Source organism: Lucilia sericata, unplaced genomic scaffold, assembly GCF_015586225.1.
Source record: "Lucilia sericata isolate MDLA Ls3-8-SP2 unplaced genomic scaffold, ASM1558622v1 Contig000002F_arrow, whole genome shotgun sequence".
Classification (NCBI taxonomy): domain Eukaryota; kingdom Metazoa; phylum Arthropoda; class Insecta; order Diptera; family Calliphoridae; genus Lucilia; species Lucilia sericata.
The window spans coordinates 1281746-1342693 of record NW_023994043.1 but is presented as its reverse complement, the minus strand read 5'-3'; the positions used below and the strand labels follow the sequence as shown (position 1 = coordinate 1342693).

The following is a 60948-nucleotide window of genomic DNA, read 5'->3' as shown; positions in this document are numbered from 1 at the left end:
ATAAAAACTCACATTTAAGTTAACAGGAATATATTTAACGTAATGACATGGTTTTATAAGAATACTTGCCAAAATTTTTTATTTTTTTTAAATATTTCTTAGATAACTTTTACAATTTTTAATCGATGTTTGTGTTTTATATCTTATTGGAACGATAATTGAACATATATTTCAATTATTTGCTGTTGAATTCAAAAAATATAAATTAAGTGGTAACATTTTTTCAAAAACCACTTTTCACTTCAGAGCCGTGGCACCACTAGTTAACGTAGTCCTATTGCCCGAAAATTTTCCAAAATGCAGTTTTATAACTTTAAGTATAAGTCTAGACTATTTTGGGACTCAAGTATACAGTCAGAAGGACTAAAAGATGAAAATGTTAAAAATTGGTGGGTGATACGACTTTTTTATTTCCATATTCGGAATCAGCACACCATATAATACTAGAATTAGTGAAAATTGTTTCAAAAGTTTTTTCATCGTTGGTCTGTGTAATTAAATAAATAATTTATCAAACATTCGTAATGTTAGAGTATATTTTTATAAATTGTCATCAATATCATTCGGCATGAGTAATATCTACAGCAATAATCGTTGTTATTTTTATAAAATATCACGAATTAAATTTTGCGTTTAACACCTAGAAACCTTAGAGCAGTGTAGCCAGGAGCTTTGAAAAGTAAAGCTAACATTTCATACCTTACAATCTATATTAGAAAAGTAGGGCGTTGCTGTCCACAAATCAAAGATTTTCGAAAGGCCTAGTAGATCCAAAGATACCAATTGTAACAGAATTGTTTATACATATGTATTTGTATTTAATACTATTACAAAAACATCGTATATACCAAATTTATCATTGTTGTCTTCAAAATTACGACCTACATACATATGTATGTACATTAGGGTGGTCCAAAAATTTAAGTTGCTGATGTTCCCATCGAAAATGAAAATTTACTTCATTCTAAGATACCAATTCTCAAAATGTTTGTTCTGACGTCTATATTTGAGCTGGACCAAAATATAAAAAGGTCGGTTTTTAAGGTTTTTTTGATTTTTCATATTTTTGGCAAATAAACTATATGCAAATTTGGTATCATATGAAGGGTCTTTGAGAGACGATTTCAATGACATAACACAATTTTGTATACAAATGTTGTAATTTTTCGGCCAATTTTTAGATCTTTTGTGTGGCCTCCGGTAGGTTAGTGGTTAGTGGTCTAGTCTGGTAGACCGGAGGTGGTGGGTTCGATTCCCACCTGAGGCACTGGTTAAGGAGCGCACAACAGGCCCGATAGAGGCCTAGGTGTATTTCTTCGGATTTGATGTATATATATCCTCCTTTCAAACTAACTAACTAACTAGATTTTTTTTAATTTTTACATAGAATTATTTTATGTAATTAATTTAAATTGTTACATTATAAACCTCATGTTATTTCACCGAAATGATTATTTCAATTTTTCAAACTTCGATGTTTTGCATTTTATTTAAAAATTTTAAACCCTATTTTCTCCCCGGTATTATTTAAGTATATCAGTATAAGCTTTACATTGGTATACATATAATATTTTATAATTTCATTATATTGTCAATCAAATTTTTCAGTTTAACTAAAATATTGACACAATTTATCCTAAAAATCTACTTGTTTGTTATGCCAAGTTCACACGAGCAGTTGAATTAACCAATTAATCCGTTTGTATGACACATTAGTAATTCGTTTTGACAGTTCATAGGCTTGTTGTTTTTAAATTAAGTTATATATTTTCTAATGAATTAGATGGAAATATAGTTAATAGTAATTGATTTAAGGCAAAACAATAAGCCAACGATGTGTATGAGATAATCCAGTTATATTTTTTTCAGAATAATTAGTCAGAACGTTTATATTTAATTTAATTTCATTTATTATTTTTTAATATAAAAATATATTTTAATACTTAGGTAAGTCTTAGTTATCATTTAAAATTTACAATTATTTTTTTTTATTCAATTCGATTCTAAATAGTTACAAAATACGTTTAAAATGCAATCAATACGTTTCGTAAGACACACCATTACAAAGTTAAATTTGAACATTTATATATAAATTCAAATGTAAATTTGAGTTGAATTGAATTGAAAATAATAAAATATTTACATGGCAGCTAATTAAATAAAAAAAACTATTCCTAACACTATTTAAAGTGAAATGGTGAAGCTAAACAAATAAATTAACTTACATTTATACACATTCTTATTTAAACATACAAAAATTACAAAATATTTATAAAACGAAAAAATAAAAATCGTTAATAATAACTTAAAAGAATATAAACAGTAACATTTGGTATCGAAATCGTGGTTTTGCTCGGTATTATTAAAAAATACAGATCTAAAATTAAAAGTAATAATCTTCTTTTCAAGTTGATTATCAACTAGAATTATTTCTAGATTTAGATTATTGTGGTGGTTGTTCTGTAATTTCTTTTTTAGTGATGTATTCGTAATTAAATTGTTTAAAACATATTAAAACTCAAAAATCATAAAATAAATAAAACGAAATATTTTGAAAAAATAAAATGAGCGCCATTCACGTAAGACGCAAAGCGGCGAAGGAGGTGTATTCACAGCTTTTGTACACTAGACAAGATCACAATGATTATTCCAAACCATCACTGCTATTCACTAAATCGACAACGATGATGTTCTCGATCATTGCACGATTATATTTTGGATTTAATTATTTTCATCATTTAAATTTGAGGCTTCTGTTACGCCATCACTAGATATCTGTGCTTGATGTACTAATTTATCCATTTCCTCTTTTGTAGCACGTTTAAAGAAACCAGCCTAAAAGTGAATAATAGTTAAAATATTATAATTAAACATTCATCAGATAATCAATTGTCTAATAAACTTACTCTGTACATGCCATAGGTAATCAAAGCTAAGACTAAAATGCCACCCAAAATGGCTAGGATTATGACCCAGATGGGTGTGCCATAAAGTTGATGTTTGGAAATAATGTGGTAGTCTATTTTTTTGCTAACCGCCAAAGTAGAGGGCAAGCCATTGGTCTTGACTACATCCAAACCTACTAGAACCACAAAGAATTCCCAGGGTTCAATGAGTATTTGGTTAACCTCCTTGAGATCTACATTATAGGACATTGTGACAATAATGGGGGTTTCGGGCTTAAAGTTATAAACTTCCATAACCGCTTGAACACATACAGTCATCTCGGGATCATTGCAGTTGAACACAATGGTACGATTAACTGGTAAAGTACCCTTTAAATCTTCGCTCAAGAGATCATAAGACTTAGCCTGAGCAATGCGAGCATATTGGTCCTTGTTGGCAGTGAGAGCAGCTGCTTCACGGCGTCTACGACTATGGCCCATGGAAGCAGACATTACAGAATCTAGAATAAAAAAATATGTTGTTTGGTAAAATCATAAATGTAAATTATAGCTATAAAATTACCTCCAAAGTCATTATTTGTGTTTTTAAAGGAAATCTCATTAACGTGACCCATATCAATGGCGTTATAATGCAAACCATTGCTGCTTTCCACTATGGTTTTTGTCATTGTCGAAGATGCACTCGACATGGTTGAAATGGAATTCCTAACGAGTGTAATATTATTTTGGAAGAAGTCAAAGACCACTAATTGAGAGTTGTAGGTGGCCTGCATTGTTATGTTGTCCATATCAATAATGGGAATTGTGGCTAAGGATCCAGGTATTCTATAGGCCACGGGTATATTAAATACAACCTTCATGGCACCTACATTACTGGGACCATTGCTTTTGATCTAAAAATATATTTGTTTTACTTAAATTTGTTTTTATTTATAAATTTTTGTTAAACTTACCTCATAGTAACTCTTAACTTCTGCTGTATTAGACATCTTTTCCAAATTGATGTGTGGCGTTTTAGGCGCTCTACAAATAATAAAATGTTAACAATGTATTTCAATAATCAATAAAAATAACTGAAACTTACCCAACAGCTTCGATCTCAGTAAATTCACCCAATGTAATGACATCCTTAACAATATTATTTCCTGGATTAAGTTCTTTGCCGGTACTGAAAACTTCAGCCGTTAAGATCATGGCCGTACCCGTTAAGCTACTTACATCATAAATAACTGTAACTGAGTCTTTAGCACCCTTAACCATGGCTTGACCACGATTTAAATCACACAACATGACTGATTCATGCACCTTACAGTTAGAGGGATATCTGGCGAATGGCAAACGATTGGACGATGTGATATTGATTTGTGGTAAATAAGCAGTTTCACCAGTGTTGGAAACATCATATGTAACTTTTAAAGTGCGACTGCTACCCAATATGTATGAATGACTAAAATTTATAAAAACTGTGTTAACGCATTGTTCGCATAATTTATGATAATACTTATTTATGATAAATACTTACTCTAATCCACTACTCTTCACTTGCATGTCAGCTATGCAAATTTCTGATGCACAACCCGTACTAAAGATTATTTTTTCGCTAAAAACTTTAGGTTCAGCGGGATCGACGGCAGCACAAGTTTCACAAAATACTAAAATAAATGCATAAGATTACATAAGGATGTTTATACTTTTGATAGTAATCAAGACCTTACCTTCGGAATCTGGTACTTGATTAACAAGGTTGTAGTGCAACTCCAATTCAATGGGTTTGAAAATCTCCGATTCAATGAATTTTACATTACAGTCCATAATGCTACACTGTGTCTGAGTTTTGGCTACAGCTTTGAATTTCATTTCATTACGGTTAGTTGATGATATTGTTACTCGTTTCACTTGTGGATCTAGCACTACATGCATGTCCAATTCTTGAGATTGAATTCTGGACTCGTTGGATTTTGTTGAAATACTATAGCAAACGGACAAGGGGAATGTTGATTGACCTGGTTTAATTTCACGGGTGTCTGATTTGAGAGTAGCTATGATTTTTACTACAGGGTAAGCTTTATACAACAAAACAGTTTCGGCATTGGGTGCACCAATTGCAATATCATTGAAACCATTGCCATCAATATCCGAACCCTTAGAAAGACCATGGCCGAACATGTGAGCACCGTATGATGATTGTATAAACTCCTTGGGCGAATCCAAACGCTGACTATGTTGGTCACGCAAACCTCTTTCACTTCCCAGATAAACAAATACTGAACCATCACCTGCAAAGGGTGCTCCAACAGCAATATCATTGTAGCCATCCTGATTTAGATCTCCTAATCTAGTTAGAGTTGTGCCAAAACGTGATTTTCCGTGAACTGGAGATGTTATCAGTTTACGTTCGAAGTTGAACTGAAAAATTATAACATATTGGTTAGTTACAATTTATTAAGTACATATCAAATACAAACTTACTCTTCCTTGATTTATAAAGACATAGATGGCACCATCATCAAATAAACCAGAAACTCTATGCTGTGGAGCAGATACAATAACATCGGTTAAGCCATCGCCATTGATATCTTCGGCTAACACTGCGTATCCGAAATATTCACCAAATTGTTCACCACGGAAAACATAGTTCTTCTTTATACGGTTGCTAGTATAATCGTAAATATAGGCTTCTCCTGATTGTTCATTTGCTTGTGGAGCTGATGCAAGATACAACAATTTTGTTTTATCATTTGAATCAAAATAACCGGAACTAACCGAGTAGCCAAAATATGAATCAGAAGGCTGATGGAAATTTTGTGGATTAGGTATATCAGATTCATAGTAAACCTGTGTATTTTCCAAATCCATGTCCATTTGTCTGCGAATACGTGAAGCTCTTTCAGTATCGCGACGACTTAAGCTGGGATCATCATTTAGAACTCTTTTACGATGTCGTATAACTGAACCTTTCCATGTATGAATACCTGGAGCGCCAATTAGAAACTCTTCATTATCAGGTGTTATATGAACACTTAGACCCTGTTCGGCCAACATATAGTAGTAAAACTTTGTACCATCCTCTTTGCGAATCTGATCTTGCTTCAATCTTAAGGGCGATATTTTTCGGACATCTTTAGGTTGATCGGCTAAAGTATCGTTGATCCAGTAACACAAACCGTGCATTAGATAATCGTTCTTCTCAACTGGTGCAATAAATCTCGGTGCACAAACAATAAACTTATCGGTGTCTTTTAAACCTCCGTCCATGGAAGCGCCCAACCATTGGAAATCACGTTTTTCCGAATCATAAGTGTAATCACTATGTTCGATATTACGATTTCCCTGTATATCGAATATGTATGGATAACACGCTGTAGGTTTATCCAATGGACACCGATATATAGCACCAGTTTCGTTAACCTTCCTCTGTAATTCCAAAGTTGATTGCGCCCTGGGAGCACCAATAATTACACTGAAATTAAAAGAATGACATAAATAGTTTTATTAAATTTCTTCAGGTGCAAAAATAAAAGCGTAATCTTCATAATATTATCCTATCAACCTAATTTCACCTAACTCAAGTTTAAAGGCCTAAAGTTGTACACCAAATAACTACCTATATTACAACTGTGAGCGTCAAAAGAAAATGTACACCAATTTCAGTTCTACAAAAGTCTTTGTTATAGTACAGTTATTGATAAAAATTAAAATGTTTTATTGCAGTTTAGAAGGCTTATATAATACGAATATAACTGTGAACAAACAGCTACAAAAAGTGAAACAAACACAGGCTTAGATTATAAATGTTTTCTAAAAATAATGCTGTTTTTACGCGTCATAAAAAAGTGTACAATGGAAGCATTGCTCTTTCGTTCTTTGAATGTATCGGGGAAATGATTAAATTTCTTCGAAAGACGGTACTTAGGCAAGCAACCAAATGGACTAATTATGTTATTTTGCAGCTTTATTTGGATTTTGGTATGATATAGACTCCCCATGTACCGTGAAATATCGTTTCCAATTCAAATAAAAAAATCAATATTTACGCGAAATGTGACGAATTGTCAGAAATAGTCAATGAACAATTAAAAACTATTGAAAAATTATGTATGACATCATACGGTTGGGAATATTCGTTAACCAGGACTACTAAAATGGCTTACTAACGCTAAAGAACTGCAAAAATCATGAGGACCGAAGCCCAATTCCCTGAAAATTGTTGTGGAATTATCGAAAAATATAACATTACACCAGGGAATCTAGTGGATATGAGTTCAATTCAAAGACCACGTTAATAAACACTCTACATAGCAGAAAGCCTCTTAAGAAACCTTACTTTCATATCAAAAATTAATCAACAAAACTGAATAAATTTTGCAAAAGTGGGTCAAAACTCAGATCATTACTTCGGGATATATATTTTATTAAAAATTTTGGACCATTTACGGTTTTATCAATAATTATACTCTAACACAAGTTTTTATGAAAATAAAAGGGCTGTACACTTTCTTTTGACGCTCGCTGTACATACGTATTTATTTCCTAGAGTGTGTGTACTTGCATGATCAGTATAATGATGATGTCAATTACAATGATAATAAAAACTGCAAGTATTTAAAATGAACACAGTTGACTTCTTTCATATCGATTGATCACTATTGCGTAAATATATATCTCAAACCCTTCGAACCTGACAAACAGATGACACATTAACCTGGATCATCATGCATATTAATAATAATTTAAAAACAAATATCTATACATATAAAAATGAATGTGTGTTTGTTTTCACAATATATTCCTGTATGTCTGGAAGAGGGCGAGGAGCCACGAGATCTAAGATAATATAACAGTATATATAACAGAAAACTTCGTATATCTGAAAAACTATTAGAATTCTACATGAAGAACTTTGACATTCATGTGAACTTTTAGAGAATAACGGGCTTTTTTTAACGTTCGAAAAAATTGGCGAGATGTAAAAAAATGTTTATCTGGAAAACTGTTGTAGTTAGAATCTTCAAAATCATTAAGTGGGGTTTTCATTTATATGTATTGCTTTTAGAGTAGCAAAGCACACTGGGTATAGCTAGTATTAAATACAATCAAACTTATTTAAATTGCTCAAAATGAGCAATTTTAAATTGAAATATATTTCTAAGAATTAAACTTATAAGAAATACCAAAGAAATGTCGTATTTATTTGCAAACTTATCTAAAATTTGAATTTGGTAGAAAGTATATAAGTATGATGTTTGTCATTAAAATTCTCTATAAGTTTTGCTACAAAAACTTACGTACGTACATACATTGATACACACATATGTACATACATATGTATGTATGTTCGTATAATTGAAGGTGATTGTGTTTTAAGAAATAAAGTCAGTTAATTTTTATACCCACCATCAAAAAAGATGGGGGTATATTGATTTTATCACTCCGTTTGTAACACATCGAAATATTGATCATAGACCCACAAAAGTATATGTATATATTCTGGATCCTTATTAAATTCTAAGACGATCTAGCCATGTCTCTCCGTCCGTCTGTCTGTTGAAAGCACGATAGAGTCCGAACGGATAGAGCCAGAGAATTGAAATTTTCCACAAATATTTATTTTTTTGTTATTGAAAATAGGCAATATCATTCCACGTATTCATATAGCCCCAATACAAATGGCAACCCGAAAAGCAGCTTTAACAGTCATAACTGCTTTAAAATGCGAGTATAACGATATGGTTCCTTCCAAAAAATTACATTAACGCCCATTACTGGTTTAAAAATACGAGTCTAGCGCTGAAATTCAAAATATTTTATGAGAATCGGTCCATAATTGACCCTACCCCCCATATATGGTCCCCCCAAAAAAATGACTTTAACACACATTACTGGCTTAAAAATGCGAGTATAGCTATGAAATTCGATATACAGAAGTAAGTTTCTTACAAGCCAAAATCTCTTTAACGAATTTTATAATTGACCCCACCGCCCACATATGTTTATGGTTTAAAAGTTGGACAAACATGTTTTGTTTTCATTAAAAATTAATATTTTGTTAATACGAAAGGGATGTGTCCATAATTGACTTAAGCCATATTTCAATTATCAACCTAATGTTTATAGGGGAGCATTCTATTTACGGCATTTGGTTTGATGGTGGATATATAAGATTCGGCATAGTCGAATATAACACTTTTACTTGATTTTGCAGTCATAAAAACACAAATAACAATGTTATTTTCGGTTATGATGAATCTTATACGCCCTCCATCAAAATGTTAAAAAACATTAAATCAAATTAAAATTGTATAAGGTTGACATAATTAACTCAATATTCGTATATTTTGAACTGAATAAATATTACAAAATAACCACTTTTACTTTCAAACAATTTAATATTTTATATAAAAAAAACTACTAAAAATTTTGCATTAACTCAGATAAGAAACATACAGACATACATATATACATATACGTAAGTACATGAATCTATTTAAGAAATATTGAAATGACATGAACAATTTTTCTCTTTCGATGTATTACAAGCAGAATGACAAATTCAAAATACCGATTTTATAGAATGTATCAAAAAATTAAATAGAACCAAACATTTAGTTCGTCAACTTTGTAATCTTATCAAATTAAAAAAAGAAATCGAAGGAAAAATATTTATCAAATCAACCTATTGTTTGTATATAAATAATCGTACATTTTAAAGGTGGTATTGAAGATAAACTTGTTTTTTTTTTAACGAAAATGATTAATATTTTTCGCTTTCTTATTGTATGCGAATTTAAAGCTCTAAATTTTTATTGACTCAATATTTATGTATTTAAAATTTATTAAAAAATGAGGTATGACTACAACTTCATTAGAATATATTTTTTATTTATTTTTTTGCAAAAAATAAATATTTATTTTAGTACGAACTGAAATGAAATATGTGTGTGTAAGTACTTTTATACTTTATATATTTATTATCATAAATTTTTATAAAAAACTTCCAGAGATAAAAAATATATTTGTACTTTTAGTATGAATGACTTCATTTATACGAAATTATAGAAAATAATAATAATTATGCTTAAAAAAAAAACAACTACAAATACTCTGTATTTAATACAGTAATCAAGTATTGATAATCAAATTAAAGCAAAAAGGAAAAAATAAATACAAATTCATATTTAATGATGATTCATACCTGTCCAACTCATACTTTATACTATAATTATGTGAATACTTATTTATTCATTTATTGAAAAATCCATAAAATGACACGTTTTGCAAACAATGGAAATAGAAACTCACCCATTCGATCTTAGATTTAAACTGAAACCAAAATAAGAAGATTCATATTTGGCCATGGGAGTTGGCAATTGAGGATCTCTCATGACGGCATTTGGTTTTGGTGATAAATTGTAACCGTCAGTACAATGATTTAAAATAAATATTACGCACAGGGCGTTTAGAACTTGTGATGTTGTTAACATTTTTTTCTTTTAAATTGATTTGTGATCAAAAACACATTTACACACTTTAAAATATAATTTAACACTTATTATCAAATGGAAAAAAAAACTTCAGTTTTTAATTACAACAATAACAATTTTATTTCTTAAAGACGTTTGAAGTTTTTCTTGTTGCCCGTTCTAATACGAACCCAACCCCTGAATCGCGTAAATTAAACTGATTTGTTGTTTTGACTTTGCCATCTATAAACGACCGTTTTGTCTCGAGAGCAGTAGTCGAAATTGAAATCGAAGAGTCAACCTAACCAACCACTCAACAAATTCGCTTCACATTTTAACACACTTTGTTGGGAATATCGTTTTTATTATAATGATTGTTGTTGTTGTTTAATTAATTTCTCTGAGAAATATTTTATAACTCAAATACAAAAGTACATATTGTATAATTTACCAACGATACCGTTGATTTACGAACGTACTCATATAGACGGACCCCACTTGGTATGAGTAATACCCATAACAGTCATAGTCATATTTGAATCTGTTCGGTAGTGTGTGTATGTGTGTTTTTAATTAAACCGGTATAATTTTCTACTCGCCAAGTTTATGCTCAATTTACTCTTTTAACTCTTAATCGAACGCGTTTATGTTTTTAACTATTTTGTTATTCTCTAAATATTGGCATTTAACCAAGTTAAGACCTTCTCTATGCTCCCACCTTCAGACTATATACTCTATGAAACGTTTTCAAAATATATATTTATTTTGTATTATTGTTTAATTTTTTCAATCGTTGTATGTATGTATGTTATTAGTATGTTTACAAATGTTTTTTTTTAACATCTTTGTTAAGATTTCTCATGCATGTGTACCGGGAATATTGTATGAATCATAAGCTCTGTTACATTTGATTTAAATTTAAAACCAAAAATTGGTTCTTTATTGATGACGTACGTTTTGATTGAATTACAAATAAAAAACAAAACAAAAAATTAACAAGACACATACATACATATGTATGTTTGCATGTATATAATATGTACATATTTACAATTGAGCAATTTCCATGTTGACAAGCATATGCATTTACACCCTTGACTAAAATTTTAGGAGTGTGTTTTATTTTATTAAAATATCAAAAGGTGTGTATTCTTAATTCAGCTCTGAGTAGATAAAGTCTTCCGTGCGTCATTACCATTATCTTTTAAGATCCTTTGTCTGGCTTAATGTGTATTGTTGCCCAACTATTTAACTACATTCAGTAGTAGCTTAAAATTTGACTTTGGTACATGCTGATGTACCAAACCAAATTCCTATTTGGTTTGTAGTAGATACCAGTGATCTCAAATGTTGTGTTCGTGAGTTTCAGCTTACCATACGAAGATATAGGTTGATTTTGCAGTTCTTGGGCGAGGTTTTACCTAGGCGTAAAACGTAATTAGCTTAAATAGTTAGTCTTCGCACTTTAAATATTATTAAAATATAAGGCAACGAAAAGAGTTAAATAAAAATTTGCATAAAATTTAAGGTGTTAGAAATTTAGGCAGTAAAAGTATTGCAAACGAAACATTATTTGATTTCCGCTAATTAATAACACTGTTAAATATTTTAGCACCTGCTAATACATACTCTATATCAGAGTTTTATAAATTTAAATTGGATTTAAATTCCGCTAAATGTTATGTGTACAGTTTGAGATTTTTGTTAGTGTTCGTGTTGGGTTTGTAGAATTACCGATAAATATTATTGCCCTGGAACTATGTATATTTGGTTCGGTTTAAAGTACTATTAAAACTATATTAGAGGAAGAAAAATAATTATGTATCTTCTTCTTCTATATATATAAAAATGAATGCTTGATTGTGTGTATGTTTGAACGTTATATGCTACTAAACGGCTGAAAAGATTTTCTTCTTCTTTTTTTTCAAATTTTCACAGCATTTTCCTGTATGTCTGGAATAGATAATAGGCTACTTTTTATTTTGAAATTCCAAGTGGGCGAGGAGCCACCCCCGTATTAAGAAAATATTAAATCCGTATATTTGAGATCATATAACAGTTAGAGTCCTCAAATTTTGTCGGAGCAATTTTGGTGTCAATATGATTATTTAGGACAAAGAGTAGGTGGAATATCATTAGGGGGTGTGGCACCTCCCATATAAATTAAATACAAAAAGTTTTTTATCTTGGAAACTCTTACAGTTAGAATCTTCAAATTTTCCACGAATAACTTTTATATCCATTTAAACATTTTGGGTAATAAATTGGGGGACTACCCATGAGGGGAGCGTTTATCTGGGAAACTAATGGAACTAAATTCTTCAAATTTTGCACGAAGAACTTAAATATTCATCTGAATAACTTGGAGGAAAAAAACGGACTTTCATCTGACTTAAAGCCCCCATATAAGTTAAATAGAAAAATTCTTATATCTGAGAAACTATTAGAGCTTGAATCTTCAAATTTTACTTGAAGAATCTTGACATTCATCTGAACATTTAGAGTATAACGGGCGGAACTTGGCACCTCCCATATGAATCAAAATAAAATTTCGTTTATCTGGGAAACTAGTAAAACTTGATTCTTAAAATTTTGCATAAACTGGCGAACTTGCAATAATTTGCTTGACATCTCTCATATGTAACATATTATAAATCTGGAAAACTATTGTAGTTAGAATCTTCAAAATCGTTAAGTGGGTTTGCTTAAGTGGTATTACTTTTAGGATAGCAAAGCACACTGGGTATAGCTAGTTTTTAATACAATGCTAATATAGTAAATGCATTTTAATAAATACATATACATAAGTACATATGGGTAATTTCGTGTCTAATGACCCAACTTTTATAATCAAAGTCTTCCGATTTGGATGACAGACACAAATTTTCAGTTCTATCGGCATCCCACTAAGTGACCACAAAGCTCTTAAAGGAAATGATCTAAGCTTTCTTTAAAGTAAAAAAATACAACAAAAACGTTCATTTTGAAAAAAATAGGGGAATATTTTAAAAATCTTATTCTAAAGTTAAAAAATAAGTTTTTGAATAAAACCCTGTATGACCAAAATGTTCAACTTTGACCCCCCTCTAATTCCGGCAGTTCTTGGCGGATAGAATGAAAATTTGTGTCTAGCCTACTATCCAATAGTACTAACCTTGGTGCAAATTACATCAAAATCGATTTCTTGAGTTGGGTCACTTGACATGAAATTGCCCATATATAGTAAATTATTTTATTAAAATTAGATCTTAACCGTTATCATGAAATCCCGCAATTGTGGTTATTTATTAAAATATAGTCTTTATTATTTAGTATTTTCTTATGAAGATATAAATATGATACTGAAGAGCATACAGTTAATTTGCAATGCTGATATTCATAGGATAAGTCATTTTAAGGGACCCTTATTTGGATATGATTTTGAATCACATAAAGCTAAACTGTAGTTTAACTGCATAATGAAAGTATATATTTGTGAGAGCTCTGAATAGGAATTCGTATGGGCCTTATGATAAATCATAGGCAGATTTAAGCAAATTTTAATGGACTTCAAATTTTAAAGAACATGCGTGAGCTGTTAAAGTGTGAATTGTTAAATCGCCACAGACAGTGGTTCTATGTCAAACGGTAAACGATTGTAGGAATATTATTTCTTCGCTCTAACAAATATCAACAAAAATGCCCAATAGCCTCCTCACTATTGTGAATATAAAAACTATTCATACAAGTTTAATCCATTAATTGTATAAAAAATATACGGGGATTTATTTAAAGTGAATCAAGTTTATTTTGTAACCACCATTTTAATACTTTTTTATAGCGAAACCATATAAAAACGTTTACATATTTTACTAAAACGACTTAAATGTAAGTTGCTGGCTTGATTTAAAATTAGCCATAACAAATTATTTGGAAATGTTTGCGTGCATTTTCGTATTATGATTGTTTCATTTAAAGTATTTTAAAATAATGATTAATATTTAACACTGAAAACACTTCCTTATTTAATTTTTAACAGGGATGGAAATTTTGATTTAATATTATTTGTTAAATTAGAAATTGACTGGTTCATTAGTTTGAAATGTCTACAGAGAGTATACAGAGGTAGTCACAAGTATTTCCACATTTTCTTTCTGTAGCATTGAACTCAAAATAATTTGAACAACAGAAAACTTCTTTATATATTAACTATTTTTTTATCAAAAATTTTATAGCACTAGTTTAAAAATCTTTAGAATGATTTTGAATAGTTTTGAAAGAAAAATGTTCGTAAATAATTTAGAAAGAATTATTAATTATAAATGTATTGGTTTATTCGTTGTTTCTGAAATTCTACAAGTTAAGAAAAGTTATCTTGAGAATTAGAAGTTTTTAGAATCATTGTTAACTTTGTTTTTTTTTCAATCAATCAACATAATAATTCGAAGGCAACTTCATGAGGTTTGTATTTAAGAACCACTGTTTAAACTTAATTCATACAATAACCTAAAGCGCTTTGAAAGAAAACCGGCTATTAACTAATAAAACCAAATAAAGAATATCTTTAAGCTCTGTGATACACTACACTTGAGATATAATATTAATAAAAATAAATGAAATATATAGGGCAACTGTAGACCGATTTTTATAATATTTTGAAGACAACATACGGTTACATTTAAACTAAATCTGCTAAATCTTCTAAATGGAACTACATATGTATGTAAGTATATGACATAATTTTGAGCGTTACAAACTTCAGTAAAAACATATTATATCCACCACAACCCAGTAGTTTAATGAATGTATGATGTGAATATTTACAATATTCATCTTCGGTCAATAACTCTTATATAAATTAATTAATTATCCAGCATTTTGTTTATAAATTGTTTTAAGAAAAAACTTTTTTAAATACCGCATAGATTAAGAAATGTTTCACATATAAATATTCAATATTTGTAAATAATTTTATTTTAATATTTTGTTTTAAGTAATATGAAGATCTGAAGACAGAAACAAATATTTCACATTTAATAATTCAATATTTACAAAAAATAATAATAGAGTTTTGTGACTCACTAATAGCTTCAGATCATAAATCACTGTTTGCATACAATTTTAATGGGTTTTTAAATATTGTCAGCTACCGTCGAAAAACAAATTGCACCCAAAATCATTTTTCTACCGGAAATGTTAAAATAAATAAGAATAAATTTCTTTCTCTTCTGGTAATTACACAACATAAAAAGATAAAAATTTATGATAAAATCTGTAAATTTAAATTAGTTAAAAAACAACTGTGGTAAAAGTAATTTTGCACAAAAAATTAATCTACCAAATTGTTTTTTTGTCATACAAAAAAAAAAAAACAACTGGGAGAAAGTTATAAAATGTTTTTTAATCAAATCTTTTTTATACAGATACATGTACGTAGTACTCGACATGTTTCAGTTTAAAAAAATTTTTGATTCATACCAGCAATTTTTTTTTTTTGAAACAAAAGATACTGGATGGCTCACAAAAAAAGTGTTAAAAAGACAAACAAATTAAAAAAAGTGTTAATAAAAAATGATAAACAATTTTTTGACCATTTGGTCTCGCTGATTATGGAGATGTTGTTGGCTCTGGGGCACAATGTGTTTTATAAATACCCTGTAGTTCGGGGTGAATGTACAGAATTCATGATTTTATCTGCTATTTAGCATTACCCATAGTTACAGAATTACCTAAGTATGTACATATTATTTTAACTTGTGTATATCCTAGTAGGGACCCTTAGTAGTCTACAACCACAATACTGTATTATCCCTTCCTCAGTTATTTTAACTATCCAACAGTCTGTAAGGTATAAAGAAAGTTGAACCCCCCAAGTGCATATATAAATCCACCTTAACTGCCAATAGTTTCGATAGTATCAGTCCATTATTTTTCATATATATTATTTGTGATATATAGGAATCTTGCAAAGAGGCTTTAACTATACTATCTGTAAATTTCATATAAGTATTTCATATATAATGCGGTAACGTATTGTTACCTTGAGTAATTTTGGTACAAAAATCTTCCACGGAAAATCAATTTCACAGACAAATTTACATGTATTTTTAATTCTAATTTAGAAGAGGGATAAATCCCTGCCTCTATCCTTGCTTTATCTCCATGTAAATGTCGTCGGCCAAGCAATGATACTTGTTTATATCGAAAATTCCGATTTTTATACCCTACACCACCATAGTGAGGAGGGTATTATACGTTTTTGCTGATGTTTGTAACGCACAAAAATATTGGTCCTACATCCACCTTAAAGTATCACTTTCTGAATCGATTAAGCCATGTCCGTCTGTCCAGCTGGCTGTCCATGTAAACCTTGTGTGCAAGGTACAGGTCGCAATTTGTAAGACCTTAAAATATCGGTCACAAAAATATATGTATATATTCCTTAAATTCTAAGACGATAGGGCCCGAACGGAAAGAGCTAAAGGGTTGAAACTTTACACAAAAATTATCCATAGGTAAGGTTTGTTTGGTATTGAAAATCGCCAATATCAGTCCAAGTCTTCGCATAGCGCCCATAAAAGTAGCTCCCGGAAAATAGTTTTTTAAAAATTCAAGTATAGCGACGAAATTCGACAAAATTTTACCAAATTTTATGAGGATTGGCCCATAATAGACCCTACCCCCCCATATAAGGCCCCTTTCAGAATATGACTTTAACGCTCATTACTGGCTTTAAAATACGAGTATAGTATTGAAATGAATCAAGTTCTACATTCCTTTCACGGCATATGATTTTATGGTGGATATATAAAATACGGCATAGCCGAATATACCACTCTTACTTGTTTATAATCTATGTGGATTAGATAGGGCCGATTTGATATTTCCAAAAATTGTATAATAGTTATAACACTAGAGTAAATTCTTAGAATTTTTTATATAAGGCCAAGATTTGCATGATATCTTGCCAGTTTTTTACTGAATAAAACAAATATTCTATACGACGAGCACTGGTTTGTTTTTTTTGCAATCTAATTACACATACATAGTTATTATAATGCTACGTATATGATCACATCTGTAAACAAAATATTTATTTTATTTATAATTCATAACATTAACAAAGCAAACTCTAAAAATGTCGAATATACTCATAAATGGATAAAATCAACTAAACAGCTACAACTAATTGACATTTTCCGTGATTTTATACATAATTTCCCCATTTGTCCAAATATATGTACAATGTACATATGTATGTGATCGTATAAATGAATATTTAAACATATGTAAGTTTTAATTCTAATTATTCCTATATCGGGTGATATTTTTAGAGGGGAACATTTTAAAAACTAAGCAAATCAAAGTAACAAATTATTAACATCTCTAAAAATGACTTTATTTTACAAATTATTTTGTAAAATAATGTTCTAATATGATTTGGAAAGTTTTTCGAAAAACACAACCGATATTTAAAATTACTTCTCTAAAAAATAACAATATATAGTTATATTGCGCATTTAACTAACAATTGACATAGATACAGATGTATCCATATAATGTACAGATACATACTATGTTTGTCTATATTTATGAGGGAATGGATAACAATTGTTAAAAATTACCAACAACAACAACACATTTCTTTCTTCTTTAAACTGTAATTTGATTTAAGTCATTCGAACATGCGGAAAAAACTAAACAATCTTAAATAATTTTAAAAAGCTGATGTCATTTCGTTAAGTTTTGAAAGTAAGTGCGAGAGAAAATAACATCCATACTACATAACACAGAAATTACCTTTTTTTCTAAATTTTGTGATTATTTTTATTACCCCCCAAATGTTTGTAATACATACATACATATGTATGTAGAAGTAAGAAATTATAATCAAGTTTGGTCGACCATATGATACCCTACACCAGTTATGAGTATATTTAAAATGTTTTCTTATTATTTAATTTCATCTTATTTCCGATATATTCGAAACGGGCTTTATAGAGGGACTAGGTCAAATATGGGCCGATCTGCTCAAAAAACAATTATATATGACAAATTTCATTTACTAACGTCAATAAGATAACTATTTTCGTTCCAGTGATTTTTAAAGGGAACTTTGTATTGGTGCTAGGGTAAAATGAAGGCCTATCATTTCGAAAATCGGCAGTACTATTAAGGCTTATATAAAACTTAGTTGTGCGGAGATAGTAATATATTCAACATAGTCATGATCTCCAATGCTACACGCAGAGAAAAAACATGGTTAGGACAACAATTCTATGTTTTTCTGTAACAAAGTTTTGTTTTCATAACCAAATAACAATTGTTATTTTTATTGAATTTCATCAATATTGCAGTTACTGTTAACATTTATATCTTTATGGCAATTATAAATTTGAGAATGATTCACAATTTATCAACTATTTTCAATAGAATACATCATTGAGACAAAAACAGCAAGAGTAGCAAATATCCTTCCTTTTATAATGGTGTAGGGTGTAATAATTGTATGTTTGCAAAATAATAGCAAAATGTTTTGAAATTAGGTTAATATTATTTTTTATAATTATTCTACTATTATTTTGTAATTATTTGTATATGTGGTACTTATGTATGTATGAATATTGTATCAGAACACATTGAAATTCAGGTTTATTTTTAAGATAAAACTAGTTTTGTTTTTTTCAATTAGTTATATTTTGAGAATAAATCTTTTAAAAACTACTTACGTACGTCAAATGTGTTGAATAATAAACTTTATAAATGAAATTAATTGAAAAATTTGACTGTGACCTTAAAAGTGCTCAGACAACATCTTAACACAGACCCTCCCTATATTATGTTCTACATGAGTTTGATGTTAAAATCATGTTTTTTTTTTTTGGTTATATATACTAAATGCCTTATTCATAAATAAAGTTTATTTTATAAACACTTTATAAATCAAATTTAGTATGGATATTTTGTTTTGTAAACCTTTTATGAAATAAAATGTTGTTTATAAATAAGGGGTTTAGTATATTTCATTATTTTTCTTAATTATAATTATTAAAATATAAATAAAGAACTACAGACAAAACGGTGTATTTTATAAATTACTAGCTATACCCAGTGTGCTTTGCTACCCTAAAAGCAATATAAATAAAAAACCCACTTAACGATTTTGAAGATTCTAACTACAATAGTTTTCCAGATTTACAATATGTTTACATATGAGAGATGTCAAGCACATTATTGTAAACTCGCCAATTTCTATCTATCTATGAAAAATTTGAATAATCTATTAGTTTCACAGATATACCAAATTTTATATTTAATGCATATATGTGGTGCCAAGTTCCCATTGAATGTCAAAGTTCTTCATGTAAAATTTGAAGATTTTAGCTCTAATAGTTTCCCAGATATACGAATTTTTCTATCTAACACATGTGGGGCTTCAAGTCTACGCAGATGAAAGTCCGCCATTTTTTCTTCAAAATGTTCAGATGAATATTAAAGTAATTTGTGCAAAATTTTAAGAATCTAGTTCTATTAGTTTCACAGATAAACGAAATTTTTTATTTAATTCATATGGGAGGTGCCAAGTCCCCCATTGAGAGACCGCCAGTTAAACCCTATTGTTCAGATGAATGTCAAAGTTCTTCAAGTAAAATTTGAAAATTCTAGCTCTAATAGTTTCTCAGATATACGAATTTTTCTATTTAATTCATATAGGGGCTTCAAGACCCCCCCAGACGAAAGTCTACTCTTTTTCCTCCAAAATGTTCAGATGAATATTTAAATTATTCGTGCAAAATTTGAAGAATTTAGTTCTATTAGTTTCCCAGATAAATTAATTATACACCACTTTAGTGGGGAGGGTATATTGGGTTTGTGCTGATGTTTGTAACATACACAAATATTCGTCCACCTTAAAGTATACTAATCGGCTTAGAATCGTTTTCTGAGTCGATTGAGCTATGTCCGTCTGGCTGGTTGTCCATGTAAACTTTGTGCGCAAGGTACAGGTCGCAATTTTCAAGATAATTGGATGAAATTTGGCACACACCTAGCCCCCATACAACAGAACCCCCCGAAAAGGGCTTCTGAGCTCATAATTATGTTAAATATACCTGTGTATTGATAAAAAGCGGCACAACTAAGTTTTATACAAGCCTGGATGACCTTGTCAAATTTCATAGAGATCGGGCCTCATTTGACCCTAGCTCCCATACAAAGTCCCCTTCAGAAAATTACTTGAATGTCCAAAATTATATAAAGCCTCTTTCAGAAAATTCGTTTTTCATCCATAAATTGCTTAAATGTATTGGACAAGGTAATAGAAGATGAATGCTTTATTATGAAAAATAAATCACATTTAATATTCATAACTGGTGTATCATATGGTCGGTCACGCCCGACTATACTTTCTTACTTGTTTTTGTATTTAATTTATATGGGAGGTTCCGCTTCCCTGGATCTTAAAATTTTAAGATTCTAACTGTAATAGTTTCCAAGATAAACGCATTTTTGTATTTAATTTATATTGGAGATACCACGCCCCCTAATGCTAGTCCGCCTAATTTTTGTCCTAAATAATCATATTGACCCTAAAGTGGCTCCAACAAAATGTGAGGACTCTAACTGTTATATTATCTGAAATATACATATTTAATATTTACATAATATGGGCGTGGCTCCTCGCCCACTTGGAATTTCAAAATAAAAAGTAGCCTATTACCTATTCCAGACATATAGGAATACGCTGTGAAAATTTGAAGAAAATCGGTTCTGCCGTTTAGTGATCTATAACGTTCAAACATATAAACATACAAACACACACTCATTTATATATAATAGAAAAAAGCAAAAACAGTTAATTATAATTATTAATTAAAAAATTCCACAAATAAAACTTTTAAACCTCAATAACTTCAAGGTCCAGGTGAGTATAAAAAAAAACAACAGCAGAGAATTCGACGAGAATAGTGAGACAAAATAAAACAAAATAAAAAACTTCATTACCACAAATGCATGCATAATTACCTAGAATTACTTCAAGTTTTTGTTTGTGATATTAATATTTATTCTTTTTGCTGCATTTATAAGTAATATTTTACACTTAGAGAATTTTATGAAGAAATCGTTGCATTTTTAAGATTTTTCGAAATACCTCTATGTCTTGTTATTAAAAAATATTACAGTCAAAGCTGGAATTTTATTAGAAGATTTTCTTAACATATAAACAAACCATTCGACTTAAATCACCATCCCTGGACTAAAACTACAGCTACAGTCAAGCTAACAGACAGAGGTTAATATATTACAATTTTTTTTTTATTAAACTACTAGCTGTGCTTACTTACGACTGACTAAATTATTGATATTATTGCGTGAGTCATCATGGTAAAAAATGCAAAACCATTAAAAAACACAATAAAAACAAACCCGTTAAAAAACCCATCTTCCTTAAGATTTTTGGTTGATTGTTGAAAGCCGAGACATACTTTATATAAATAAGAAAGAGTGTGGGATATTTAACCGCATTATTTTTGTGGTTTGACAGTCAGAATTTCTTATACTTTTATATTACTGACCACAACTCATTATGGCACGAGTATTACTCTCATTTATTTATCAGCGTTCTTTGTTTTATTTCTTTTGTAATGTTGTTGTGTATCTTAAACAAAAAAATCTTGAAAATACTTTCAACATTTTGTAAGAGGTTGGTTTTCTGTTTACAAGTAGTCGCTGTTGTAAAAAATAAAAACAAACAAACAACCAAAACAAAGAACATATGTTTACTTATTTCGATTTTATTTTATTTCAATTTTTTATTTCGTATAAAAAAAAACACCGATACTTTTTTTTCAAACATACACATTTTGTTTTGTGTATTCATTTCTTTTATGTGTGTATTTCCCTAAATTGTTGCATTGACTCATTCAAGTTCAAAGAAGAAAATAAAGATGAAACATTTACTTTTTATGCCACAATTCGTGGAATAAGTTTCCACTTTATGTCACATTTTTTTGCAGTCACAGTCTTGCAAAACTACTCTAGTTAATGCGATATTTTTGTGCAATATATTTATTATTTTAGTTTTGAGTAATTTGTTTTCCCCCTACGCAATAATTAATAGATGGGAAGGAAGTTTATTATTAGTTAATTTTTGGTGTGAAATTACAACAATTTTTACATAGAAAATTTAATACAGACATTTTCATCTAGAATAAGTCTGAGGCCTCCTTTGGCATTTCCCAAGGATATGCCAAATATAAATATGACTCTTGGATGAAATCTGAATTTTTTCGCTATTGCAAAGCAATACCAGGGCTGAGACAGACAAAGCGTTTTATAACACTTTCAAAGTGCTTTATAACCAGCGTTGCCACTCACAATTTATTTTTCTTTCCAAAGTTCCGACAAAAAACTACCAAAACGTTACAAAAACTATCAAATTTTTCCTTAGGAACAATTGCTTCTGTTTAGAGTTCCATTATTTTTAAAACTAATATGTAATATATAATACAATGATTTGTTCCAAAGAATCAATGGTTTACTTTTACGTAATTAGAAAAAATTTCCAAATACTTTGGTACTATATAGTTATGAAATACATAATTGTTGTTTTCGACAAAATTTGTACCAAAATCATTCCCGAGAAAATTGTGATAGTATTATATTCGGCTATGACGAATCGTATATGTATATCCACCATCAGCATCTATTGTATAAATTGAGGACTTTATGGATAAATCCTTTTATTTTACTACGGTTAACTAATTTGCTATTTATTGATAATAAAATTATTTTTCTTAAAAGGGACTATATGGCTGGAATAGGATCAATCGTGGACCAATCGACATAAATTTCGGTTCTTAAAAAACTGTTTCAACAGTCAGACGGGTGGACATGGCTATATCGTCTTAGAATCTAATAAGAACCTAGAAAAAATATATACTTACAAACGGAATCACAAAATGAATATACCCCTAATATTTTTATACCCATCAAAAAAAGATTGGGGTATATTAATTTTGTGATTCCGTTTGTAAGGTAGTAGACCCACCAAATTATATATATGTACATTCATGAATCTGGCTTCTTAGAAAAAAATAAATTAGTGTGGCCTCCAGTAGTTTAGTGGTTTATGTTATAGTCAGACCTGACGTCGTGCGTTCGATTCTCAACCAAACCAAAAGTCATTTCAGAGATTTGAAACTACCAATTTTGGTCCAATTGGACCAAAGTGGCAACGCTGTTTATAACACATAATAAAAGCGATTTCAGATTAATAGCGGAATTACTTACTGGAAATTGTGGCCTTAGATACCAACAATTCATTCCAGGCAACTCTATAACGAGTCTTTGAAGATTCTATGGCCTACAAGAGGAAATCTCAGAACTTGTTCTATGTAACTGACCATTATTAGGGTAACACAAAGCCTCTCGTACCTTTAACAGATTTCTAAAGAAAGTGGCATTCCCGTCTTTAAGATCTTCTGAAATTATATATCGTTTAGATCAAGTATGTAGTACTGATCGTTTTAGAATTTAACAAGAACATAGATTATATAAATAGTTTAGAAGATTCACGGTGCGACTATTTATATGGTGGCGGGGAAAAATTACGTCAAATCTACTCTCCTTTTAGGAATCTATGTATGTATTTAGTCGACATTATCCGAAGTTGTGCTATGTACACAAACGCACATTTGAATTTTTTATACTTAAATAACATTGTAGGATGCAAGATTTTATTTAGTTTGTCTTTTTTCATTATTTCCATTTAAGTGTCATTATGAATCATAAATCTTTTATAAAATTTTTACAAAAAAACTTAACTTCTTGACATGCACTCGAAAACTGCAAAAGAGAAAAAATCAACAAAAATTATGAGACAGCAATTAATTATAAATTTAACGGTCATGTTTTTGTTTTAAATATTTGAAATGTATATGTACATACATACTATACATAGATATATGCATACGTATGTACATATGTACATATGTATGTAAATATTTCAGTTTCTGTCCCTGCAATTCGTTTGCTGTAAAAGTTATTTTTTTTTGTCTTACTTTCCGGAAGAATTAAAAATATGGTAATACAAATAAGTATTTTTATTTAGTTTTCATTCTTTGATTTATTTATAAAATCTTGGCAAAAAATCTCAGATTATCAGTGCTGAAATTGTTGTGTGTACATTTTAAAGGTCATCAAACTTTGACAAGGCTGTTTATGTTTTCTTTTAATATTATCGAAATACTCTCATATACGTCACTTGTTAGGGCTTAACGACAAATAAAATAAATAAAAATAAACTGAAGATAAACGCTAAACGAGCCCACAAACAAAAGAAAATTTCAATAATTTTTCAAAACATACATTTTTAATACGATAAAATTTGCCAATTTTTCAGCACACGTTTAATAGGCACAGGGAATGAACCTCATAATATGGACAATACGAGGTAACGAATCGTTAGGATTCTTCAAATTCCAATATTAAATATAAATTTTAATCATCGGACGTGCCCGATCGCATACCAGACACAGAATATGAAACACTGATCGCATATAGAATGTATTGGTTACGCGGAACATAACAACAAATACCTGTAGGAATCCGTTGCTACACGGATGGCTCTAAATTGGAGGACAATGTATGCCAGGGGTTCTATATTGAAGACCCAGAAGCTGATCTAAACCACCTAATCACAACACTAGCTTCCAGACAGAAGTCCGATAAGCTCTAAACGAATACTTTTTTACATCATATGTGTACCAGGCCGCTTGGATGTAGTCGGAAACGAAAGAGCGAATGTAATAGCTTTAAAGGGAAGGGAGCTGGAGTTAGGTAACTTGACGGACGCAAAACCATTTGACGCAATGAGGTCAGAATTGAAAATATAGGTGAGAGAAACCCATAAGGCCTCTTGGAACAATGAAACGGTGGGTAGAAGGCTCCTCAAAATGAGCAAGTCTGAGGTTAGTATGTTGATATATACGGGCACAGCTATACACAATTGGATGTTCGGATTCAGACGAATGTAGAGCATGTAGAGAGGACAGTGAGACTCTGGAGCACTTTCTTTTTGCATTTGTCTGGCTTTCGTCGAGATTAGATCCAAATATCTTGGGAGTAATATTATTCCGAATAAACCTCCCTCACGAACACTGTTTGGAAAATTCTTAGGAATTAGGTCCAGGAAACAGAGTTTCTGAACATCGGACGATAATACATTCAGTGAATACTATATAAGGTTTTTGCTTTTACCAACAAACCTTTTTCATGAATATGGAACGTACAACAGGCCCGATAGTATCAGAAACTGGCAGAACTTCATTGAACCAAAATTTCAGAAAAGAAATAATATCCACAAGACATGAAACTGGTTCTAAAACTACAAACATATGGGCAATTCCATACGATTGTATGTGACGTTCGTACGCCTTCAGAGTGATATAGATTCGGTAAAAATGGGAGTACTTGGAAAACAATATTGACATTCTGCTCCATTCTGAGAATACTACATTTGCAAAAGGAATCATCCCATTCGGAATCTTGTTTTCCGAAATATGGATTAAAATATAGCGATATCGTACGTGACGAAAAACGGAAGTGTTTTCAAAGTACATGTAAATATTTAAGAAAATCTGGGAATTCTGTAGGTGTATCTTTTTTGTTTTAATTTCTTAGTCCATAATTTTTAAATAAAAAAAATAATATAATTTTATAATGAACATTTCTGAATATCATACGTGACACATCGTATGTGACATATTTTTCTCCTGATTTTTTTTTAGGTTATAAAACATATATTTTGGAAATATATGCACAAATAAAAAGGAGTAGGAAAGTGCAGTCGGACATGGCCGACCTTTATACATGTTTAAGCAATTTATAGATAAAATTAAAAAACAGAAGTTATATGAACCGATACTCATAAAATTTTGGGGTTGGATTTTTATTCATATAAAACTTATTTGTGCCAGATTTTATTATAATACTAGTGCTTATAAGTGAGTTACGGGCGTTTAAGTGTTTTTCTGAAATTAAACTTTGAATGGAACTAGGGTCAAATGAGGTCCAATCGTTATGAAAATCGCAGATCTGCCGATTTTGGAGGGAATAGTATTATAATTAACAGAATTATGAGCTAAAAAGAGATATTTGAGGGTCCGTTTGTATGGGGGCGAGGTGTAAAAATATACCGTTTCAAAAATTTTCAACAGTCTTCATCTTTGGTGCTACAAAAGATCATACACCAATTTTTGTTGAATTATCTTCAAAAATAGGGGTTTTATTTTTTCAGTCCCTTTTCATGGAATTGCCCAATGTATGTATAAGATTTGATTTGCCTTTAGGACTACTTACGAAAAACTTTCTAAATGTACCGAAGTACATTTATAATTGATCAAACATGAAAGAGAATACAAATTTAGATCCTTAATGTCAGACACCAATTAAATAAATAAATTATTTTAAGTAAAACTATAAATTAACAACCAATTAATTGTAATTCATTACAACTTGAGTGTACATTTAAAAAAAAAGTTGATTATTTGTTCTTTATGCATTCAGACATAATGTTTTATGTTGCAAAGAACTTCCGTGTATGTGAGGAGACAAAAATGCAACATTAATTTTATTAACTTTTGGAAGAATTGAATTTTAAACCATAACGACGAAAGCCCGTCTGTCTGCCGGTTCATAAATAATAAATTAAATAAGTTTCATGTAAAATATTAACAAATTTTTATTAATTTAATTATAATTGAAACGTTAAACGAAATCTGCAAAAAATAATAATAAAATAAACGACGCACAGCTCGTACGCGTACAGAATTAATTCAATTTAAAACATAAAAAAATTAGCCAGAAATAATTGAGGGAATAAAATGAAAAAACTGAAATATCCACTCAAAACTACAATACGAACTGGATGTCCATAAAATATACAACAAACCAACACTATAAACATAATCAAATTTAAAAGCAATTAATTCAACTAATAAAATAAATGAACAATGATGGACAAATATGCACAAAACAAAATTAAAATAAAAAAATGGTTTAAAAAAATATAAATGTAAATAAATAAACGGGCGGACAGACGGGGGCTGACTGAGACTCCCAGAGATATTTTTATACTACAACTAACTGACCGAATGTTTGTGTAACGAGTGTTGAAAGAATTTTAATCGATTGTCAAATGGTACGTCTGGACGCAACAGTGAACGAAGGAATGAATGAACAAATAAAAAAAATATAGTTTGGTTCTGATCTGAAAGTTGTTTGCCGACAATTTATTCTCGTTTGGAGTACTTATTTCCATGGTAATGGATTTTCGCTTTATATAATGTTATTGTTATTTTTTATTTAAATTTAATTTGTTTACTTTTAAGGAGTAAACAAATAAACATTCATTCATATGCTGGGGACATAAACACATAAGTTTCCATTGGTTAGCCATGGTAGCCCTTAAAAAAATTCTTATTTTTATACAGAAAATTAAAAGAGTTAATTAACTATATAACAGGAAATAACCGTAAATGAAATTCTTAACCAGAGGGGTACAATGTTACTAAATTTTAATTTAAATACATTATATGGACATTAGGTACATACAAAAAAGTTTACCTATCATCAACTAGGATATCCAATAATAAATATAGAAATATTTCAAATAAACTAAAACTATATAGACCAAATTTAAAATTTCTTGGAATAATGAAACGGTGGGTAAAACCACAAATATCCTATGGGGTGACCCTGATGAGAGCAAGACGAGAAATCTCCTCAAAAGTCTGAAGTTAATATGATGGTACGTATTCTGAGTGGACACACAGGATTACGAGCACATCTATACAAAATTGGACGTGCGGATTCAGACGAATGTAGAGCATATGGAGAGGACAGTGAAACTCTGAAGCATTTTTTTTGCCACTGTCAGGCATTCGTCGAAATTAGATCCAAGCATCTTGGAAGTGATGTTATTCCGGAAATAACATTCCTGACTAACACTGATTGGAAAATTCTTAGGAATTACGTCCAGGAAACTGAGTTTTTAAACATTGAAAAATAATACATTTAGTAAACAACAGGCCCGATAGTGGCCTAGGTGTATTTCTTCGGATTTGATACTAATTTAGTCGAAATGTTTTTGTTTCAAAGTGTTGCTTAATTCTCGTAAAAAAATATAATATTATTTTCGAGTCCATAGAAAGTTAATGCTGATAATACTACTTAAAACGAAAACATTTAACCCTTGCAAAACCGAACGCAAAAATCTATTCTATGAAAATAATTTTGCGATTTTTATATCCTATATAATTTTAGTGGAGGGTATATTGGGTTTTCTAACATTTTCTGAGTCGATTAAGTTCATGTAAACCTTGTGCGCAAGGTACAGGTAGCAATTTTCAATATAATTAGATGAAATTTGGTACACGCGCTTTTTTGGCCCAAGGACGAAAATGGTTAAAATCGGTCCATTATTTCACCTAGCCCCCATACAACCCCCCGAAAAGGGCCTTTGAGCTCATAATTATGTTAAATATACCTGTAGATCGGACTTCATTTGACCCTAGCTCCCATACAAATTCCCCTTCAGAAAATGGCTTGAATGTCCAAAATTCACATATAAACACTAAAATCGCAATGAAATCCAGCACAAATAAATATTATGTATATAAAAATACTTAAATGTATTCACAAAATTTTATCGGGATCGGTCCATATTTGGCCCAAGCCCCCATATAGACCCTCTTTCAAAAAATTAGTTTTTTGTCCATAAATTGCTTAAATGTATCGGAAACAAGGTTAGATTGAAGATAAATACTTTTCCGCATTCTATGTGTCTGTCAAAAGAGAAGATTCATAGTATTTGTATGCAACAAGTACAAAAGCTTAGGATGCCTTGGCGCGTAGAATGCTTAAAGTAGATCTATTTCCTACTTTTATGAGTGTCACAAGCGGCGCAAGAACATGACAGCTGAGTTTGACAATATATATTCCTTTTTAATGTGTATTTATCAATTTTAATAAATTAAATCGAGTTTAATGGTGAAAAAATAAATATAAGCTGCAGAAGAACACGAAGTTCTTTATAAATAAAACATATAACTTGAAGCGAAGAAGGTATAAAAAGCACGCAATATTTTGACCTGAAAACGCGTAGTGTGGACCTCAAGCTTTAGACCTTCTTAAGAAAACCTTTATGGTAACTAAATTTGCAATAAAACTATGTAATATGATATAAATGAGATTTACTAAGAAATAAATCAAATATTCCAATATATTTTTTCGGAATAATTGATTAGGTTTTCCAAAATAGGTTCTCTCAGTCATTAATAGGGAAAATCCACCTCTACTTTAAACAATTGTTGAACACAAATAAATAAAGCAAAATAGCGTATTATAATCAGTATTCGATATAAATTAGTTTTATCAATCACAGTAAAAAATTACTCTGAAGTCGGGGATTAGTGGGCCTTTTTTAATAAAAAACCTTCTCAGAGACAAGGCGACATGGTTTAACATTATCTCGAATTTCGGGGTTTAGTTTTTAAGAAATAAAAAGGAATCTTCTCATATTCACATTTCTTTTGAACGAAAACATTATTTAAAAGACTGTCAATTGGGAATATATACAATGGGACGTGTTAATTATTGATATGACTTTTTCGTTCCACCTTAAATGGGGAAGATTTTCTTTTCCTTATGTATGTATTTGTTTTTCTGGTTTTCTATGCAACTATTTGCTTTTGTTGTTGTTATTTTTCGTTAATATCAAGTTAAATATTTGTAGACGATAAATTTTGAATAGTTTTCTTATATTTTTTCGAATGTTATATTTGTTGTTGCTGCATTTTTTGTTGGTGTTGATGGTATATGCATAGGTGGTGGTGACAAACTTACCTCGAGGTACGCATGACAATTGTGTATCCAAAATATGAGCTTCGAGTTTGAGGTTTGAAAAATTTCAACTGGGGTCCAGTGATGACTATTTGTGGCTTTGGTGCATAGTTAAAGGTGTGCGTTGAGGTTAATAAACTTATAAATAGACCACATAAAATTAAACATTGCACTTGGAATATTTGAGCAGACATTTTTGATTTTTTTTTTCTTTTTTATTATTATTACTTTTCTATTCTTCTGGAATAGTGAACACAAAAAAGTTACTTATTGAACACTAGATAATATTATTTAATTTTCTTATCTTATTTTAAGAAAGTAGAAATTTAGAACTTGATCACGTTTTATATCGTATATTATTTTCTTTTTTTGAATAAATTGATTTTGATATTGTGTATTGATAACTTTGGTTTCATTTCGTAATTGAATTTTCTGTTTTTTTTTTTTTTTTAATTTTTTAATGCCAGTGAACACAGAAATTATAGAAATTTGTCATTTATATTTAAGCACTTTTTCTCCTCTTCCCATGAATTCAATCCGAGAATCGGATGTGGATTATTATAATCTCATTTATCACATTCAGTAGATATTATTTTATTTTTTTCGTATTTTAATTCATTTATTTTATATTTTTGTTTTTCACGCACTAAATTGTTACTTAAATAATTTTTTTATTACTGCTGTTAGGTTGAGTTGTTTAGTTTAGTATGGTGTAGTTAGTGGTGGTGTCGTTTGCTTGTTTATTTCACTGTTGCTGTTGTTGTTGCATATACTATTTTTATACTTTAGACACAATCTTGTAGATTCAATTTATACGTATTTATCTTGAATATGTTTTTCTTTTTTCTTGGTTGTTTTTCTCTGCTACACTTACGCGTCAGTCAGTCCATTTAGTTACTATATATTTTAGTTTTAGTTGTTTTTTTGTTCGCGTACATATTCATATAAACACTCCTCACTAGTGCTACTTACTTCGCCGGCAACCGAAATCAAAATAAACATCAATTGTTTTGTCAGAAATGCTTAAGCTCCGCTTACTGCTGCTCAGTTAGTTCAGTTTAGTTCACTTCTGCGCTGCTCTGTTGTCTTTTGCTCTATAATTGATGTATATTGGGCTGTGTTCTCTGTGTTTGTTGTTGTCGTTGTGCCTTCGCTGTCATTGTGCTCTTGCATTACGTACTAATACCCTGCCAGCAATTTTGTAGTCGACTACGAGAAAAATTCACTTCTAGTTTACTTTTACAGACTGACTATAAGCTAACTACAATGTAATGCAGAGCTGTCCCGAAATTTTGTATTTGGCAACGTAAAGAACCGACTTTTAAATACTAACTACAAGCAAACTATAATGTGATGCAGAAGTGCCTCAAAATTATCTGGAGAGAATTAATTGTATTTCAACATGTTTTCTCTTGTTTCTCTATTATTATGATTTTATTTGTTAACTTTAGTAGACTGACTATAAACGAACAACAATGTAATGCAGAAATGTTCCAAAATTTGGTATTTATTAACGTAAACAACCGACTTTTAAAGACTAGCTACAAGCTAACTATCATATAATGCGGGAGTAACCCAAAATTATCTGGAGAGCATATTGTTTCGACATGTTATCTCATGTTTCTTTATTATTTGGAATTTTGTTTTACATTTTTGTCATTTTCTTGTATACGTTGTGAAATTTGAGTCAGTAAATTGGAAAAATTAATCATAAAAGGTTAAATATTTTAAATCTCGGTCCCTAAATTCTAAATTCCTCTGATTAATACTGTAAATATAATACATTAACAGTTAACATTACACATAACATTTTAAAATTTATTTTAGATTTGGATCAATGGGAATCATGGAAATAATGAACAAATCATTCATAATTTTATGGATACCGGTGTTATTATTAGTTCCCCTGCAGAAAACTGATGTTTATTAATTTTAACGAACTAATATCATAACTTGTATTAAAGCGAAATGTAATTTAGATAACTAGTAGTTAAATTTTAAATATATTTAATTAAAATGTAATTAATTAATACAGTAGGGAATACAAAAGAAAACTATTACTTGACTTTTCTGCAACTAACTTTAAGTTAGTTAATAAAGAGTTACCTTTAAGCTAATTTTTTAGTAACTAACTTTAAGCTAGTTTAAAAGTCATGCAGAGTCGGACAATTGACTACTGCGTAGGACATCACCATGTTAAAATAGTCAGTTGGCTCCATTAAAAATAATCCAAGAATAAACCATAACTAGTTGATGAAAAAGTCGGCTTTTAATGCATTTAAAGTTAGTTGAGTTGCTGGCAGGGTAGTTGTTGTATTGAGTGGTATTCATAAATGGTGTGATTGTGTATGTTTGGTTTTATTCAGATATGGGTCCTTCCACAGTAAATACATATATCATTGAAAGAATCAAATTATGGATGTATTTTTTGTAATTCTAGTACTTTTTCGAAAATATGTCAAAACTTTTATTTTTTTGAAAATTGGTATCCGTTGCGGAAAATGCATGCCATTGGGAAACATGTAGATTTGAAAAAGAAATATATACTCTTAGAGAACTCGAAGTTATCTTAGCCTTTAAATATAGGTGAGGGATCCGAACATGAATCCTCAATAACAACACCAGTATACCACCTATTACCAAAAAAACAACTTTCTGGAGAATAGAGGAGGAAGTTGAAGAAGATGCTTCAGGAAACCATAGTGAGTAAATTCCATGACACTCCAAAGGAAAAATCAGGTAATTTCTCATTATTTGGAGCAATGAGTTCCAGATCTCCCGAGGAGCTGATAATAGAGAATAATCCTGAAAAAGAGCTCCACGTCTTCTAATATACACTCGAAAGTAAGTCATTACTCATTCAAAGGAATAATCGAAAAGATTTGAAAAAGAAAGATATACTCTTAGAGAACTCGAAGTTATCTTAGCCTTTAAATATAGGTGAGGGATCCGAACATGAATCCTCAATAACAACACCAGTATACCACCTATTACCAAAAAATAACTTTCTGGAGAATAGAGGAGGAAGTTGAAGAAGATGCTTCAGGAAACCGTAGTGAGTAAATTCCATGACACTCCAAAGGAAAAATCAGGTAATTTCTCAATATTTGGAGCAATGAGTTCCAAATCTCCCGAGGAGCTGATAATAGAGAATAATCCTGAAAAAGAGCTCTACGTCTTCTAATATACACTCGCAAGTAAGTCAAGACAAGACGTCGAAATCAACCTCGAAAGTAATGAGGTCTCAAAAGAAGCCCCGAAAACGAGAAAGAAGAAGCTTGACAGTGGCGCTATCTTACGCCAAAGTTCCCAAGTGTATACGATGCCGGTAATCCGATAGCAAAATACCAAAGGACCAGCAGAGTGAGATAGAAAATCGGATCTCCAATAAGATAGTGGACCACGCAATAGTTTTTTTAGTTCATGATGGCATGAAGAGCTTGATGGAAAGTATTCGCCTCCCTGGGACGGTGCTAAGCTGCGAATAGCAAAGAAGAGAGTTCTTCCGATGCTCTCAAAGTCCACTCTCTACATAAAAGGATGGGAGAGTAAATTAACTAACTGAGAGCATACTGGAAATTCTTGTAAGTGATATAAAGTGACCACTGAGAAATCCGTTACACATTTTATGGAGGGGGTTTATTAAGTTGCAGTTCCATGTGAATAAGATATAACCCACATCGGTCCCAAAACCAATATGACCCATGCCATATCCAAATTCAGTCAGATATATGCGACAGATTATAGATAGTCATTATAGGTCATTCAAAGGAATAAAAACATTCATAACTTCTCATACACAATTTGTCACCTGATTATTTTAATGTAAAGACAATCGAACTAAATGAAAAACACTTTACATAACTGATTTTCATTCACATTCTTATTAGGGATATAAAGGAGATCTCACTGTCCACTATAAAGAAAAAAGAAGGTTTTCTCAACAAAAACGTTCTAAATTCTTCAGTTAATTCATGCTTGGGTGAGTGTTCTATAGTTCTAGTTGTATCTTAGGAACAGTTTATAGAAATACCCATACGAAAAAGTCGCGACGGCGCCCACAATGTACTTCAGTTCAGCAGTTGAACGTCAGCAAGCAACAGCAACAATAACAACACACCACGATGGTGATTGTGTGCACGCACATCTTTTATTTGACACATACAAAGAGACTTTTAATAAGTGAATTTTGTTGTTTTTGTCTTTTATTCAGAAGAATTACATTTATATTCGTAAATCGTTTCAGTTTCGATTGAAATTGAGTAAATAAATAAATTTATCATTACAGAACCGAAGAACAACTTGAGCACTTTATTGTTAGTAATTTTTCAATTTACAAGTTTTTCTTATTTTTTTGTTTATTTGTTTTCTCTACAAATTTGAAGACCGGCTGATACCACCGCCCGTCAATACAAACAAATGAACGAACGAATGTGAACAAATAAAGTTTCTTTTTCTTGACAAAGAAAACTTTCCATGTAAGAAAATACAAATAAAAAAAATCCACCCCAGTTTTTAAAACTGCAACTAATTCGGGGTACTAAACTGGTACTAAAGAAATTAAATTGGAATAGGGGGAGAGAAATCGAAACAAAAGTAAGTGAACCACCAAATAAAAGAGGCATAAAATACATACATATTTGCTACAAAAATTCTTATCAATATTTTTGTTCGTTTTGCTTTTTTCCAAATTAAGTATAAATTATATTTAGCTGTGAACATTGCCTACCTCAATATTTCGTCATCATCAGTGATACTGCATCGAGTAGATAGATTTCTTCTTCTCGAATATAAATGTTTGTACTTACAACAAGTATTATATGTACGATAATGTACGACTGTAATTTCATTGTTTTTTAGAATGAATACATGTGTACGTAGATACAGATACATTTTAACTTATTCATATAGATTTACGATTCATATTTCTGTTATTTTTTTTTTGTTTTTTAATCGTATTACATTTAATGGATCGTTGGTTGGCTGGATGGATTATGTTGACATAGAACTGTTTGATAATGGGGGTCATTAGCTCACTTAATACTCGTATCATCAACATTATAAAAGACCACTATGATGATGAGCAGCAGAAAATGTATAAATACATATACCTACACACATATACAAAAAACACAATGTCCGTACGTTTGTAATTGAATGTATGGAAACATGCATGCATGCACCTTATTGTTAAGGAAACAATTAAAGTCACTAGATCCAAAACGACCTCAAAAAACCCTAAAAATATTTCACAAACATAACAAGGAAAAGTATAAGCTGTGCCGACTGTTAAATACCCACCACTAAAACATTTTATATACTAATATATATCGGATTTAAACCGATCTGTTAATTTAAACCCTTCAAATTTGATGCGGAATAAATAAAATACATAAGTAAATCGGAACACTGATTTTCAAACATATTCAAAACTTATCTAATTAATTCATTATTGGACAAAAATGTTACCAATTCATATTTTTTCTAAATATTGTCTTTTTAAGAATCTTCTTTCAGAGTCTTTCGTATTTTAATTGATTTTGCTCTATACACAGAGGGAAAAAAGAAATATACACGCCTGGTACCAAATTGACACCAAACTGTTTCAATAACATCCGTTGTCAAAGTATATACATACGTACGACAACACTATGTAATGTTGACAACATTACAACAATTCGTTGTCGAAATCTAAATTTTATACACATCCGTTGTCTAAATGTTAACAAACGTGGTAAGCTCACTATTGACAAACAATCCGCTGCCAATTTGGTACCAGGCGTGTTTATTTATTTTTCCCTCTGTGTAGTTTTGTTCTACACACAGAATTTATCGAATTTTGAACGATATGTTACTGAACGCTACAATAGATCGGTTTAGAATTTTACATAAAACTCCGACATAGATACATGGCGGTATTCGAGCAATATTTCAGTTTATTACAAACAGAGTCTTAAATTAATTCACCACTTTTGGTAGTGGATCTATAAAGAAATGAATGCAACAAGCAAATGAAGTGATCATAGTATGGCTGCATATGAATAAAAAATTTTAATTTAGTACAATTTTGTACATACATATTTATTTAATTATTTTAGGGTTATTGAAAATTTAATAATGTGTATATAGTTGTTTTAAACAATTGTTTATATATTATTTTCTTCATACTCATACATATCACATATTGCTGTAAGTACTTGTACTCACGCATGGCACAATCGAAAGTTTTTTTTTTGGGGGGGAATTTAATGTGGTTGAAAATTCTTTTATTGCAACTTCTACCAATGTACATACCAAGAATCATATAAAGTTTACTACATGTATACATTTCTATATTGATTTAAAGTCATACATATAGTACGAGTTATATTTGAAAAGTTCATCAACTTTAGAGCTTACACGAATGCAGATATGTATATTACATTGCCAGACTAATTTTTGAAATTCAATTTCCCGAAAAATTATATTATTTTTTTATTACTATTTTCTCGAATATTCTACGCAATAAAAATAGTTTTTACTGGAAAGTTTTAAAATTTTTTCTTGTAAAGATCAATATTTTCACTTTTAATTAGAATAAAAAACAATGATACCTGATAATTTTTCTTTTTTTTAACATTTAAGTTTCACGATTACATAATTTCCAACGAGAACCTAATAATTCTACTCTATTATAAATTTACGTCCGCATCCGGTTATTTGGTTTTCACTGAATTAATAATCACCGTTGCTTTTATATGTATTTATATTCCAGTAAAGGACGTTAGATCTTGTTCCAAAATGAAACTTAACACTCATACCACTACTGGATACCATTTTATAATAGGGATTAATTTTGGTTATACTGCTAATGCACATACACCTATACGTCTTTTTACACGATAGATACGTCCCCGGAAAAAATCGTGCAAACGATTTGTAGACATTTGATTTAAACCTTTTTCATCGAAATTAGCGGGGAATATTTCAGCAGGAAGTTTCTTCCACATGCGAACGGTGCAGTTGAAGAATGAATTCTCCCTGTAATGTGTTGTGCGGTCTACTGTGTGTTATTGTTTAAAGACATGTGTTGCGTAAAAATATAAGGGTATCGAGAACAAGTTCCCTAATTTCAGATGAATACACTCGATCGTAATATCGATAGAACAGTGAAATACACCCACGTTGCGACGGTGCTCCAGTGAATCAATAGAATTGAATTCAATTTTCGGGAGAGTTCGAAGTTTGACATAGAAGGCCGCTTATTAATATAAAAATAGGGTTGGGGGAAAGAACGGAGCCTGGCGGTACCACTGAATTAAGCTTGAACTCGTATGATGAGATCCCATCTATAACAACTCGTATTGTGCGATCTCTTACTAAGCTCAAAATAAATCGAGAGAAGTTATTACCGGCACCAAATGCAATTAATTTTGATATAAATGCACCATGCCACTCTCTATCAAACGCCTTTGAAATATCTAGAGCCACTACTTTGGTTTCGCCATAATGGTGAATGGAATGACACCATACTGATAAATTGTTAGTCTCTTAACATTTTACAAGATGAAAGTTAACCATACTTTCCACAACTTTGGAAAATGCAGAGTAAATTGCTATTGTGCGATAATTTTCTGAATCACTAGCCTCTCAATTTTTAGAAATTGACATTATATTAGCAACCTTTCCGTGTGCAGGACATTTTTCGGCTAATAGAGCAATTCTTCAAGATCAGTGTTAAGACCCACTAAACCCCCCCTTTACTTGCCGTAGTTACTGATACCCTCTCGAGTTCGGGCAGTGGTTGATCGCTTTCCGACAAGAAAGTATTACTTGTGAATAACTCAGCTAAAAGGTTAGCTTTATCAATGTTTAGTAGTCTTTGAAAAGCGTCTGAAATAAAGAACTTTAGACTTTTTACGAACGACTTGCTGGTTCTAGGAGCAGAAAGAATCTTAGTACGAAGGCGCTGGTCGTGTAAAGATTTTTCGCGGTTAAGTACCCTGGTATATGAAGACTTCGCCTCTTCGCGCATCTGATTACATTTTTGCACTTCTTATTAAACCAAGAATTTTGCCTTGGTCTAATCAACTAATCTAAAAAATTTTTTTGATGAAATGGAGGTTTTCGTTCCCAGCATAACAACATTTTCATAAATTTTCACCATGGATTTAATATCATTAGCTCATCTCATACCGAGAGGTGCTAGAGTATCTACTTCATACTTTTCAGGGCGTGAAGTAAGAAAAAATCGGGGGTATGTGTTGAGTTATTCTTTAATTGCGCAAGGTGTTTGCCTATCTTTTATTATCTAAACTTTTAAAACTGACAACATATAAATCATTAGTTTTTAATAGAAAATATCATTGAATGATACTAATTAAAAAAATAATTTTAACATAAAATTATTTGCAATTACTTCACTCGTCACAAAGTTAAAATTAAAATTATTCTTTCATTTCCAAATTTTTGTCATTATCGTGTAAAACGAGGTAATTTCCATCTTTCATTTAACAGTAGAAAAAAAGGTATCGTGCAAAACGAGGGATAGATTATGTATTTCTGAAACTGTTTAATCCAGTCAAATGAATACATACGCTTTGTAAGTATTAGAGTATTTAAAAGTATGTATACGAATAAGAGCACATGTCAACACTAAATTTTACACTGCAAAGTGTGTACGTATGATTATTTGGGTGTGTTTATGTCTTATTACATGCATATTTATGTTTGTACATTAGGGTGGCCTCCAAATGGAAGTTGCTGATGTTCCCACAGAAAATGAAAATTTAGTTTATTCTAAGATACCGTTTCTCAAAATTTTTCTATCATAGGAAAGGTCTTTGAGAGACAATTTCAATGACGTAACACGATTTTGTATACGACTCCAAATTTGTTATAAATGTTGATATTATTCGCAAAATTTTTATATTTTTCAAATTTTTCCATCGAATTATTTGATGTAACTAATTGAAATTATTTCATTATAAACCTCATATAATTTCACCGAAATGGTTTTTTCAGTTTTTCGAAATTCGATTTGTTTTGTATTTTATTTAAATATTTTTAATCCTACTTTCTCCCCGGTATTGTGCTAGCTATATTTATCTAACGTACATTACATGTACATACATTAAATCCATCTGTGTTAAAATGCAAAAAGTCTGAAAATTTACCGAAAAATTAGAAAATTTCGACTACTTTTGCTGTTACGAAAAAATTTCTGATATGAAATTTAAAGCATCTCTCAAAGACCTTTCTAATGATACCAATATTTCATATCTTTCCTTTGGAAAAAATATGAAAAAATCATAAAAACCTCAAAAAATACCTTTTTATCCAGCTCGCCAAATATTGACGCCAGCACAAAAATTTTGAGAAATGGTATCTTAAAATCAATTAATTTTCCGCCATACAAACGGGCCCCCCTAATGTACATATGTAAATGCTGGCGTTTAATGTAAATGTTTAGATATGCACATTAGCTGCATGGTAACAATAATTGGAATTGTGAAAATTATACGATGAGTCCTCAATCAGACGCCTACAAACATGAAGAAAATTACCAACAAATGAAAAGAACAAAAATGTCACAGTCATACATACATACATACATACATACACACATACATAGATAGTATAAACTTACCAGACAGCAGCAGCATTTATGTAATAAATAATTATTTAGCAGTAATAAAGCAACTGTTTAATTAATCTCAGTATTCAAATGATCAATACAAAGGCATACAACGAATTATGGATGCTCTACACAATAATAGACGAACATAAAGTGTAAGATTAACCAGTAGAAAATTTTAAAATTTACTTGATGACTAAACTTTATAACAAACACTTTCTTAAAATTGTTCTTTATTTATTAATATATTAAAAAAAAGTAACATTGAAAATGTTTGCAGTAATCGCATTAGGTACTTTTCTATTATTCGTATACACTTAGTAAAATACTTGCTATTTGCAACTAAATACAGAAACATGAATTCTCATATAGAATCGTAATCAATTTTAAAAAAACTGAACTCATTTGATATTTTTGTTATTATTGTTTTTATTACTCTATCAATTATTTAAAATATAATGAAAACAATGCCGATTTAAAAAATAGTAAATGAATTGAAAAATCTTTTTTATTTTATTTTATTGTTTATGAATGAAATATGACCGAAACAATTTTATTCTAGATCTAGATCATGAATTCTATGAGAAAATATACATATACACATATACATATACACACATATACATACACTTGAACCACCCTACTAAATAATCCAAATTTACTTTCAAAAGTAGTTACGACTTTGTTAACAATCAATGTCACTGATCTGGTCGAGATGAGGTTTCAGAACCGACGTCCAAAATGTGCTTTGTCAATAAAAGCCGTGATAGCAATTTTCGATAGATCTTTCTATTACATTTTAGACTCTACTCCATCTTGTGTACTTTTTAAATGACTTCAAAGTTTTAAAAAGTACATTTTTAAAAAAATATTTCAAAATACTTCTACTGATCCTAAATTGATATTAAAAAAAAAAATTTTGACATAATACAAAATATTTCCCAAACCTTCTTGTTCACTTGACATCAAATTTGACATTGTTTGATCAGTAGAAATATTTTAAAATATTTTTTGAAAAATTTACTTTTTAAAACTTTGAATTATTTAAAAGGGACAAAGGATCAGGAAATAAAAAACAAAAAAGTTTTTCTCCATTAAATTAATAGTTTCAGACGTATATCATCCAGTCCATGTCTAACGACTTCTTTCTATCGGACGGTGTTATATAGGTACTATACTCAGTATACCAATCGTCTTATCGTATCTCGACAAAACACGATACAACTAGCCTTGATGACCCTGATGAATCTTGTAATAATCAAGCCTCATTTGACATTAGCATCGCCTTCAGAAAATGACTTAAATGTATACAATTTTCTTAAAAGTACTAATATCGCGTTCATCTACTAAATTTTATGAGGAACGGCCCATATTTCCCTCAATCCACTTTCAGAAAATTAGTTTTTCAATAATAAATTGCTTAAGTATATTGGAGGCAAGGTACAAGATGTCGAAGTGCTTTACGGTCGGCCTTATTTCACGGTGATACTTTTTTAACCACTGGGTGAGCTAAATAGACGACTCACCACTACCCTTTTGTGCATCTGTGGTGGCAATTTTCGTGCATTGTTCTGCCGGTTCACGCACAAGCACTTTGCTCAAGTACTTGAGCTATCTGCCCCGTTGCTTAACTTTCGAGATGCAAAAACATAACTTCCGTTTACATCCACGCATTTAAGATGGCCTCTGTTGAGTCACTCCTCTTTTGGGTATCAGTTGATTTCAGCAACCGTACCGAACTTATCCAGAATTATAGACTTTACCGTGCATCAGTCTTTTAACCGATATTATCTTCCCACGAATTCGGGTTTGAACCACAGGCACCACGTATATCCCTTTTCAATAAGCAGGACAAGACAAAGTCTGAAACTCTTCCCCTCGGGTTACCGGGTCCCGTGGTACCAGATTATGTGTTTCTCTGGCACGTCCGCATATCAAATTATTCTAAGGAAAGGCCGAGGATACATTTGATCATCACCAGTTTATAGTCCTGGTAGACTAGAGGTACTGGTAGCACCTCTTTTCCCCGGAATTTTACTCACTCCAAGGTGGTGTGACATGCCCCTGTTATAATTTCTTACGTTTTCAAGTCAAAAAGTCAATATTAAAAGCAGTTCGAAATTTATGGGTAAAGTCATTCGATGTTCTATATTCACATCCAAAACTGTCGAGATTCAGCTTTATATCGAAATAGGTGTCAAAATTGTTGTGTTTTTTAGTTTATACTGAAAAATATTTAAAAAATAGTTTGGCATTTGATTTGGTCCATTTCAGAAATTTTTATATTATGTAGTTTTGTTTATAAATAATGATATTTTAATATAACCATTTGAATGTTTTTGTTAATAGACGGACACTCAGACCAAGCGAGTATAGGAAGGTTAATATCCGGCACTCTCTTACTTGTTAATAGAAGTATGATTCTAAAGGATAATAACTAAATGGCTAATATCAAGTATGTCATACATTCCGATCGGAATGATTTCAATTCTATATTATTATGCCGATCGATTTTGTTTTGGGTTCTCCAAATTCCGAATTATGTAGTTAGTTCACCAAAAAATTTAAATTATATTGATTTTATTTAAAATTTGTGTGTGACAGGCCTGTGTGTCTTTAAGTTAATCTGAGATTTTATATCTCCACAAGATTCTGAATGTTATCTACATGTAATGTATTAAAATTTTTCAATAATTTACAAAAAAAAAATATTAAAAATATTATATTTACAAATAAAAACTTTGAAGAAAATTCAAAAGCACGTGCAAGAACAACCACAATTATCAAATAATTGTATTTTAATAAATATTAATTTTGTATTGAAACACCTGCGTTGTTATTTACAAATATGGCTTAAAGCATTATCAGCAAAAAAATCAAATAAATAATAAACATTTTCACACTGACCATCGAAAAGATACATACTTGTACATAAAGACCCAAAACCACATTAGTAACATGCATACGTGACTGAGAAAAACGGAAGCACTTAACACTATTATGACGAAAATTTGTTGTCTACACATTACTTTCATTCAGTTGGTCAGTCAGTCAGTCATTTACTCACTCACTTACCACATATTTATTCATTGCACTTCTTAATATGTATTTTATTTTCTATAAAATATGTTTGGATTTGTTAATATTAGTCTAGCCCTTAAAAAATAAATTATGCTGGTTTGATCTAATTTAGTTCTTCAATATTTAAATCTAAAGAATTTTAAAAATTGTAATCCACTTCCATATGGGGTTTTCGTTCTTTTATTTTCCATAATTTGTTTAAATAGCTAAAAAAGTAAATAAAAGGTATACTATATTTATATTTTTACGAGCACGTCTAATTTGTTTATGCGTTAATTTACAAATATTGTAGATACATTTATGCAATATAAATGAGTAAAATCTTGTAATATTAGAAATTATACTTATTTAAATAACATGATCTAAATAGAAAATGAAAGTTGTTAATTTGTAATAAATATCATACGACTACATAAATACATTATTAGGTTATTTATTATTTTCTTCGAATTTCAAAAGCTGTGTGAAGTCGGACTATGACTTGACTGTGACTACAACCCTTAAACAAATGGCGAAAAACCTTAAATCAAGAATATATGTATTGTTCTATAAAATTCCTATTAAATTATTATTTCAAATAAAATATTTGAAATACATTTCTGCGGTAACATCTCTTATATGACAAGAGGTCGAACAAAAATAAAATCAAGAAAAAATCGATTTCGACGAAATTTTGCACCAATGTTAGTACTATTGGATAGTAGGTCAGATACAAATTTTTAGTTCTATAGGTCAAGAACTGCCAGACTTAGAGGGGTCATACAGGGTTTTATTCAAATGAGTGTGACTTTTCACCTATTGGTCCTATCAAAAATTTTCCAAAAGAGTTCAGATAGCTATTTCTTCATTCTTACCAAATTTTTTTTTTTTAATTTTTTTTAAATTTTTTTTTAAATATATTTTTTTTCAAAATGACCCCTTTTTATTTTTTGCTTAAAATAAAGCTTATACATTTTCCTAAAAGGGCTTTATAGTCCCATAATGGGATGCGAGTGGGATATCCATCAAAAAAATTATTTTTTAACTCAAAAATAATTTTTTTTCCATATTTGGCACTTAATTTTCCCCTATTTTTTCAACATGGATATCCCGCTCGCATCCCATTATGGGACTATAAAGCCCTTTAAGGAAATTTTAAAAGCTTTCTTATAAGCAAAAAAAAAAAAAACAAAACAAGTTAGAGTGCTATATTCGGCTATGCCGAATCTTAAATACCCTCCACCAGCAAACTACTTTTTATTGAAACCCATCTAACTATCTAATTTTTAGATAACTTGCCAAAATTTTTGTCGAACTAATTTTGATTAGGTCCAGAAAGATTTATATTAATACGCCAGTTCGAAAACATTTTAATAGAATGATAATATATACACAGAATATGGGAGTTGTGACCAATTATGGACTGATCAGGAAACAATTATGGACTGATCAGGAAACAATTATGGACTGACCAGAAAAAATTTGGTACAATGTTTTATATGCCTATCCGCAAAAAATTTCGTAGAGTGATTTATGTAAATACAAAACATATTTGTGTCGAATTTTCTCAAATTAACTTTATTTGACAATGAAATATGTGTGTTTAAGTGACTCTCAGAAGTGGATCTTATATAGAAGCTATGACCAATAATGGACCGATCCGAGAAAAAAGTGGTAGAATGATTCATATGTACACAAAATTTATTCAATAGCTATAGCTTTAGAATTCAATAAAATATATGCGTGTAAGTGATTTTCGGAAGTGGACCTTATATGGGAACTATGACCAATTATGGGCCTATTCGGGAAACATTTCGCAGAGTGATTCATATTTGGACAAAACATGTTTGTGTCGAATTTTATCAAGATAGCTTTATTTGATAATGAAATATGTGCTTTTAAGTGATATTCGTAAGTGGACCTTATATGGGAGTTATGACCAATAATGGACCGACAGGTAAAAAATTTATAAAATGATTTGTACGTACACAAAAAATATTCAAGTCGAATATTATCCCAATAGCTTTAGAATTCAATGAAATATATGCGTTCAAGTGATTTTCGGAAGTGGACCTTATATGGGAGCTATGACCAATTATAGGCCTATCCGGAAAAAATTTCGTAGAGTTATCCATGTTTAGGCAAAACATATTTGTGTCGAATTTTGTCAAGATAGCTTTACTTGACATTGAAATATGTGCTTTTAAGTTATTTTCGGAAGAGGGCCTTATATGGGAGCTATGACCAATAAGGGACCGATCCGTAAAAAAATGGTGAAATAACTTCAATGCACACAAAACATATTTCTGTCGAATTTTATCCCGATAGCTTTAGAATTCAATGAAATATATGCGTTTAAGTGATTTTCGGAAGTGGACCTTCGAATCGAATTTTATCAATATAGCTTTACTTGGCATTGAAATATGTGCTTTTAAGTGATTTTCGGAAGTGGGCCTTATATGGGATCAATGACCAATTATGGACCGATCCGTAAAAAATTTTGTAGAATGATTTGTATGTATACAAAACAGATTTGTGTCGAATTTTACCCCGATAGCTTTATAATTCAATGAAATGTATGCGTTTAAGTGATTTTCGGAAGTGGACCTTATATGGGAGCTATGACCAATTATGGCCCTATCCGGAAAAAATTTCGTAGAGTGATTTATATTTCGACTAAACATATTTGTGTCGAATTTCATCAAAATAGCTTTAGTTGACAATGAAATATGAGCTTTTAAATGATTTTCGAAAGTGGGCTTTATATGGGAGCTATGACCAATAATGGACCGATCCGTAAAAAATTTGGTAGAATGATTTGTATGTACACAAAACATATTCAACTCGAATTTTATCACAATAGCTTTATTCATCAATGAAATATGTGCGTTTAGGTGATTTTCGGAATAGGACCTTATATGGGAGCTGTGACCAATTGTGGACCGACTGAGATCTACGTTGACAGTATGATTTCTGTTTATATTATGTTTACATGTACAAAATTTCGTGTTGATACCGATATATTTGAGGGAGTTATTAACGATAAACTAATTTCCGGGAATATATACCTTTGTATGGGGGCTATGGGAAATATTGGATCGATTGTAAAGATTTTCAATATAGTTGATCACTACTCTGAAAAAATAATGTATGACAAAATTCATCGAAATATCTTTGGTACTTTCTGAGAAAACTTCAAAAGAATTATGAAAAAACGTAATTTTTTTCGAGGTAGTCTGAAATTTTTACTCATAACTTTTTACGTTGTGAACCGACTTTGCTGATTTTCAATACTAAACTGCTTTGGATAATAATAAATATTTTGGATGAATTTGGTTTATTTCCTTTGCTTAGCGTGTTTTACACAGACAGACAGACGGACAGACGGACATAGCTAAATCGACTCAGAATTTGATAAGGACCCAGAATATATATACTTTGTTGGGTCTTAGATGAATATTTCTTGGTGTTACACACCGAACGACAAACTTATATATACCCTCTATCACCACTGATGGTGGTGGAGGGTATAAAAAATAAAAATAAAAATGGCCCATTTTGAAAAAAAAAAATAAAAAAATATATTAAAAAAAAATCAAAAATTACAAATTTTGTTTGGAAATAATGAAGAAATAGCTATCTGAACTCCTTTGGACAATTTTTGCTAGGACCAATAGGTGAAAAGTAACACTCATTTCAATAAAACCCTGTATGGTCAAAATGTCTAACTTTGACCCCCTGTGACTCCGGCAGTTCTTGACCGATAGAGCTGTTTCCGGCCTACTATCCCATAGTACTAACCTTGGTGTAAATTTCATCCAAATCAGTAGATATCGATTTATAAAGTTGAGTCACATGACACGAAATTCCCCATACATATATGTATTGTTCAATAAAATTCTTATTAAATTACTATTTCAAATAAAATATTTGAACTACATTTCTCCGGTAATATCTCTTATATGACAAGATATGTAAAACAACGTATTATTATCTTTACAAGTAGTAATTAATATTGATATAAGAAGTAATTGTAATTCCTAATACATACTTAAAACATACTTATATCAAGTTTAATTACAATACCGTGATAGCTATCTATCTTTTCGGAAGAAAGCACTTATAGGATCTTTTGTGAAATATGGATCCATCCTCATATTTTAATATTTATAAATGTTAAATTTAGTTTTTGAAGACATCTGGTATGGGAGCTATGGTCAAAATTATGACAAATTTGGTTACTGTCGATGCTTAATTAACATATCAATGGGCGTTCAAAATCCCATTCGACCCCAAAATCAAAAATTATTGTCACCATATATTTAAGTACATATATTTTATGTGTCTCAAAATTTTAGTAAAATAGGAAAAACAACATTTTCCTCAATAAACACATTTTAAAATCTTAAGTAAAAAGTTTTTCACAGTTCAAATGTTATAAGCGAGTCATTTTCCGACATTCTGTCGAAATGTCAACCCAAACCTAAAATACATTTTCCATAACCTTAGCCAGACCAAAATGTCATTGATTTGAGGAACACTTTTAAACCGTAATTAAAATAGGAGAAATCAAATCTGAAAATAGCGTTTTTTTGTGCGTTTTGATATGAATTATATCATAAAAAATTATGCCTTAGCTGGTACGTAGAAAAATTAATGTCGTTAATGTTAAACCATTAAGAATAATCACAGTAGACTCTTTACGACCAAAAATGTTAAAAAAAATTATTTATTATCAATGAATACAGAGATTCATACTTACATATGTACGTTTATTTTTAAATATACATATTTTTTTAAATCTTGTAAGTAGGTATTTACTATATGTAGTCAATTTCGTATTTCCCAACAGTGAAAGAAAATAATATAATGAATCATTTAACTTCCGGCAACTACTCACTATTTTTTTTTTTTTTGCGAAAAGTAGTTGGAACAAAGAATCATTAAATAATGAAAAAACTACAGATCAAGTGATTATTCCGCACGACGTGTTATTTGGTACTATAATCAAGTAAATAAAATGTTTAATCGGAACAAATATTGCAATCAGGAAGGTTATTGTCAACAGATAGTTAATCAAAATTAATTTTGAGGAGAGACATTTACAAGTCAAATGAGTTCGATCCATAATTGACAATATTAGGAATAAATAAATGTCAATTGGTTCGGTATTTAAATTTATATAATACAATTTGTTGTAAAAGTAAATAAGTAAGAGTGTTACATTCGTTCGAATTTAAAGTAAATTTCGGAACGTGGCCGTATATATAGTCATTGAGAATAAACCAATTTTTTGTAATAGGTTATATAAGCGGTCAATTATGGACCTATATTAATTTATTTTAGCAGAGAGGTTTTGAATTGGTTCCGATAAAACTTTTTTGTAAAATTTCATCGCTATAAGTGCTGAGTCATTTTCTGAAGATAACCTCTTATGGAGGTTTTTTCAATAAAGTTTGGTAAACAATTTTGCTTCGTATAAAACTTGTTTGCGTAGAATTTAATTTACCTGCTATACATTAGAGTGTCCCGAGGAATAGCCTTTTTAAGAATATCATGTAGGAACACCCATCAAGCGGCTACGTAGTAATGGACTGGATTCGAGAAAAATAAAAATTTTTTTGACTTTCGCTTTTTATCGAAATAGGTGCCAAATTTCTCTTAATTTTTATCTTATACAGAAAAATATTTAAGAAATATTTTAGCATTTGGTTTGGACCATTTCAGATTTTTTGGATTATTTTAGAATTTTAGAATCCCTTATAATGCACTAAAAGTCGTTTTGCGGAAAAGAAATACTCTTGCAACAAATTTAATTATTTTTCCAGCGATAAGTTCAAGTTCGATTTTTTGAGACGAGTTTCGAAACGATTCCAGATTTTTTTACATATTGAACTTAGGTCCAAAATTTCAATCGCTGTTAGGGAACTGAGGACCTTTTCAAACAAATATTTTTTTTCTTTTTCTCGTATATAGTACATTAATACGCATCGTCTGAGAGGTCTGTATGTATTCCTACAAAAAAGTGGTTCACGGAACACCCTAGTAATTTTCTCATATGGGGACTAGGATAAATTTGGCCCGATGTCCTAGAATTTATAGTATAATTTCAGGATATATCAACGTAATAATTTTGAGCGTTAAAATATTATTCTGAAGGAGACTTAGGATCAATTATGAACCAATCCTCATAAAATTTATTCCGGGGTGGCTACTTTTATGGGGCCTTTTAAGTGAACCCATATTGCTCATTTTTAATACCAAACAAATCTCACATATATGAACTTTTTGTGGAAAATTTCAGCCCTAGATATTTCATATTCAAGAGCTACTTCCCAAAAATTACATTTAATACACTTGGACATGACCGACACAAATTCATATGTTTATACAAAATTAAATCATATGAACATATTATGGGCAGCTTTTTGAACTTTTCCGCAAACATATTTTCTATGTATCTTACTCTTAAAATACAATAAAAAGAAAATTACAACTTTTTTCTTAAAAATCTATAGTATAATTATAATCAAAGTGTAGATATTTGTTTGTGAATACATACATACGTATGTACAAACATAAGTATGTATCAACGTACTGAATAAAACTCCTTCCTTCTCTATAAGTAATTTGTTTCAATTTGAAGTGAATTATTAAAAAAAGAACAATTATACATTATACATATCAACGTGAAGATTTTTATGTTGCGAGTAAAACACTTTTGTTGAAAAGATGAAATCAATTTTCACAAAATTTATGTAAATTTTATAGATTGCGAGGAATGTCGTTTTATTTATACAAATAGTAACATCACCATAATAAACTGCAGCAATAGATGTACCATGACATGGGGGGATTCTTAACATTTCTTAAGTGAATCGAAGGGAAAAATAAAATGCACACATAGACATATTGTACAATGCAATGAATAAATATTTCAAAAGACAGCCTATAAAAAAACGTTTTTTTTTTTTTTTTAATTTTAATTGTTGTATCTGTTGGTATGCGTGTATCTGTTTGTTTATGCAGATGTGTTGAAATAAATAGTTAGGAAGAACATTTATTTCGTTCATCGAATGAATCCATAATTTTCTTGTAAGACATAGTATCCTTCCATAAAATATTTGAAAGTTAGTTTGCAAGAGCGAATATTTTACTGTTTGAGAGTAGTTTTGTGAACACAACTGTAAGCATAAGAACACACGTACAGTAATTTAAATATCAATGCTTGAGTTTGTACATGGATACACAAATTGGATGGAGCATGTATTTACATACATACATACATATGTACTTATGTACATAAAAGTATAAAGTCTAACTGCACTAATAACATATGCATGTTTAAATGCGTTCTAAAAATAATAGCGAAAACCACAATTACATCAAGGGCATCCGAAAAATAAATACATATGTACATATGTATATACATACATACATTGTACAGTAAGAGTACAACTTACATTTTTCATTAGGATTCCCCAAAATACTGCCGTTTTGACTGACAGTAATGAAGTTTATATCTAAGATTTCATTATTTAAAATTTTTGTTTTAGGGTTCGACCTTCACATTTTTTATTAATGTAAATTTTGAAGGAATAAATATATTACAAATCATCACCTGAAACGCAAACGGCCCTAACTAACCAAAAATTCAAAATCGATTTCATTGTTGATTATAATGTATTGCATCAAAACATATTGGACTCCTCCGACCAAAATTGGACACATCCGACCAAAATTAGCGATTTCATTGCCAAAAAACAAAAGGCCCTATCTACAAAAACATTTAAATATTAAAGGTAAAAGTCCAATTTATCCACTTTTATATACGACATTGTCAACTATCATAATAACTAACTGATAGGTTTTACTATTAAAGAATTTGTTTATTTACTACAAATAAATCGCGATGATAGAAACAAACTTTTCAATTTCAATAGTTTTTTGCTTCTCCTGTAAAATTTTAAAAATTTTAGATAGGGCTGTTTGCGTTTTAGGTGACGAAATACATTATGGAATTATAAAAGAATAATATCACAAGTTTATTTGATATTCAATATCACATATTTTATAGAAAATTTAAACTCCCTATTTCCTCCCGTTAAACAGAGAGACGGACGGACATTGGTAGATTATTTTGGAATGCAAAAAGAACACAGTTTACACTATATTAATATTTCGATGTATTACTAACGATTTTTTTAATATTTTTCTCCCGAATTATGTATTGTTCTTGGCTGGCCAATACCAATTTATTCAATAAAGATGGTCACCTTTTAAAGTAGGTTGGTTTCATTTTCATTATTACGAGCTCCGGCTTCATTAAAAAATCTTATCAAAACGATCAAGTTCATGCCCTGAACTCCCTCTTGACTTATAAAATGTTAGTATGTATTTTTTGTTTGTTTGTATCTTCATGTAATGTACGAACATACACTTACGAATACACATTTGTAATAGAACTAGTAAAAATTAAATAATTCTTACAGATTGTTGAATCAACAATTTATGAAATATGATCTTTTCATTGTCATTGAAATCGACAGTAATGTATGTATGTATTTATGTATCATAACTAAGTATGTTGTATTTGTACATTTACAATTGATTGTACATGAAAATATTGTTAGGAATGAATGTACGTTCATACTTACATACGTACATACATATGTAAGTATGTGTGTGTATCTATACATTTACTTCCACACTTACAACATTACATTAAATAAGTTTCCATACACATAGTTGGAGAACTCTATTGAAACTCAAAATCAAATGATAGAGTAGATGACATTTCACAATTTAACCTCTTGAATCTTTTATTATTAAAATTTCAATTGTTATTTAAATTAAGTTATTCTACATGTAATTAAGATCATTACATCAAATAACAATAACAAGAAGACGAACACATTCATTCTATGAAATATTTTAATCTGTATGATTTTCCAGATTATGTAGTATGGGATTATGTGAGAGTGCGTGAGAGTTTCTCGGGGATTATCGTTTCCAAAATGTACAATATTTAGTAATCTGAATAATATTATATATATAGTATTTTGACAGATTTTTACACCTGTTGCATACAATTACATTGATGCTTTGGTTGCGATTTGTTGTCAATGTCTATATTCAAAATACATACATACATACATAAATACACATTTCTAATTTTTCTAAATCCACTATGGAGGTTATTTAAATATATTATTCTTGAACTCTATTAATCTACATGTGAGATATGAGATTTAAAAGATATTCATAACAGTAAACTGTTTTATCTTTAATCTGTTGCAATAATCTGTTTTATCTACTTTACGTATTTCTTATGTACTAAATCTCAATGAACTATTCTATTGCCACGTGAATAGAATTGAATCCATTTTTTAGCCCAGGAAAATAAGAATTTTGCTGCGGAATTTTAGATAGCTAAATGAAAATTCGCATATAGCTTCTACTTAGCATAATTAGTAAGGGATTAAAATTCACCGAAAATATCGTGTACGCTAAACGAGATATTGGAGGTCAAAGATTACAAAAATCTGTTTTTAGCGTATATTTCGCTTATCATTCGTGGTACGCGTTTTGATGTTATTATAATTTCTATAGAAAATTTAATTTCTTAGATTTTGGTTGCAGAATATTTTCGCATAACATTAATTGTTTTCGAGCTATAGTGCATTATTTTTTCATTGCAATGACATTTTCAAATCTTAATACTTTTAACGCCAATATAGATAATGTCGCAATTTTTATACCCACCATCAAAAAAGATTTCATTCCGTTTGTAACGCATCGAACGCTTATTACTGATCTCAAAATAAGAATATAGCGATGCAATTCGACATAAATAAGTTTCATGTGACCCAAAATCTGTTTACCAAATTTTATAAGGATCGGTTCCTAATTGACCCTACTCCCCATATAATGTCGCCTTCCGAAAATGACTTTAACGCTTATTACTGATTCAAAATTCAAGGTGAAATTCGACATAAATAAGTTTCATATGATCCAAAATCTCTCTACTAATTTTATGAGGATTGGTCCATAATTGACCCTGCCGCCCATATAAGGTCCCCATCAGAAAATTACTTTAACGCTCAATAAAAAAGGCTCAAAAATACGAATATACCGATGAAATTTGACACAAATAAGTAAGGAACTTAGCCAAAAACTTTCTATCAAATATAATGAGGATCGGTCAAAAATTTTCCCTTCCCACTATATAAGGTCCCCTTTACTCTAATGCTCAGAACTGGAATAAAAATACGAGTACAGCGAAGATTTTCGACATAAGCAACTTTTATAGGAACGTAAATTTTCCTACCGAAATTCATGTGGTTGTAACTCACCTTACCCTCCATATAATGTCCTCTTCAGAAAATTACTTTAACGCTAATTACTGGCATAAAAATGCGAGTACAGCGATGATATTAGATATAAACAAGTTCTATATGAACCAAAATCGGTCTACAAAATATAATGGAGATCGATCAGTAGTTAACCTACCCCTCGGAAAATGAAGGTCATCTTCAGAAAATTACATTAATGTTAATTATTGTCTTAAAATACAGTACAAAGATGAATTTCGAAATAAACATGTTTGATATGAACAAAAACCCCTCATATATAAAGCCGCTTTGAGAAAGTTACGAGTACAGAGATGAAAATCGACATAAAAAAGTTTTATAGGAACATAAGTCTTCATTCCAATTTCAATGAGGGTTGATCTATAACTGACAATAGCTCATATAAGGTTCCCTTCAGGAAAGGGTTTTACTTATTTAATTTTACGACAATTGATCCATAGTTGACTATACCGCCCATATATATATACATATGTATATGTTCATTGTTTTATAAATTGGACAATTGTTTTGTTAATTCGAAAGAGCTCGGTCCATAATTGACATAAGCCCCTGATGTTTATAGGGGATTATTCCTTCGGCATAGCCGAGTATAACACTCTTACTTGTTCTTTCTAATATTAGCCAAAAGTATATAATTTCTGTTATATCCCTTATCACAGCATCACTCTCTGGCCCATAGTGCAATGTCCGTCTATTCGAAATTTCCGATGGGGTCACAGGTCACAATTATGAAGATAATTTGAAAAAAATTTGGTGGAATATATTTCCACCAAACTTCATTAAAATCAGACTCCGACTTCAACTAGCTCTGATACAGACAACTGACTTTAATATGATTCCAATATTAATGAAAACCAACATTGAAAATTAAAAAATTGTTACAAAATATTTAAAGTTAAAGTCTTATTTTAATAAAATTTGGTGGAAATATTACTCTATGTGGATTATGACCACCAATTTTTTATTAGTACAACCTATATTATGATTTGAAAATATTAGTGCAATGGGAAAATAATGCACTATAGCTCGAAAACAACTAATTATACGCAAAAATATTTTTCAACCAAAATGTAGGAAATTCAATTCTCTATAGAAATTATAATAACATTAAAATACGTCCGACGCATATTAAGCAAGATATTCGGCAAAAACTAATTTTTGTAACTTTTGACATGCAATATCTCGCTTAACGCACAAAATGTTTTCGGTGACCTTTTCCTTCCTTGCTAATTATGATAAGGGCCAAATTTCATTTAGCTATCTGAAATTCCTCAGATTGCTCATTTTTTGCCTAATTTCTCTTTTTAATGAATTTTCAAAAAATCAAATCTTGTACATTTTTTAACAATATCTCCGAATTTCTGGAACAAAAAATTCCGAAAGTAATACTAAAATTCGTTATTAATTGGCTATAGAAAGAAAAAAATTCGACAAAAAAATAAGATTACAAATTGAAATAAAAACGAACTTGACTTTCTTCAACTCATTTATACAATAATGTTGCAATTATTTATATCTTACGACTCCAATGGACTGTATATATTGTCTATAAGTGTAATGTAATATAATAAAATGTTTTTTGTATTTATATGTCAAATTTCTTTGTATTTTGATTAAATGTAATACAATAAACACATTATATGTAGATTTTTGTTAACAAAGCACGTTTTAGCCACCATTCAGTGAAAAATGATCACAGACACTCTACGTACATAAATATATTTAAACGTCATATTATTATTATTTTGTTTGCACAGACAATAAAAAGTGATTGACATTCAATTGTACAATTGTTCACATTAGTCATCTGAAATTAAATTTATTTGTATTTGTTCTCTATACGTAGTTATATAAAGTTTTAATAATAAATTTATTAAAATCTAGTAAGTAAGAATGTATTATCACCACATCTGAATTATTGTCATCACATCTATAAATTCTTGGTCTAAAAGCGAGATCTGGTGAATAAAGAATCTCGTTTTTAATAAAAATTTAGGAAAGTGAAATTATGGTAAAGGTTTTACAAACGGATGTTTATCGGATTTACCTATATGCATACATATGTTTGTATGCAGTAATGGGAAAGGGTTATAAAATATATTATCTCTATCACTGCGTGGTAGCCAGTGGTGTTCTAAGAACGAAAATCTTTTTCTCGGGCCTTTAGCGGCAAATCGTTTTTCTAAAACCATTCACTAACAAAATTTAGTGAATTTTGAATAGTTTTAATAGTAATGTTGCGGTACTAAATTTGGAGGAGAAATAAACCATTTCCCAAATCCTTGCTTTGTTTCTGTGTAAAGGTTGTTGGTCAAAAATATAACAGTTAGAGTCCTAACGGAGCCACTTAAATATCATTATGAATATTTAAGTCAAAATGGGAGGACTAAAAATAGAAGCATAGCTCCTCCCTTAGCTAGAATTCTCAAATTTTGCACGGGCAACATTAAAGTATGGGAACAATTTGGAGGAAAATAGGGGCCTTGGTACCCCTCATATAAATTAAAGAATACAATTCGTACATCTAGTTTTGTAGTTAAAATCTTCAAATTTTGCACAAATACTTTTGACATCCATGTAAACATTTGGGTAATAAATTGGCGGTTTAGAAATAGGGGGTGTGTCACCTCCCATACAGAGAAAATATTAAATAAGTATATCTGAGAAAATAAAACAGTTAGAGTACTCAAGTTTTGTCGGAACCGCTTTAGTATCCATTTGAATATAATATACATATCGTCATATGAAATCCAAAAAGCCCTAAGTTACATTGAACAAAAAACCTTCTAAAATGATAAATAAACCAAAAATGTTCAACATTTTCTCAAGTTAAGCTTATTTTTTATTAAGAAATTAATATTTGAAGAAAAATTTTCGGTTTTCGTTTTACTTACGGAGATATGAAACTTACGCACTTGAGAACTAGTCTTTTTCTGAAAACCAAAAGGGCGTAAGTTACATTAAAAAATAGTTAGGTTCAACATTTTTAACTAAATTCCAATTGGTTTTTGTTGGTCAAATAGGTTGAAACATGGAAGGCATAAGGCTTCTTTGTTTTCATAAAGATTTTCGAAAATAGGAATTTTTCTTTGCAAAAATTCTAAAGCTGTTAAAATAATATTTAAATCGCAAGGATTCGCTAAAAGTGTCATTTTTGTTTTATATAATGTCAACTTACAACATTTTACAATTCCGAAGTTGAAAATTCAAAAGAATTTTAAAATTTTCATGAATTTTAGAACATAATCTTTTAGAATTTCGTTGATAGGGACGTTGATTTTAATTGTAGGAGTGTAAAATTTAACAGAAACATGTATTTTAATACGGTGCATCATATTCAATCAAAAAGTCGATTTTGACTTTATCGTAACTTAGGGACTTTTGGATTTCATATGACGATATATACAAATAGACGGCTATCAATATAAAAATTCGTATATTTAGGAAACTGTTAGAGATAGAATCCTCAAAATTAACATGAACAAGGATGACATCCCTGTCATCATTTGTCTAATATATTGGTGAATAAAAAATAGCTGGTGTACCGGCTTTAGTGACGTTGTCAATGTATTCTAGAAACTGATATGTACAAATACCAGACGCATAACAAAAATGAAAATACCGAAATAGAATTCCAGATAGGAAATCGTGGACTTCAAGCGGTATATTAGAGCACAGACCTACAGGAATTATGCTTACGATTCTTAGCTAAAAGATAAAATGGGTCTGTGGATCTACTTTGAAAACCTGGTCGGAGGTCTCTGCTATCACGAAATGTGTAAAACGAATTGGATTAAATAAGGCGACAACAGTTTAACATATTTTTCGAAAGCCATAATTCTACACAATCTGACTAACAGGCTACTCGGGAATAATCGGCAACGAAAGAGATAATGCAGGGTTGCAAAATTGGTACAATTGTACTTTTTTGATACAATTCAATCCCCAAAAGTACAATGGGACACCAATAACCCATTTTGTACAATTTTAAATTTATTTCCTTTTTGAAATAATAATCTAAAATTGTACTTCTGACGCAAAGACTAAAGACCAAAAATTCGAAAATTTAGAAGAGAACAAACACAATACTTGTTTATATTCTCTCATATTGTGCAGAAGCCGGGAAGTGATCATTTTTTTTTTTTTTTTTTTTTTTTTCATTTTACTTATTATTTATTGAATCTTTCTTACATAGAAATTTACAATAAGTATTGAAATCTTAACCTAAACTATAACTAACGTCGTTATTGCCACTGCAATTTCAACAAAAGTTCTCGATAATTTGATTATCTGGCAAAATCCAATGTTTCCGTTCTTCTCAGTCGTCTATGACCCTCAAATGACAGCAACTCCCTGGCAAGGGGATTTGGGTGATCCATTAGTTTCGACAGGTAGGTTAAACAAGAGAGTTTGATCTCCTCGCGTATTATGGGGACATTGAGATCCCTATGAATATTACTATTGCGAATGTACCACGGGGCACCTGTTATTGACCTTAACAGTGCTGACTGCTTTCTTTGTAATTTTTCAACATTAGATGAGGAGGCTGTTCCCCACAGTTGAATGCCGTATAGCCATATCGGTTTTATAACTGTTTTGTACAAAAGCACTTTGTACTCCAAGTCTAGAGCAGACCGTGGTCCAATTAGCCAGTACAATTGAGCTGACTTTAATTTTATTTGTGTAACCTTGGCTTCAATGTGGTGAGTCCATGTTAAGCGGCGATCAAGGTGGATACCAAGATATCTCACATGGCTTTGTTCAGGAATTTTTATATTGTTTATCTGCACGGGAGGACAATTTTCCCTTCTTAAAGTAAATGTAACGTGAGTACATTTTGTAGCATTGACTTTTATTTTCCATTTGTCCAGCCATTTTTCCAATTCGCCGATGTGAAACTGGAGTTGTTCAGAAGCTATTGAAGGGTTTGTATGCATGCTTACAAAAGCGGTATCATCCGCAAATGTAGATGTGTGAGTCAGTGCGCTCGTTGGCATATCTGCAGTATATAAAATATATAGGAGCGGACCTAGAATACTCCCCTGGGGTACTCCAGCAGATATTTTTCGACGTGAAGAGATCACATCTTTAGATCTGATTTGAAAAGATCTTTCATATATGTAATTTTTAAGCAGTTTGTGAACATTCGCAGGTAGTAATGTGATAATTTTGTGTATTAGTCCATCGTGCCAGACTTTATCAAAAGCTTGAGAAATATCTATGAATAATGCAGAGCAATATTGCTTGCTCTCGAAGGCCTTCCGAATAAGAGTTGTTATTCGATGTACCTGTTCGATAGTGCTGTGCTTTCTTCTGAAACCAAACTGATGGCCAGGAATAATGCGATTATCGTTAAAGTGTACTAAAAGGCTTTCAAGCAATAACTTTTCAAAAAGTTTTGAGAATAAAGACAACAGGCTAATGGGACGGTATGATGTCACTTGAGTGACATCTTTCCCCGGTTTTGGTATCATAACAATCTCGGATACTTTCCATGAGTTAGGGAAGTATCCAATACGTAGCATCGAGTTAAAGATGAACAAAATAATTCTCAGTGCTGAATTGGGCAGGTTACTTATCATCGTGGTAGTAATTTTATCTATACCAGGTGATTTTCCTGCCTTTAGACCTTTGATTGTCATCTTCACGGTAGAGAACCGGAATTTTATTGGGTGTGGAACCACATTATTTATAATGTTAGCACTAATAGAAGAATCTGTATCATTTTGAGTAAACACATTCTCCAAGTGATTGGCGAATGCTTCAATTTTTTCTGACGTATTTCTTGCCCATTGACCATTCTGGAGGCGTATAGGTGACTCATATGCAATAGGGCACTGCATATTTTTAACAGCTTTCCAGAGACTATATTCTGTTTTCTTAGTAGGGTCTAAGTTTTTGAGATAATTTCTCAGATTAGATTCCTTATTATCCTTTAAAGCGATGTGAAGTCTTCTTTGGCACTGATTAAGTTTAACCTTTATGTTTGGAGATCGTGATTGTTGCCATTGACGTCTGAGTGTTCTCTTTTCTTTAATAAGAGACTCAATGTTCCTAGGACATTTCGATTTTTTGAAGTCTCCCAAGGTGACTGGGGGTGTAGACACTTTGACAGCATCTTGTAAGATATCCGTAAATATATCGACAGCGAATTGTATTTCATGGTCATTCTTCAATGAAATGTTTTGTGGCAGGTGTGAGCTAACATACATTTTATACTTTAACCAGTTCGTTTTCTTGTTAGGGAAACAAGAACAATAGTTTTCCAATTTATTTGGGGTTTCTAATAACGTTAAAATTGTAGGCGAGTGGTCTGACGAGAGGTCCAATGAAGGGATCACTGAAATAAATTCTCGTTTTATATTTTTGATTACAGCAAAGTCAATTAGATCGGGAATCTTATTGAGGTCTGTAGGCCAATAGGTAGGTTGGCCACTAGATATGGCATCTAGTCTGTTGTACGATATTGCTTCTAGCAATTGTCTGCCTTTGGGAGTAATGAGGCGAGAGCCCCAAAATGTATGTTTTGCATTATAATCACCAGCTGCTATGAATCTTGGGCCAAGAGTTTTAAAGTATTCGAGAAACTGCTCTCGATTAACATTATACCTAGGAGGACAATATATTGAAGATATTGTAACTCGACTATCAGGTATATTTATAGAGGTGGCCTGGATATGGTCCTTTTTGTATTCTGGCATTGGGAAATGTCTAATATTTTTTCTCACTAAAATGGCTGTTCCACCAAGGGCTCTGCCACTTGGATGTTTTGTATCATAAGTGTAGTATCCATTAATTCTGAAACAATTCTTTAGGGTAAAGTGTGTTTCAGAGACGAGTAGTACGTCAATTTCCTGAAGTAGCAGGAATTGTTCTACTTCATTCTTGTGTTGGCTAAGGCCGTTAGCATTCCAAAAACAAATTCTTAGAGAATTCATTTTTTATTTAGCAGGATCTGCATGAGCATGCTTTGATTCTGCATTAATTGTTGAAACATATTTTGCATATTTGCCATGAAACTGTTCATGGTTTGAATTAGATTCTCAATAGAGCTTTGAGAATTTGTTTCGGGTGCAGGCACACCCTCTTTTAATGCATGTGCATATGAAAATAATGGGGCATTATTTTCATTGTTTGATTGCAAATTCTCATTATTCTTATTTGTAAGACTTCTATATTGGGCACTAGAAGTTTGATTTGCATTCATTTGGGTAACGGAACCCTCTTTTGTCGTATGGGCATACGATTTATTCTGATTGCTTTTATTTGTGATACTTCTATATTGAGCACTAGAAGTATTAGGAAGGCTTGGGAAGTTAGAAGCTTTATATTGAGCATATAAAGGTCTTCTGGCCTTATTTGATTGTTGGATGTGTAGATATACTGGACATCCGCGATAGTTAGCAGTGTGATTTTGACCACAGTTACTGCATTTTCTTTTATTGTTATCTGTTTTTGGGTAAGGACAATCTTGACTCTTATGGATGTCTCCGCATCTCACACAAACAGATGGTAATTTGCAGAAAGTTCTGGTGTGACCGAACTCTTGGCAATTTAGGCATTGAGGAGGACCTCTGCGCTTAATGGGTTCCTCTACAGTTATTTTGCGATTGAGAAGATATCTTAAACTGTATATTGGATGAGTATCA

General features: G+C 30.6%; 1 protein-coding gene across 2 annotated transcripts; it reads right to left on the bottom strand.

Moving 5' to 3' along the window:
* Positions 1–1915: 1915 nt before the first annotated feature.
* LOC119612738 (integrin alpha-PS3-like) lies at positions 1916–31238 on the bottom strand. 2 transcript variants are annotated; one of them, XM_037968625.1, is made up of 9 exons: positions 30254–31238; positions 5376–6366; positions 4622–5312; positions 4429–4558; positions 3991–4353; positions 3860–3929; positions 3469–3799; positions 2907–3406; positions 1916–2835 (listed from the first exon to the last, which is right to left on the bottom strand). In XM_037968625.1, the coding sequence occupies exons 1-9, from the start codon at positions 30442–30444 to the stop codon at positions 2722–2724; spliced, it is 3381 nt and encodes a 1126-aa protein (XP_037824553.1). In that variant the 5' UTR covers positions 30445–31238; the 3' UTR covers positions 1916–2721. The 2 variants fall into 2 exon arrangements, with proteins under 2 accessions (XP_037824553.1, XP_037824627.1); XM_037968699.1 differs by lacking the exon at positions 30254–31238 and adding an exon at positions 10206–10592 and having other exon boundaries at positions 1964–2835.
* Positions 31239–60948: the final 29710 nt, after the last annotated feature.

Coding starts and splice junctions, on each gene's coding strand:
- LOC119612738 (XM_037968625.1), bottom strand. CDS start 30,444: ATGTCTGCTCAAATATTCCAAGTGCAATGTTTAATTTTATGTGGTCTA. Junction 4,559..4,621: donor TCAAGTACCAGATTCCGAAG/GTAAGGTCTTGA, acceptor CATTTATTTTAG/TATTTTGTGAAACTTGTGCT. Junction 2,836..2,906: donor TTACCTATGGCATGTACAGA/GTAAGTTTATTA, acceptor ATTCACTTTTAG/GCTGGTTTCTTTAAACGTGC.